This window comes from Pecten maximus, chromosome 2 (assembly GCF_902652985.1).
Source record: "Pecten maximus chromosome 2, xPecMax1.1, whole genome shotgun sequence".
In the NCBI taxonomy this organism is placed as follows: Eukaryota; Metazoa; Mollusca; class Bivalvia; order Pectinida; family Pectinidae; genus Pecten; species Pecten maximus.
In genome coordinates, this window is record NC_047016.1 from 34621171 (window position 1) to 34693259 (window position 72089).

The 72089-nt window shown below is 37.0% G+C and overlaps 1 protein-coding gene across 2 annotated transcripts; it reads left to right on the forward strand.

Moving 5' to 3' along the window:
• Positions 1 to 2497: 2497 nt before the first annotated feature.
• LOC117321879 lies at positions 2498 to 43916 on the forward strand. 2 transcript variants are annotated; one of them, XM_033876490.1, is made up of 28 exons: positions 2498 to 2536; positions 14672 to 16828; positions 17415 to 17448; positions 18205 to 18252; positions 18960 to 19037; positions 19752 to 20302; positions 20683 to 20715; positions 23752 to 23883; positions 24679 to 24822; positions 25189 to 25385; positions 25561 to 25688; positions 26262 to 26328; positions 26534 to 26616; positions 26946 to 27052; positions 28018 to 28140; positions 28664 to 28765; positions 28954 to 29058; positions 30850 to 30965; positions 31476 to 31514; positions 31899 to 31962; positions 32648 to 32754; positions 33191 to 33335; positions 33985 to 34062; positions 35603 to 35718; positions 36189 to 36275; positions 37807 to 37885; positions 38275 to 38450; positions 39356 to 43916. In XM_033876490.1, the coding sequence occupies exons 1-28, from the start codon at positions 2504 to 2506 to the stop codon at positions 39516 to 39518; spliced, it is 5292 nt and encodes a 1763-aa protein (XP_033732381.1). In that variant the 5' UTR covers positions 2498 to 2503; the 3' UTR covers positions 39519 to 43916. The 2 variants fall into 2 exon arrangements, with proteins under 2 accessions (XP_033732381.1, XP_033732382.1); XM_033876491.1 differs by lacking the exon at positions 20683 to 20715.
• The last annotated feature ends 28173 nt before the right edge of the window (positions 43917 to 72089 follow it).

Consider the following 72089-nt stretch of genomic DNA (forward strand, 5'->3'; position numbering starts at 1 on the left):
GTTCAGGTCAAATTGTCAATTTTTCGATGCTATCGATCTCGCCCATTCGTCACATCATGCATCTGAAGTTAAGCATTTCGGCACAACATATATATAGCTACAGGCTTCCTTGGACGAAATGATTTGAAACAGATTGACAGATTATGTAAGCTATGCTCTCTGGTCATGCTTTTTCGCACATACGAAATTCACTTCCAAGATTCTGTAAGTAGTAATTTGATTGGCTAAACCAAAAGGTCACCCTGACGTAACATTGAATCCGTCGTAGCATTATTTTCAATCATATATAGTCATATCAAGCACGCCAGAACTTTAATCGTAAGGGGATTTAGTTTCACACACAAGTTTCACTCCTGAAATCTAACCATTGGTGACTAATTGTCAATGATTTACGAATTGCTTACGGTATTACCTGGAACCCAAGTTGACAACCGACGGTGTTTATTACATTGAATTTTATCTAATTAATGATTCCGGAGAGACGATGGGGAAAATCGAATGAAGTGGGATTTCTGGGTTAAAAAGTATCCATCACTGGTACTGAAATACACACAATTGCCAACATAGATTTATTCAGCGTCACCATCAGGCAATAAAACGTTGGTTTAAACAAGCCTTCGTAAATATATCTCTGGTAATGTCCAGTGATGTTTATAACGGAGAGCAAGATCACCGTTTGTATAGGTCTTGGGCCGTCATTCGGCAACGTACATATAGGTGTAAAAGGTCAGATAAGGCCACTGTCCGTCCAGTGTGGACAAGCTAGGGCATATCGTGGACATATTTCAGTTATATATAGAAAGACAAAGACAAAGGTAATATACTTTGAGGGGAACTTCCATGTCTGTTATACTTGCAGGGTTATCTCCCCTCTGTAGAAATATGGTTGGGGATCGATATTATATTATGATCATTATTTCAGTGATACGATATGTCTCTGATTACTTTAAGCTGAGAGTAAAAAAATGGAAAATAGGACTAAATTCTTAGCAACATAGTCTTTCATGAATAGTGATTAAATAATAAGACAAAATTCAAAAGTTTACCCTAAATGATGTGAATAGGCACATTATAGACTAAGTATATCCTTTGTCGTCTGGAGAGGGTGCATGGCAATAGCTTTTTTTATTGTTTTTTTTTTCGGAGTACATAACCCTACACATACACGACACTGGATAAAACCGATATTACTGCTACCTCTTGATTGACACAAATCACGTGTAGTGTTGAATGCAAATAAAATATTGAAAACAAAAATCAATAATTTTCAAAACATGTAGGCTGGAAAGTTTCGGAATGAAAGCCCTTTGCGGAAGACAGAACAGTCGAGAGAAGGAACACACTGTATAATAAGCCCCGCCTGGATTTTTCTTAATATGGATTCGTACAAAATATATATTCATAAACAGATATCGTTATAATATCTTCACGAACTTAGAAGACACATACAACGTCGATCTTATTTCACAGAAGAAAAAACAAACTTGTGTATTGATAAGCTGTGAACATTCTTTAGGCAGAGACGTAAATAGCACACGTCTCTGGCAGAGACGCAAATATCACACGTCTCTGGCAGAGACGTAAATAGCACACGTCTCTGGCAGAGACGCAAATATCACACGTCTCTGGTAGAGACGCAAACATCACAAGTCTCTTCTTTAGGTAAAGTCAACTAAAAATTCTTTACATATCTCGTATTTTCAAGGAACAATGAGCTGGAATGAACATAGATCAGTCTTGCAGTTTCACATTATCATAGACCTCGACTCTAAGTGAAGATGAGATTAAATTGGTATAACATTCTACAGCCTATGATTGATCAAATCAAATGAACCAGAAAAACCTCGTTGCAGACTGTTAAAGCAAAGATCTATAATAGATCTATATTGTTATCCAGTTGTTACTTAAATGGTTGTTTTGTTTCAACCTAACCGTATATAGTTGACAGTTTCTATTTTACAGTTTTCATGTCATTAGGGACAATATTAAGTAAAGACTACATTAGGAAAAGAACACGGCTGTATACCATGCAGTCCAAAGGAAACTCTATCATTAATAAACATTTATTCATCATAAATAAACCACCCAACATACAGCGACAACTCTAATTTATGGGCTCATACTTAGGGTGAAAAGGCATGGATTATTTTTTCGTCGGTTCATTTCCCGACAGGAAGTTAACTTACCAATGTCCTTGCCAATGTTCTAGGCCTAGATTCATTAAATATGCAATTTTGTAGGGGCGTTATCAACAGGATGGAATAGCCAGGAAACTTTTTCATAGTAAAACTAGTTTTCTAAAGTAATTTCAACAACTTCTCTACCTATAACAAATACATATCTACATACATTTTCTTTGGTAAATAATTTTGCCCTTCGGTACACGTGTTTTTGCGCTGAATCACTTCGAATCTGGTACAAGACGTCTAGCTGCTAAAGCGCGGGAAATTCAGGCAGTCGGAATTATAACACAATACGCATGCGCAGTCCACCAAGATTCTTCATGGCGGACACAGAGAAGAGAAACACACAAGAGGTTAGGATACTACGGGCTGCATTACTCTTTATGGGGTTTGTGGAGTCAATATGACTATACGATGCTTTTGTATGTGGATATCTTGGGGGTGCTGTATATCCCTTTCCTCTCAAAGCTGTCATCTTTTTGTCCCAGTCGACATTGTTTACATCGTGACCCGAACCTTCCTCGGTGTCTCGCCAAAGGAAGTAGAGCAGTGCGAACACACTGTTCATCATTAATGTGTCGCCTGTCTGTCCATTCTGACCACACGTACAGACAGGCGAAACATCCTCCCACTTATGTGTCTGCTCTGATTGTATGTAATTTCTTGTTTATTCGTAAGATCCACATGTTCGCCAATGTTTCTTTGCATTGGTGTTGCCATTGCGAGCTGTTTCAAGCCGAGCAGGAAACGCCAGTAAGGCAGGTAGAGTATTGAGATGTGGTCAGAGTTTATTGTTGATCGACAATGTCCGTCACCATTGCACCTGTTCAATAATCTCGGTCCATGTTGTCAATTTTCATTACTTTCATATTAACAGTTTTCCACTTGCGAACACGTGTTTGTTAAACCGAAGCCATGCACTCGTGTATTGTACACGGGGAGCATACCAGTGTAGATACATATGTGCGGTGTCAAGTGGAGTGTAGGCTTTGAGATATTAAAGCACATATCATATAAAATGTCATCATAGATGATGTATGCATATAAAAATCGTTTAACACACTGTTTAATATGTATTTAGAGTCGTGTATACTTTAATGTTTAACAGTGTATGAACCAATATCATTTCCAACGAGTGCTCCTTTGCATTTCCAGGAATGAAATTATACATTCGTTTGTTCTAACTATCACATCTGATATATCAAAACAATACAAAAAATGTTTTCTCACATGATGATGAAAACTACAAATATCTACAGCTTGGAAACCCCTTTAGAAAGTTTTAACTGTCTTCATTTTGTGAGACTGATTTGGTGTGTATTGTTATTTAGGATTTTGGTACATTTTATTGAAAACAGTAAAACTGCGCAGCTCTTTTGCTTATTTTATTTCAACTATTGTTTGAACAGGTTTCAGCTTTTACTTTTTTTCGCAGAAATTTGTGTGTCTGAAATTGATGCGTTTTTTGTTGGGGTGTTTTTTTTCAGGTGTAAAAATCAAGGAATTAGACAATTGAAAGCAGCGTGATCAAATTTTTTCTGTGATAAACAAAAGGTGTAGTTTTCAGTAAATGTAACAAAATCGGATTTTTTTTAAGTTTTGTAAAGGGAACTTTTTATATATGGAACATTCAACCCTAAAATACAAAAGAAAATCTCTCAAAATTGAGGCTATCTGGCTTTTCCAAGGGAGTCCCATCCTAGTAAAATATAAATAATTGATACGGGAACTAGAAACATAAATGTATGGAAAGAAACTATATTAATAAATTGTTATCATCGTGAGGGGAGCCTGGGAGACCAAAACAAAATTAACCTTTTGTATGTGTTTATTGAAGTTACAACTATAAAGTAACCTGGTTTCAAAGACCCATTTTCTTCATGGGGTGATAAACTCGACTAATATCATTGATACCTTGAATGAAACTAATTTTAACTTTGTAAACCAAAGCAACTTCATGGTTTATTTATTTATTTTGAAGATGTTTGTTTATAATCGTTTTCGTATTGTAATATGACTGCTTGTTAAGATGTTAGATTGAAAACAATACATACGTGTGACTATCAGGTCTGAAAAGAATATTCATAAGCCAAACTGCTTATAAAATTCTGGATATACCAAAATATATATATACTTTAACTACTTAACCTTGATGCTAAGACTGATTTTCTCAATATGCCATTTCACCAGATGAATGTACTATAAATGAAAGAGAAAACACTGAGTTGTACAAAAATTGTGATGTACTACACTTAAGACATAATATAGTGATGGGAATCTGTTGAAATTTCCTGATCGGTCATTAGTTTTTTCTATCCAATCTATGATTAAAATTAATTAATTTTGAATTATCTTTATTTATATTGCACTTTTTTTCATCATTTCTTTGAAGTGCTTACTGCAATGTTCCAAAGTCATCTAAACACTAGTATTTGATTATATAAATGCCAACCACAATCTAATCAAGCGATCGATTGTCACAGTTTTTCGCACGTTTTACCATTCGTTCATCATGATGTCGAGCATTTCTAACAAAACTCAGTTACAGAATTCTTACATGATTAATTTGGTCAAACATCTCAAACAAGTGGTACTCAATGATCTCAATAAGACAATATCTCAATAATCAGAACACCACTAACTACATGTTTGTGTTATCATTATGAATACTTGAAACTTCATGAAGGAAATCTCCAGCTGATGCTGTTACTCGAAACTAATAGAGTCTTATCTGTCAGATGCACTTGCATATATCAAAATTTTGAAATTTTCCATGTTTTTGGTTTGTTCTAGAAGTTTTTTACTGGACACTCAGTCTCCTAATGAATTTTTAGCTAACATAATTGACAAATTATAATAAGATAGGTTGAACTTTACAAATGTCCACCATGATCAGTTTAATTGTTATGCAACTGTCAATATTAAAAAAAACATCATCCAGGCAGGCATTGTTCATAATGAGTACACGATTAAAATGTAAAACTTTATCAAAAATGACATTTACAAAATTATATCGAAATTAAAATTTTTTTTTTACAATGATCTGTATATTGACCCTTAATTGGTTTTTATTTTCAAAAAGTTTCCCATTTGCCACATGTTAGAAGATGAACATCAATGTTTGAAAGTCATAGAACTATTACAATTCAGGCACAAATAGCTCTTTGCATTCAGATGTACAATCCTGCTTCTTCTTATTTTATTTGGTGGTCATACTATTGGGTCAAGCTTCTGACCAGGAAAATAGACTGGTGTACAACCCTTATTTGGCACAGTGATGATGACTCCTTAGCAAGACAGCTTCTTCAAAATTGTAAAAGTAGCATACTGCACCAAAATGAAAGAGAATTTTTTTTTTTTTTTTTTTTATTTTTTTTTTCAAAGTTCGCATTTATATATATTACAGAGTTTAAATAAGATACAAAGTACAATGAATGAGGAGTTCCTCTTGTCACTTCCCTAATGTCATTCCAAACTAACCATTGAACTCTGATTTTTGCTGTTTGTTCCATAAATTGTTTTCTCATTTTTTTGGCGACAGAATCTTTTGTTTGTTTACATCAGAACATTTAAATTTCTGATCTTTCACTGCATTTGTGGGACTTTGGAGCTAAATATGAAAGCCTCATAGTCATTTACATGTTAAGAGGGCCACATATTTGACTCTCGGACAGATCAGAGAAGGATTTCTGTATGACCTCATGATCATGTAATCACATTTTTTTTGGGCCACAACATTTTCCCCACCCTATATATTCAGGCCTTTGTTGGTAGCTATCAGTTTGTACTTATATTGTATTTTCTCTTTTGCTTGTTCTTCGGTTAAAACAATACAAGATCCCAGTGGTAGAATTTTTATGAAACATTTTTAAAGATTTTTTAAGAGAATATATTTCTGTAATATGCATGACCCCTTATAAATACCGAACCAACTCCAATGCTTAACACAGTATCAAAACAGTCTTTTTGTTAGAATATATAGTTTACAATACTGAGGAATCTATCTGTAATCTTTTGGGGCCAAAAGCAAACCATTTTGTAAGTGATGTGTGAACATGAAGCATCCTGACAATATGACATCTAATCATGACATATGTATGTTTATGTATATTTGAAAATGAGACAGCTGTCGCCTGAATGTATAGTTGTATACACATTTTGTGTTGTGTCATTTGAAAGGTATTTTTGTCTCGTCTGCAACAGATTTATGGCGGCATTAACATTGTCGTCACAACATTTTGTTTTAAAGTTAGTGTACTCTGTTTAAATCTGTTGCTCAATTGAGATCAAATCATGGTCGTGGACATCTCGACATACTGTTCTTTTAATGAATACTGGGAATCTGGACTTTAGTTTAGCTCATTTTTTCAAATGGTATCAGTGTTATTCCAACAAATCCTCGTATATACACAGTAGGTGATAATATGTAATCTGGACATCTCACCATAACCGATAGGTTATGGGAGTATTAAAGTTTTTGGTGTATTTTTGGGACAGAAAACATTTGAGAAATTAGTATATGCTTTTTATTGTTTCACCAATTCATTAAAGTAAAATTGGAGCAAGTTCTCTTATATACCAGATGTATCGGGAAGAGTGATGTGGGTTTTTTTTTTTTTTTTTTTGAGAAAAAATACCATATTTAGGTGATTATTTTCATTTCTTTTACAATGTTATGAATCATAAGGGCACTTTCTATTCACCACATTGAAATCTGTTGATTTTGGTTCAGATGCATTGATAGGTATGTTGAATAAATGGTTATCTGCTACAGTTGTGCAAGTAAAATTCACCATGTGAGGTAAGGATAGAAAATGATGGAATTGCATTGAACAGCCTATTCAAAATGTAATTTTAAGTGTTATGTCTTAAAGATACAGCGTCACAGATTATGGTACTCATTCTCATGCTTTTTTTAACGATACATTTTTTTTTTTCATCTTTAAAAAAAATAAAATCAAATAAATTGAATATTTTCCCATTGAATGACAGAATATACAGTTTAAAGAGGCATTCCTTCTTTTCAGTAAAGTTTAGGTTAAAATTTTTTATTGGAAAATGTGTTTTCCAAGTGGTAAAAGTTATAAATCTTTACATAAAGGCAGTTTAACTCTTATGATAAACCAAAGTTCTTTGAGTATTAAGTCTTTAAGATTCTTAATTCAACCCAAAGTATCACTAATTACTGCAAAGACATACAATATTTGAATATGATAAGCCTTTTTCTTGTACATTTCATTCACTCACCACACGCATGCATTTTGCATGCTCGAGAGGCCATTCTTGAATAACCTTAGCTGTTGATAAGGCGTTAAACAAATAAAACCAAAACCAATCATTACTTGTAGGCACAAACACTCGTATAATCATTGTTCGGAAATTGATTTAGAAAATATGCATGTTTCTGATGTGCAACAAAGGTCAGTGCCCAATAATATCTGCTATGTAATGATGCATACTTTTTGTTCAATATCAAGTAACTACATTTATTAGGTAGTTAACTGTATCAAAAGTTGATTTAATGGTGTAAATTAGAAATTAGCAGAAGAGGCTTAATGATTTGGTTGAGTTTCTCAAACTTTGGGAGTACATGTTCTTTACAATGTTTCATTTTTGTGAATAAAAAAAAAAGAAAAGATTGATAACAGTTTTGATTATAACTTCAAACAACATCTTGCTGATACAGTTAAATGGTGTGAGTGTGTGACATCAGAAAAACAAATTTGGGAAATTATAATATTTCGCTGTAGGCCTTGAAATCTTTTGTCCTTTTAAATTTCATTCATTTTCAATTGTTGTTTATAGCTAGGAAGAAAGTTAGTTTTGAAAAAAATGAAATTATAAACCCCATACTTGCCAACCCTTTGTAGACTGGAGGGATACTTCTAATTAAATTGTAATTTTAGATACGCAAAACTTTATACCAGGTGGAGTACATATATATATTATTAACTTCAGAAATACAATTAGTACACCACATAGCATTTTCATATAATTTTCATGTCCAATTTGTCTTTACTCCATATATAATTTTTTATTTGTGTATTAATCCCTGTGCCATCCTGGGACTTTGTGTTGGCAATGTTTTTGTATGCAAATTGCACTGTAAAATGTGAATACATTTCCTTTCATCAGATGTGTTTTACCGACCTTTGGAGAATTTTTTTAGGAATTAATAAAAGGTATACAGACATTGCCTCATGTATCAAACTACCCTGAATATAATTAACACAGTTTTACAAGTCTCTGTAACTGTTATACATATTTCAAACATCTCTGAAACTTGTACTCATAAGTATTCCCCACATGAAAATACCTTACTTCTGCAGATGCAAAATCATGTTTTTCTCATGTGACTATACTTAATATCAGACAAGGTGTATTTGCATACAAGAGTAAATGAGATATCATTAATTGTAAGATCACCGTAATAAATTGAGAAATGCCGATGAATGGTCAGAGAAACTCTTTAGTGAATTTTTTCTTCCAGTGATCAAAACTGATGTACAGTAGTTTGAATTTCTTTCCAATTTGTGTGATCAAGAAGTTGTAAATGCCTCATGCCAGTCCTATATGAAAATTCTTATCTAGATAAGTCTTCCTTAAACTTGTGTGAAGTTGACAGCTCTTTGTAATGAACAGCAGTTGAAGCAAGATGAACAATTGAATTTCCAAGTAAAATTGTATTTTGATTAAGTCACACTTCTGCTATGAGGAGACTTGTTTTGAATCCATATTGCTGGATTCCAGTAGTTTTATACAGCCTTATTGTGCAGTGCTATGTACAATTGTAATCAGTAAGTGTTGCCTATATTTATTTAGCAGATTGGGGGTAAGCTAGAACTAGGGTACTCTGACAATATTAGCTGTACAGTACTGCCTCTAGAGCTTGCGTGGCTGTCAGAGGAGAGGCCTGGCAATATGTCTATAGTAGTGCTTAGAATGAAGGTCACATCAGACTGGCTGTTCCAGTGAGTGAACACCCACCTGCCGGTAGGGCATGTGTCTTGCTGGAGCCTCCTACAATACACCTTCTTAGAGAGCAGGACTGTGAGTGTATTAGTCATATCAGGGCTGTCCATAACTTCTGAGAACCTGTTATCAACAACAGTCCACAGTCATTTCTATACTTAATATGGTGCAGTACAAACCAATACAGTATATTTTGTGAAATGATAGTCCATATTTACTTCATTCTTGTCATGAATGCAAACACCTTAGTACCTAGATATATTGTAATTCCAGATTGTTTCCGTGTATTGATTTTCACTTCTGGCCCGCTGATGTAGATTCAATATCTGAATAATGAAAGGTAAAATGTATACTACTATTGCATTGCATGTATTTCCTCAAACGGGTGTAAAACCAATAAAGTCAGAAGCAATTTATCCATAAATCAGATCTTAAAGAAGTTATTTTCTTCAAGGCCAATGGAACTTGTATTAGTTGTAATAATGTTATTTTACAGGAAGCTACTGCTGTATTGCATTGGTAAATGAAATGAAAAACAAGGGAAAATGATAATCTGTTGAGTTGTATATTATCTGGCAGTTCGATGGGTACATTTGTTCAAACAGGATGTGTAGCCTGTACCGGACTGCAGCACACTTCATGGTGTAAACCAGTACATGATTTGTTTATGTGAATTGTACTTGGGAGGTTTGGTCTACTAGAACAATACATGTAACATTGATGTCCGAAAAGTATGACTAGCTACAAGTACACAAACAATCCATAGAGGGAGTTTGGTATAATAGAACTCGGATCTGAGGCTGCTGACTTTACTGTAACAATGATGTCTTAGAGATGACAGCCATGTTGAGGTTATTACAGTTTATGTGAATCTATTTTAAGTTAAGATTTACATCAATTGATCATTCAAGTTTTCAGCTTGTATGATATAAATCTTGAATATACAGTGTTGATAAAGATCTTTAATATAGTTCTATGATTTCTTTTGGGTGTGCTAGGGAACAAACAAACTTGCAAGGGAACTTCAAAAAACCCAAAATAAAATCTAAACAGATGTTTTTTTTTTCGTGGATATTTATTTCTCCTTTGTTAAATTGAATTCACTCTTGTTAAATATAGTGAATGGCACCATTTATTAATGTCATCATTATACAAAAAGATAGTGATGTAATACGGTTGTTGCTGTCAGTGTCACTAGCCATAAACTGATGGACACATAATTCAGTCTTTTCAGGATGAAGATAAAATTTGCGAAAGAATATTTCAAAGATCAGGTTTACGTTTCGTTGGTTTGTTTGGTTTTTGCCTCTCATAGAACCTAACAACTAAAAAAAACTATAGAATTAGTGCAAATGCTGACAATATGCTCTGAAATAGGAAATTTCCTGTCAGCAACATTATTTTTATCGATAAAAGAAAGACATTAAATTTGGATTAAAAAGAAAAGTAAATATGTAATTTTGATAGCTACAGCTATGTTTTGTTTTAGTTTGTTTTTGGCTGTGTACTTTAAAAAAGCAAAAAATACATTCCATTGTAGCTCAAAGTGATATTATTAATCAGTGTTGCTGGAGGTATTTTTCAAAATATTTTACATTCCATGGCCAGTAAGGTTTTTAGTAGCTAAGTTAAGCTGTGCTATTTAATGTCTATAAGCTTTTAAATCTACCCACTTTTGAAGTCAAAATCTGCCCCATACATTTACAAGCATGAAGACGACAAACGTTAAACAATTTTATGTTTTTTCACAACTATGCATAAAAAATACACTGTTTTGTCAGAGGTTATAAAAATATATATTAAATAATTAAATGCTCATTGATCTCATGTAGCTTTGGTACTGCTGCTTCTTTGTATAGAGGATTGTAGAAAAACTTTGCTATAGAAATGATAATCGTTGATCATGGATGAATTAAATGGAAAAAAAAAATATTATTCTTGAGTTGCCATTATGATAACTTTTTAATGTACCACAAAAACAGAATACTTGAACAGGGTGACACAAATCAGACCTTACCAGCAGTCATCAACATTGTAATATGGGAGCCTTTGGCAATATGTATGAAGTCCCTGTGGTAGTTAAAGTCACAAAATTTTAATTATACATAAGTTCGTGAAAGCCTTTTATGTAAAATTTTTACAAAATTGAAACTACTTTTTGTCATTTTTTATGTCTATTTCATAAGTTATTCTAGGTAAGCTAATTTGCGCTAATGTAGTTAGAATGTTGATTGTCTTTTGTACTGTTGGCCATCAGGAGAATTAATAGATTCACTGACCACAGAAGATTTTACTGAGCCATCCAGACCCAGAGAGTGAATCTGAGATAAGATGTTACAATCTACAATGCTAAAGAATAAATATTGAGTGAACTGCTGTTGTTGGCCCTAATTTAATTCTGAATGTTATGTGATCAGTGTAAGACTAGCAGGTTTCTATAAGGAGTGAACAGGTCTGTTGTGGGTAATAATTCACAGCACACAATAACCTCTTACATTCATGTGTAATATTATTGACATGCACATTCTGAACTGACGTCCAAGACTAACAGCTACTGGCTAGGAAAATATGAAATTTGCTGTGTAATAAAACATCTCCATACCATAAAGTTGTGAAGTAAATTAACAATATCTACAGTTTCAGACAGTGTTACTGTTATTATAGAAACCACATTCACAAAGAAGACATACAATACTCCTCTTTTAAGAAGTAAAAAAAACCTACAGACACCATTTTGTCTTTGTTAATGCATGGTGCATGGAATTGAGTGATTAAAATCCATGACCATGTACATAGCTGTAAAGGATTGCCAACATGTTGGTATTGCTGGTGTATATACCTGTATTATACCTGGTACTGATATGTAAATGTGGCTACTCGAGGCTATATATAGCTGTACCGAGGTTATCAGAAGGCACTTCCCGATGGAGGACAGAACTGGGTTACCTCAATTACACTACATAGAACTACTGGGCGTATGGCACAACTATGTCTTCAGTATATGTAGCTCCAACCTTGACTGAGGTTTTGAGCCATAGCAGTGGAAATATGACGGCAAATACCCATTCATAATAATCTATTATTTAAAAGCAGGACACACTCCTACATGATAAAACTCTAAGTAACAAATTTCAAGCTACTTCTGACCAAATTCTTCATGACTACAATTATTGAATAATCCGTTTTCAATTTAAAACTAACTTTTTTGGTGGGTATTTGATTCCTATTGCCTTTCAAAGAATTACATTTCACCTTCTAAAACTTTAATGCTCCTCTATTTTGTACATCATGCAGTTTGTTAAGAAAAGCAGTTTTATATCTATTTTATGTTCATTTCGCTTTGTGTGTTTGATATATATCGTGTACCGATATACCAGCTGTAATGAAGATAAGTGATTGATTGAAACAGTGTCTGGATCTAGCTGTTTCATCATCTGCTATTGTAATATGATGACATTGATTATGAGGTAATAATGTGAGAATTATATCAAAATGTATGATCTTGTCGAGAAGGCATCTACATTACTACAGCAACAACTTTTGTCACATTGTCGGCCCCTGATAAAATATTAGTAAACCCACCAAAAAGATGTATGAGCTTTAATTAACGAGGCATATACAATATTATGCTACATTGGCAAACATTAATAAAGCACTAGTAAACCCACAAAAAGGGGCTTAACTAATTCAGCATGTGTTGCAATTTAGAGAGAAAAAAATGGTAGAATAATTATACAGCCAGTCAGTCACAGGTAAAAGTTATTAGTTCAAAATAAAAATTTGTAAGTCATTTGTATAACCAAAATATTTTTTATTTATGAAGCATTTTGCCAGCAACAGAAAATCATATCCAACAATGAACTGTATTCTCTGCTTATATTTACTATGTATACCTCTAAATCTGGGAGAAGAACGGCTCACTTAAAGTGCATAAACAGTTCTGTATGTAACTGATCTGTCAAAACCATCTTTCTTTTAACCAAAAGCTCTATCCCAGAGAAATTAACCCTGAGTGACTGCACAAATAAGATATCCCCTATAAATGGTTATGTATGGGGCCGTATCTTTTTATGTTTTCATTAACTTGTGCACAATGGGCTAACTTCGTCAAATATGGTATATTGAATGGATATTTTGACATCTCAATCAGAATCTTAATGGTGATTCTATCAGTCATCTGATCATGAGTCATCAGATGATCGTTCTTATCAATCCTTGCTGAGCTGAGTTGTGAAGTCACCAAGTAGGGTGGCTGTGTGTACCTTTGTGATCTCTAGCTGAAAGATGAAGTGATTACCAGAGTGTCTTTGTGGGCCCACACTACTTAGAAGTTGGAGCAATTGACTCGTTTTCTGCATTAAGTGCGGGGGAGATAATGTACAGTATATAATACACGTGTACAATGTTGAATGCTGTATCATTTAAAGAAAAGAGCATTCTTTATCCCAAATATCCAGAATGATCGCATATCATGTCATCTCTTGTAAATTGAACATAAATTCACTTGTCTGAATGTATGTAGTAATTACTAGTATGTTTATTTAGTCCCTGGTTTACTTCAAGACAAAATAATTTGTAGTTCCTGTTTGTTTGGTGAAATTAGCCACAACAGTATCTTGACTAACAAGCCATTCTCAAAATAAGATAGGTAATTCTGTTTATCTGCATCAACATTACACGTCATACATGTACGCTGGTCACAGCAATGTGAGGTACAAAACGGCTACTTCATTAAAATTTGTTTACTCTGTATTTCCAGTGAAACAATTTTTATTTTTATTTCTCATTAAGATAAAATTTGATGGGGTTACGAACATGATAGAAAAAGTTATCATGAAAAATACCCGAGTGCAATATAAGTGACATTTAACTGTCAAGGCGGGTAATTAGGTTCCCTTCTCCTGTGACCTTTCCAATTCAGCATCAATGTTTGTCAGTTTGATTATTGATGAAAACCTGTTAGAATTTTCTGTCAGCCTGACAGTTTCATTGATAATGAAGTAAATCTACTCTGCTTATAAATTACCCATAACTGTTCAGCTACCGTGAACGAAGGTTTTATTTTCAACCAATAACTGTTAATTATGTCAATTCTTTTGTTGACTGGTTTTATGTTTTAACTTTTTTGTGACCTTGATATTAAGACAAAAAAATATTTCTTCTTTCGGTCAGGAATAACCATATACGATTACTTATGAAGTCCAGTTGAATGTAAATCTGTCCATAATAATAATAGAAAGGTTTATTTCAAACACTGCGCTATCTTATATCAATATTTTTTGGCTTCTGAGTTGTTTAACCTTGAGTCTCAAATGCCAGAGGTAAAAATAAGAGATTTTGGAATTGAATATTTAAGAATTTTCTAGGTGCCATTTTGCTTCATTTGCCACAGTATTGGTTTAAATGTGAGCAATATATATATGTTATATACTCAAAACATTATAGTGCTACTTTCGCCATGTTTTCTGTGAAAAATACATTACAATGTAACTAATGCCATGTTTTGTATTTTACAGAATGCAGCCAGTATTGGAGAATCTTTGAAAGTGGATTTTGCGGGGGTGATGGTGGGTGGAGCTCTTGCTAAAATGAAAACTCAGGATGTGGTCCATAATGGCAACAAGCTTCTGGATGATTCAGATCCTGAAAAGGTAGCAGAAGTATCCAAAGTCCTTAACACAAATGGCTACCAATCTGATGACGTAGGAATAGAAAAGAAGGAAGATGGACATACTGTCATGGCAACACGTAAAAGTGATATACAGGAAGTTGATGTAGATAAACTTAAGAAAAAGACCATCGTTAATGGGAATATAGGTCCGGTAACATCATTAGATACTTCACAAGCAGACAACAAAAACTCATCTGAACAAGTCAAAACAGATTCTAAAAACATTCAAAGTAAAAGTTCTGATAATGCAGAAATAATTTCTTCCCCAAACATGCCAGCACTTGGTGAGAAAATAGACAAAATGGCATCGCCAGCAGTAGATTGTGATAAGAATGGTCATTCTCAATCAGAGGTACAGGAGGGACCAACGTGTTTACGGTTATCAGGTGCGGAATCGCCTGGTGCTGATCTACCCAGCAGTCGGCCTGCTGAAAATCAAGAAACAATTTCTGGTTCTGTAAACACAAGGACGAGTAGAAGTCGTAGCAAAACTCCAGTCACCACACGGAGTAGGAGTGGAACGCCTGTCAGTGTGGCAGGCACTGCCTCTTCTATAGAAGACAGCAGGTGTAGTACTCCATTGAGCACTGCATATAGCAGTTGTACTACAGTGGTATCCGATGGTAGCAGGAGTTCAACTCCAGATCCGACCTCAAAGGTGAAAACTGATCCAGATAAAGTACAATGTAACTCCAGCATCCATGGAATACCTGCTGCAGGTGGAGATGACAAGACAGGAAAAGATTCCATTACATCTGTGGAGAAACAGAAAGACAAATGTATTGGAGATTCTAACGTTATAGGAAATTCATTGAAAGCCAGTTCCACAGAAAGTCAGACCATTGAGCTTAGTTCTGAATCCAAAAGTTCTTTTAAGTCTGAAGTTGACATGGCAGTTGACTCACCGTTAGAAACAAACCCTCCATGTAATTCTGACAAAAAGGATTCTTCAGATACAAATTCAAGAAGCCAAAGTGCCCGTAGCTCTGTGGAGCGTTCGTTCATTGATAATGCTCGAAGCTCTGAAGAGCGAAATTTAGGTCCATTAAGTCCATTAGGTAATCACTCAGGTTGTCGAAGTTCAGAGGAACGTTCTCTGGACTCGACAGACAGTACAATGTCAAATAAATCCAGAACATTTGTGCCTAAAGCCCGTAAGTCGGGATTCCCATCATCATCTGCAAAGAAACGTGATATGGTGCTCTCAAACAATGTAATTGTAAAATTACCTGACTTTGATAATCCTATACAAATTGATAGTCGAACTCTGGAGAAAATAAGTCGATTAGGAAAAATGGAAAACAAGCATAAGGGGGCAGGTCCCTCAAAATTTCATGATAAACATTTACAAAAGAAATCTTCCCCAAAACTCTCATCTAAACGTACATCACCTATTCTATCTAGTCCAAGTAAAAAATTTCCTTACAAGCGTAGAAAACGGAAATTAGGAGGTTATAAGCTTCCTAATGAGATTCGAAAAGGTAAATCTGGGAAAAAGAAAAATGACTCTGAGAGTGGAAAGGACACTAAAGGCTCAGATTGTGATGATAGTGTTGATAGTCAAATGATGGTAGACCTCAACGAAAGTCAGGAAACTGCAAGTGATGTGTCAGCAATGGACATAGACAATATGTCATGTACAGAGGACAGGTCACCGGTGCCATCACCTACTCCTGACAAGTCAGCGACTGTAGAAACAGAAGCTGGTCCCCATAATGAAAATTCAAGTGTAGCTAATAAAAGTGATAACATAACTAAATCAACTGACATTGCAGCAAGTCCAGATACGAATAAGGACGGCAACGGTAAAAGTGTTTGGGACATTTTCAAGAATTCTAATGTCACACCAAAAAGTAAAAATACTTTGGGTAGTACGCGGAGCACAAAGGGGCCATGTGTTCGGAAGTTAGAGAAGATGGGAAAGGAGTTCCATAAAGGTAAAACTATGGATGATTATTTGTTGGGGAATCATATGAAGACGGAACAGGAAGTGGATACTAAGGTATGTATGTGTCTAGGTGTATCATATACCACACAATGTGTGATTACAGATTAAATGTAAATCTCAGCCATCCAACTGACCCTTCATTTTTAGCAATTGCAAAAGTCAAATATCTTTTTCTCAGAAATCTGAAGGGTCAGAAAATAGTCAAGTGGACATGTCCTTTTAATCTCAATAGTCAGATCTCATTTTGTTGGAGTTCAAACACATTCAAGGGTCTACTGGATGCCCCGAGACTATTTATGATAATATTATGGGCTGCCGCCTTATAATATTGATAGTGTTAATTGTAAATTGGGTCCCAAGCACAAGAGGTATAAGGTAGATTTCAAAAAATGAATATGATAATTCCTTTGGATCCATTTTGTTTCATTTGCTACAAATATGGTTTGAATATATGCTTACTTGATTAATATGTGTACATGTCTTGCACAGATTTTCATTTTCACGACAGTTTTTAATGTTTTCTTTGATCAACAAATTTTTTTATCATATCCACATTTGCTTCTAATGTTTCAACCAGGTTTCGATGGTTGGTTAAGGTCAGTAACAATTTACATTGATTCATTAACTTCTGTCATTGCAGGGATCCGAGTCAAATGTAATGAATACTCCATCTTGTAAGTACAATGTTATATCATTATACTGTCAATCAGAATGATTAGAAATGGACTTCAAAAGCCGTTTTTTGTAGTAATATATATTATAGGTAGAAGTCTAGATACCCGAGATGGATGTATATGAATAAATTACCTTCACCTTCTTTCAAGGACCTGTGACATGTTATTCCTGTAATTGCTGATGCTTAATTCGGGATCATATATATTGTATAAGTATTATTGGTGTAGAGATGTTCTTGTCTCTTTGGACTTGGTTTCTGAGTCATTATCTTGGAAGTGACTGGCATGGTGTCCCACTCCATATAGTCATCATATACTGGGCCGTTTTGGTTCACCATGGTCCAAATGGTTGGACTGTTGGATCAGAATTGTTCATTTATGAAATAAGGATTGACCTGGTGATTTTTAGTCGTTTTCAGACAAAACTTGGCAGACTTTCAAGGCCTGCATTAACATCTGGAGGTCTGTCAAGATATATGCCTGAAAAATAACTTTCAAAAATAGACAAACTTGTTTGTCCACAAAAATGAACAGGTACCAGCTCAGTATAGCCATATACCTGGCTACAATTACAATATACTATTGACATCAAGTTTAACAGGAAATCCAGGTACCCATTGACAGGGCCTTGGACTTCGTCTGAGAAAATGGAGGAGTATCAATTACAATGTACTTTATAGAGAGACAGAGATGACTTTGTATTTGATAAAAACAGGGATTATATAGTTCTGTAAAGCATTGTCTTTTGAATTGCAGCACGCAAGACTGATTTAGAGGAATCAAGAAAGAGGAAAAAAGTTGAAGGTATGTATGCTTTGATCAATACTCAGACTCTTTATACTGACACTGAATTCAAAGTGTATATATTCATCATTCCCAAATAAATCAAATACAAGTATCAATGGCAATAGGCATTTAGGTCACAATTAAATGCATTCAGTTTTAAACAAGGGGAGATAAACTAGTCTAAGAAAGCAGATTACCAATTTACCATCATGTACAATTTGAACAAAAATTTGTTGCTGGAAGCCAATTCATATGTTTCCAAACTGTAATGACAGTTATGACAGAAATGACAAATACACTTTTTTTAGATTTTTCTTGATGAAATTAACACACAATAAAGATTGTATCTGTTTAAAATATAATTACTGTATGAAGATGTCATGAGATATTGAACTCTCCATATGTAAAACATCTGCTCAGAGGGACTCCACATGTGAAACATCTGCTCAGATAAAATTGGCATTCCATAGTTGAACATAAGAGAGAGAGAGAGATTTGAGCACTCCATATAGAACATTAGATTGGTCCCCTGTCTCTTGAATATTAAGATTGTAACTTCTTATTTTATAGTTCTTAGTTCAAACTAGTGGAGATAACTAGTATTTGCATTTAACTGAGCAACATTGCACCAAAATTTAGTATCAAATGAAGTGGGGGCATACCATGTGTTTGGACATTTCCTAGCAATAAACCTCATATCAGATTAAAACTGATTTCTTTTTCAGATGATGATTCCGATGAGGAAGTTACAGTCCGTGCCAATCCAATGTCCACACCTCAGTCCGCTATCCAACATCAGTCAGGTCGGTACTGATCGGACGTATCTTAAAATACAGGGAAATGACAATCTGGAAATATAGAGGAGAATTGTTATAGAAATTGTTAGTCATAGTGAAGAATTATTATAGAAATTGTTAGTCATAGTGAAGAATTATTATAGAAATTGTTAGTCATAGTGGAGAATTATTATAGAAATTGTTAGTCATAGTGGAGAATTATTATACAAATTGTTAGTCATAGTGGAGAATTATTATACAAATTGTTAGTCATAGTGGAGAATTATTATACAAATTGTTAGTCATAGTGGAGAATTATTATACAAATTGTTAGTCATAGTGGAGAATTATTATACAAATTGTTAGTCATAGTGGAGAATTATTATACAAATTGTTAGTCATAGCGGAGAATTATTATACAAATTGTTAGTCATAGTGGAGAATTATTATACAAATTATTAGTCATAGTGGATTATTATTTTTACAAATTGCGTGTCATAGTGGAGAGTTATTATGCAAATTGTTAGTCATAGTGGAGAATTATTATACAAATTATTAGTCATAGTGGAGAATTATTATACATTGTTATACAAATTGTTTGTAATAAAAGTAATATTTTAATACTGTAAGGATTACTTATGAAAGCTGTGTAGCTGAGTATTCACAGACATATTTGATTTTTGCCTAACCGACTGCAGTCAAATTTCTCATAAATTAAACCATTCTTTTGACATCCTGTAGGTAAAAAGCTGAAATTGGAGGACACCCGCAAGACCCTGATTACTGTGCTCAATACCCCACCTGGGTCTATGCCTACACCCACGGGTCTACGATCTCTACTGCCTCGTTCACTGATGGGGAGCCCTACCAACACAATGCCCAGACTTGAGACTCACACCACAATGCAAAATGTTATTACTTCACACAATCCGCCAAAGCTGATTGTCCTGTCATCGGCACCACAATCTAACAGCATACAACAACCTCCGTTTAGTTCAGGTATTACCATGGTTACCAAACCCTTGACCACAGGGTCAACTTCCGTGATTTCTACCCCACTGTGTATCAAGAGTAATAATTCTCAGCAGCAGGTACTGGAGCTGACTCCACAGGGTCGTGCCCCAGTCCTCAAGAATCTGCTGACAGAAAATATAGACAGGGTGGTGTGCCTTGGAGAGGGCGAGCCAGACTCTGAAAAAGAAAACAGCTCAGACTCTCTCCCATCAAGTATGAGTTACCCAGTGACTCCGCCTAAGACACCTGATGACCAACACAGCGAGGACTTGTGTTCCGTAAGTAATCTGGGTTGTCCTTTTTAATGAAACATCATTCCAGACAATTTTAGGACTCTAGTAAGACGTCTAGTACATCAAATGAGGAATGCTTCACATCTGTAAAATATTTGAAAAACATATCTCTATTCTGTCTGAAAATAGCAGCTTCACTAACCATACATTACTGAACTAATTCTGGCAAACTAACTCCATTTCTTCTGCTACGATCATTATCCTTTTCTTAATACTATAGATATCTGAGGTAAAATTGTATTGACTGTAGCTTTCAAAGACAGTGTAATTTCTATTATGATAGTCTTTTCATTTACTCTCTTACGATGCATGTTATTGCAAAAAGTCCACATCAGTCTGAATTTTTTAACCCTCCTTGCTTCAAGGTTCCTATAAAATCTGGCATAGATTATATTCAAGTAAGTGTACAAATACTTTGATCTGCATACTTGTCAAGCAACATTTCTCTTTGTGAAGTCCCTCACAATTTCTTTTTAACATCATTAGCTGGTAATAATTGTATACATCATTTTGAGCTCAATTATAATCAGTCATTTGAACAAGCAGATTACTTGCTTAGATGTACATAATTTGGTTTTTCATTTGAAAATATCTGATTAAATCAACTGATTTAAAGGCAATCGGGCAAGAGGCTGTGCCTATGCAAGCCAGAGAGGTTTGCTTTTGATACATATTTGATAAAAGATAAGTTTATTTATTCTAAAAGAAAATGAACGACAGTGAAAATTGTGCTTGGCAAGTTGAGTCTATTTCATATTTGTTGTTGTGTCTCATGTACAGTGTTAATTCCTTTACTGGTGTCGATTATTTTAGTTCCCAGAATGTTTTGCTGTAACGGTAAACATTGGATGTGTCATTGATTTCAGAACCACTACTATATAGGTCCTACCTCCAATAATATCATTCCCCTTCTTTAGCCGCATATACAAAATTGGGGTTATGATTATATATGTTAACTTGTAAGATCACTTTATTGTCAAGGTTATAAAAGAATGGTCTTGTGACTATATGGGTTAAAATACATATTCTCATTTGCATGTCATAGTTAGGTTCTGTACTAAAAATTGAAAAATCCACAAGATACTGTTTCAATTTTGTTCTCTCCAATGTTTGGTTTTCTTGTTCAATGCTAAGATCTATGATTAATGGAAGATTCATGTGTATAATTACCCATACAGTCTGGTTACGATGTGGACAAATTATAGGGAAAATTTAAAATATAGTTCGGGGAGGTATGAGGGTAAAAGATTTATGCAGGATACTAAATTGCCAAGTTTCAGTACTGTTGAAGTTGTTATGCATTTTGAGGAATGGATGGTGTTGCCTTTTGTCTATTGTTGAATGATTTGAACTTCTCATATATATCAACTATGTTGCTTTGCTGTGCTGGAAACTTGTCCTATGAAACTTCAACCCTTGAATTTTTGGCTAGCTACTTGCCAGTCCTGCGATGTCCTGTTTTACTTGGCCTTTAACTCTTCAATACCAAGTCTTTCTTGGCCATCATCGGTGTGATACCTGGTGTTTAAGCCTCCACCCTATAACACCTTGTTTTCCTGGGCCTTAAACCCTATGAAATATTTTCTTTCTGGGCATTCCACCCTGTTATACCTTGTCTCCCTTGGCATTCCACCCTGTTATACCTTGTCTCCCTTGGCCTTGAACCTTGTGATACCTTGTCTTCATGGCCTTGAACCCTGTGATACCTTGTCTTCATGGCCTTGAACCCTGTGATACCTTGTCTTCCTTGGCCTTGAACCCTGTGATACCTTGTCTTCCTGGCCTTGAACCCTGTTATAGGTCTTGAACCCTGTGATACCTTGTCTTCCTTGGCCTTGAACCTTGTGATACCTTGTCTTCCTTGGCCTTGAACCCTGTAATACCTTGTCTTCCTTGGCCTTGAACCCTGTGATACCTTGTATTCCTTGGCCTTGAACCCTATAATACCTTGTCTCCCTTGTTCCTCAAACCTTTGATACCTTGTCTTCCTTGGCCTTGAACCCTGTGATACCTCGTCTTCCTTGGCCTTAAACCCTATAATACCTTGTCTCCCTTGTCCCTCAAACCTTTGATACCTTGTCTTCCTTGGCCTTCAACCCTTTGAAACCTTGTATTCCTGGAATTTTTGGTTGTGAAAGACAGTGAACTTAACCTTTCATCCATCAGACTTCTTTCATAGAGTTCTGCCATACAGAAATTTTTAGGTTTGGGGTTTTCTCAAGTCATCAGGTTAAAGGTCACTTATGATGAGTACAGAATTGCATCCTCCTCAATAGTCTGTCTCTTGTTGGCCACACAGATGACACCTTAATTTCTTCTGTTGATTTGTTTTTATTATTAATTTCTTAAACCACTACTTTCCTTTATCCTGGGGTTATAATTAACTACATAGTAAAGTTGACTTGGTGTTGGACACAAATGTTTTCTCTTTTTTTTCTTTGAATTGTGAATTTCATACTGATTTCAATACCAGATGTAACAAATTTAAGTTCAATAATTAATTCACTCTATTTTCATGCATTATTAAAAGTGAAAATTTGAGAAAAAAACTTTTGGCTGGAAGACATTGTTCCAGGTAATATTAAGAATATTAAAAAATATTTTGGTGTTTGATTTGGTAAAAGCTCATTATTAATATACTACTTTGTATGTTTTTGTGACTTTGAGTTCAAGTATCTTGATTTTAATTTTACATGTTCATTGGTTAGGAAGGACAGGGCCATTGGTAACGGTCAATATACATGTACAATTTCTCAATTGCACATAGAAATTTGAAAGTCTGATAGACAAAGAACAAAAGATTCAAAAGTATACTGTGGGTCTGATAGACAAAGAACAAAAGACCCAAAAGTATACTGTGGTAAATGGCCTTTACATTCACTTGTCCTTACCAACCCCTGAGCATTTGTTAGGTTACTATAATGTTTTCAGGTTAATTTTGCATGTGCATGATATGTTAGGATCTTTATATGCTTTAGACTATATTCAGAGTTAAAACATCCTGTGAATTATTAAATGTTACATTACACCTAACATAACGTCAATTCGTCATTCTGAGTTTAATTAATTTAATTTAATTAAGAACATAGAAATACATGTTTGATTTTTCAAAAAAAAAATGTGACATTTCCATCTTTGACTTAAATTTTGTCCATTTAGGATTTTCACATTAAGTCTATCTTTATGACCATCTTTAATTCACCAATAATTATGGATAGTACACATTGGAAATCAATTAAACTGAATAAATATTTAGTTAAGAAATAATTGTATGTCGAAATGCTTCATTATGTCATTTTGAAAATGTTATAACTACTTCTGCATATATACAAATATTTTCTAGGTTTTAGTTATGCCGAGTATTCCATATTTTATGGATTAAGATGATTGATGTTGAATTCTATAGATGAAATAATGTTGGTTTGTTTCTGCAGGCCCCACCCGGTCCTACTCCTCCAGAAAAAGACATCATCCCTTTGTGTTGCTGCAAAATCAATGGTGCTAGTTTCAAAAAGCTTGGCTGTAGTACAACATATTGCCAGGCTCTTGATTCCATCGACGGGAAGGTAAAGACTGTTCAGTCTATATAACCAACTTTGATTTGACCTCTTCTACTTCAAACATTTTAGGGAGTAAGAGGGGAGTAAAAAACATACTAGTAACTATGAAAAGTATGTCATGGAAGGGACTATATCTCATAAAAAATTGGAATACTATGGCCTTTATCTGACCTTTTCTTATGATTTATATACCAAAATTTAGTTTCAAACTCTTGACCTCTTTGACTTTCACACTTATATGTAGGTAAATTATGAGTACTACCATAGGTGCTTTGGACAAACCTAAATGAGGAGTCTGTGACCTCTGTTTGGCCTTTTATTTTGACTTTGTCTCTAGCTTTTGCTTGTCCAAAGCTCTGTTTACTGCATGTAGGTAATCAGACTTGTATGTGCATACTCCTTGATCAAACGGTGAGGTGCAGATAAAGACTCTCTACAAATTCTATTCTTTGTTTCATTTAAAATTGAGAAATGTAGAGTTATCTATAAATCTATAAATTCTAGTTCCCATAGTAGTAGAAAGCTTCTTCAGATAACTTCTTTGTAAGAATTTAAACATGCAAAAAGAAAAAACTAATCATGCGTCGCTACCTATTAAGATAGTGTATATTGGAAAGGTAAAATGATATTATATTTGTTAGTGCCTGTTTCTTTGTGTTTAAGTTGATATTCACATGTTTGAATTAGGGATAAATTTATACAAGATATGTGATACATGCGAAGGAATAAGTTGCCTGCTAACTAACCAATGACATCTGAAATTAAAGCAGTTGTTGATGTTGAAATGGTCGAAAATTCCAGGTGATGGGGTGCTGCAATAAAGTTACAGGTTCCCAGCTGGTACGTCCGGGAGTCAAGATACCATTCATGGCCCTGTGTGAGGCACACCGTAAACGATTACGACTACACCAGTGTTGTCCTGGCTGTGGACATTTCTGTGCACAGGTATGAACTGCATTGAAGACAACCAGTTCACTAACTGGTCAAGTTCCAGTTTTCATATGACCATGTTCCTTTATATATCAGTGTAAAGAAAAAATAAATATGGTAGGAACCACCAAATCTGAAAGCCATAACTTTATATTCTTGCATTATACCAAAAATAATTTCTTAATTTTGACTGAAGTTTAAGCAGATATATTTGCTGTTAAGACAAAAATTAAAAGAAATCTAAATTTTTGTTTTCAACAAACCATTGATGATAAATTTTAGTATTTCCACTACCGTCAATTACTGCTCTCTCTGAACTATATCAAGGGACATCTTGTCTTAAAAGGTCAGGTCTTTTATGCAGTGTCTTGTTTGTTTCAGGGCAAGTTTTACCATTGTAAGAAGGAGGGGTCGGTTTCTGTTCACCACTTTCACAAACTGTGCCAGGTCCTGAAGGGAGGTAAATACTACTGCCCTCACTGTGGGGAGGAGTCACAACAGTTTGAAATATCTTTGTCATTAGAGGAGCCAGGTGTGGAGAGTCAGACGGAGGAGAAAACAAACGCCAGGACAGCACAGTGAGTAGTCCATGATGTCGAAGGTCCACTGAAATATCCTTGTATTCATATAAAATTGATGTGAGCAAAGGTTTGTAGAACTGAGACAAGTTTTAGACTGTCGGATATAGACATGTTCATTACACGCTTAATGGTACAACACAAATACTGTAACTTGTCTCTCTCTCAATTCCAGCTTAAATAGAGCCAAGATTACCATTCACGCTAACACATACAGGTCATTCCTGAAGCCAGAAAAAGATCCTAGTGAAGATCAGATCACTGCCTCTCATAAACTGTCCGGCGACAAGACACTGTCTTCAGGTAATAACATGAGTTCTTACGAATACATATTTGAAATATAAATAGGGAAAATAACCAGAGCTAGATTGTGAACTTTGCTATCTGAATGCTTTCTGTGCAATCAAAAGTAATTATACTGAAAGGAAAAATAAACTTAATTTAAAAATTGACCGGTTTACTACCCTCCTAAAATTTTGTGTTGATTCAAGGGTATTGTTGTCAAAAGTAATGGCATTCTGGTCTCATCAGAAGAATGTAGGCATGAATGTGACCCTCCTCATTGGTATATTGTTCCAACTGAATGACGTTGACCGATATAATTAATTTAGCATTTAAAGAAAGTGAAACTAAGAACATGTATTGATTCAATGTGTTTTTGAAGCAGAAGGCATCAGGCATAAATAGTAAGTACAAAACTGAACTTGACAGGGTATTTATAAAAAATTAAGCTGTTTTCACATTCATCTATCTTTATCTTCGGTTTATCAGGTGTAAAGTTTATTATTTTAGCGAGGAATATTTATTGTATGTTTATTTAAAACTATTGTTACCTCTATAATGTTGACATTAAATAAAACATGTACCTTTGTGTAGGTGGAGTTCCCATTGGACCAGACAAGAATGCCCTTGAAAAGGTCATAAACAGCTTGGCTGTTGAAAGGTATGTTTCAAATTTAGCCTTTCACTGTAGCATGTTTCACACTAAATCTGACAAAAAAAACTGTTTTAATTTGCCTGATTAATATCAAAGTTTCCGACTTTGGATTTACCCGACATTTATGCTGATTCACATACATTGTAGTTAGTAGTTGATAATTTAACAGGTAACATCTCTAAACACATCAGGATTTTTGTTTTATTTCCAGGCCATTGAAGTACCGTAAATTGCCTAAATCTATGTACAACCCAGCCTATGAGGGAGACTTGGAAAAGATCATCTTTATGATTGGTTAGTTTGAGATTTAAACTTAATAGGTACTCTGATAATATGCAATATTCAAGGTATAAATATTTCATTTTGTTTCACATATAATGATATGTAACAGGCATTTCTTAGAAGTATTCTATATTGATACCTGGTAAAGCCACTCCTCACAGTTGAGAAAGAGGTATACTGTTTTGACACCTTTTATATGCCTTGATTTGCTGTATATTTGGTACCTTGGTTGTTAATTGTGATATTAATATGTCATTATTATTGATATCTAAGCATCAATGTTTCCATCCAGAGATATTTGATAAATTTTCCATGATCTATCGGTCAATTTTGTATTGCAGTTGATGGATTTGATCCAAATGAAAAGTATGAGGATTTTGACAACCAGACCGCATTGCACGCTGCAGCTATCGGCGGTAGTCTACCTATTGTTCACCTGCTTATACAGGTAAGTCATTGTATACAGGTAAATGGTGGTCCTTCCACAGCCTCATCAACTGTGAACATAGTTATATATATTTAAAAAGGTCAGGAATGGTTAACACCAGTACCCGAGATTGCTGGCAGTTATCAGGACGAAAATGCATCTTGACATTAGACAGCTGACACTTTGATCCCATCTTTGAATAGTGAATGGACTTCAATGGTCTGTCATTTGGTACTCATTGGTCTGCCAAGGAAACAGATTATAAGTTCGCAAACACAATTTTCAATCGCTCTTTTGTTTAAGATAAACATCTTTCCAAATTATGATATATGTTACTGATAATTTTACCTTAAACATTAGTACATTTTCTTTTTGCTGCTGTGAAGACATAAATCTACTTATTCGAAACTTCACAACATTTGGAACAAAGAAAATATATCATATTTTATATGGATGATTTAGTATGCAAATTATTTTGATGTAAATGATCTGTTTTGACTACTGAAATAAGAGTTTTATGAATTGTTAAATACGCCTATGAAAAGTCCCGGAGATATTTCTCAAACTTTAAATAAAAATTCCTTTTTGTCCCCTGTTGTGCCTGTTTAATATTTTTTCGAAAAACAAAACGGCCAACAGATTTTGACAGTTGAAGGTTGTTATTACTATTTCTCAGAAAGTTCTTAGAGTTTATATGCAGGTTTTCCTTTAGCTTGTTATCAAATTATCAAATGAAAAAAAAGAAAACACTAAGGAAAAGATTTGTCTTCCATAGAACCAATAAAGACCATTCAATCCAGGGACCACTGTTTTAGGAAAATCTAGAGAAGATACTTGTATTTTTGATAGGACAACTGTTTATGGACGAAATTTATTGTTCAGTATTTTGAGAATGGAGATATATCCTGCAAGCTAATATTTTCGCTACTTTAATAACTTTACCATGTAAATAGATTCCTGATTTTACTTGTTCTTCTTTGGTGTAGGCTGGAGCATCAATCCACAGAATTGACAAGGAGATGAAGACCCCATTGATGTATGCAGCAGAAAATAACCATATCAATATTGTTCAATACTTCCTCAAGATGGATGCTGATGTTACATTAAGGGTATGAAATCTATTGTTTTACATGAGGGAAAAACGTCAAGATTTGATCATGTGTCAGAATAACAATACTTTAGGGATCTTCTCTCTACACAAAACGTTGAATACATATTGGCATGTCAGTCTGTCAGTATCTAGAGAGAATAATCTGATGGCATGGTATCTCTTCAGCTGTTTCACACGGGCAATAACCTCAAGATTTGTTCATCTGTCAGAATACCGAAATTTTAAGGATAATTTTATACTAACAAAAATCTTCTATTGTTCAAATCAGGCTTTTATCGTTTCTGCTAAAATTGACATTAAATTTATGTAATCCATATTGATATCAGCACTACGTAAACAAATTTTATTGACACCAATGTCTACATGAAGCAGTCACCAAGTCTTGATTAAAAAAAAATTGCATACAGCAGATTCTGACAGAATGTCTGATCTGGTTTATACAAATATCTGTATTATGTCAGGATTTGACTTAGAATGGTCACCTGTACAATGAACCTAGTATAATGATGATGACTGTTTAGGCTGAGGATGGCATGACAGTGTTACATTACGCAGCCAAAGCTGGACACGTGGGAGTGCTCAAGTTGCTACTGGAGGCCGACAAGATCAACATTAATGTACAGGTATATTAACTTGTCTTATACTTTACACAAGGACACACCATTCAGATAAAATTGTTGATTAAATACATAGGGCATGTATGATGACTCTATTTAGGTATAAAAGTCGCAGCCTTGTATTCAGCAATTGATATGAAGTGATTGGTCTCTATAAAAATTAGTAACACAAAATTGCTTTGCACTTGTCCCAGGATGATGGCGGCTGGACACCGATTATTTGGGCATCAGAACATAAATATGTGAATGCTGTAAAATACTTGGTGAAGAATGGTGCTGATCCAAACCTCAAAGATAAGGTAAGAAAAACCATGAATAGGAGATACCCTGAAACTTATTTCTGCCTTCCAAAGTATTACTGAATGACTGACCCACTTCCGTTTGCGGTGCATGCACATAATTGAATTTCTGCATACTTTTAGTCTCGATCAATCAAACGCTGGATCATTTTGCATTCTCTGTGTGGCATAATATGCACAGTCAACAAGTCAACAAGAGTTCAGTTGAACAAGACTCATATTTTCACTGTTAATTTAGTAGAAGCTCTGATGCACATCTGTGGTCATATGCATTATAATACTGTACATTATTTGATTTTCCCTCTGATTGGATGATTTTACTTTAATAATTTGCTTCTTTCCAAAATTTACATATATATTAGTGAATTGTGAGTTCAAAAATAGAATGTAGTGAATTTAATAACAGGGCTCGAACTTAAAGGTAGCCCGATAGTCTGAGACTAGTAGATTTTCTACCCGGGCTAGTGGTTTGAAATTCCGGTAGCCCGACTGACTAGTGTAAATCTTGTATAACTTTATTTGATAAAAATGTCGGGCTAGTAAAAATCACAGTGTCACATGCCCGACAATATTTCAATGAACAACTCGCATACCTTTGTGTATTATTTATTCGTATGTTCGCTGAAAAAACGATCCTCAACTTTCCGTTTTCACTCGACATGTTTGCCGTGTGTATACATTATTAAACGTCCGAGAGTTCCGAAAGCATTACGATCATAATAAAGTCCCAGGATTCCGATGTTGAGCACATGGTAAGTCTTGGTCATGTTCGCGTTTGTATCGAAAGAATTATTAACGGCTCATTAAGGTTCGTTTTTGACAACTCGATTTTTGACACATGGTAAAAGCGTTCGTAGTAACTGAATATGGACCGCTACATTCAACGTCTTAGGAAACGGAAAGTGGGTGATCGTAATTCTGATGATAATGAGGATGTGAAAGCAATGAAAAAGATCACAAACGTGAACGGAAGTTCCAAGAACAGCGGCAACAAGAATTTCCGTGGGTCGAAATAGACACCACAGGACAGTCCATGGTATGCAAGGCTTATCCAGAGATAAGTGATCGTAAGGGTGCCTTTGTTAAGGGTTGTTTTAATATGAGAATAGACACACTAATTGTTCATGCATTGACAGTTCAATGTCTGACAAACGTGGTCAAAAGTTAAATCCAACTGTACAAAAGAGAGTCAATGCATTATTTGAGTGTGTTCTGTTGCAAAGCATGGTCGACCATATTCTGCCGTTTCTCCAAATTCCAAAACTTATTTATTTATTTTATTAATTTAAGTTATGTTATCAATATTACAGTTTATATCCTGATTATTATCACAACAGATTAGTTTAGTATTTACTGCTGATTTGTTACACATGAGGACACATACATGTACAATATCATGAGAAACATGATAATAAATATGTCACAATTTAACATAGATATTCATTGTTATATTTCCAATATTTTTCGGGCTAGCAACTTTCAATTTTACTAGCCCGACTGGGCTAGTGAAATTTACATTTGGACTAGTAAAATTTTGAATGGCTAGCCCGACTGACTAGTGGTTTTGAAAATAAAGTTCTAGCCCTGTTAATACTTTGACTGACTTGTCACATATTAAACATGTACCTGTGGTAGAATAGTAATGGTGCCCTATTTTAAAAAGAATCTTTACTAGAAAGAACAGTAATAATTTGGTACCAATCGCTTTACCAGAGTTCAAATGCTAACAAGCACTCTAGAGCTTGGTATAGGAGACCAAGTGATGATTTGTGTTTATTATTCTGTTAACAGGAGGAGAATACAAGTCTACACTGGGCGGCTTTCTCGGGTAGTGTGGACATTGCCGAAATATTTCTGAATGCAGGCTGTGATTTAGAGACTCCAAATGAACACGGAGACCGTCCATTGTAAGTGTGTCTTTGACCTGGTTACTTCTAAAAAGATCTAAAAGCTATTTAAAGAGGACATAATGTTGTAATCATGAAAGTTTTGTTACCAATATTTTTCTACTTCTACGGATATACAAATAAATATGTGATTGGAAAATATATCAAATTATTGTGAACGTTGAGATTTAAGCAAGGTAGAAATGTACGCTAAGTAAGTGAACGCCGTAAGTCTGAGAAAATTTCCCAATACATATTATTTATTAAACAGGTTAAAATTTACGCTAAGTAAGTGAACGCCGTAAGTCTGAGAACATTTCCCAATACATATTATTTATTGAACAGGTTAAAGAGAAAAAATTGCATAATTAATCTCCACACATATTAAGTGAACCCCGTAAGTCTGAGAAAATTTCCCAATACATATTATTTATTAAACAGGTTAAAGAGAAAAAATTGCATAATTAATCTCCACACATATTTACCTCTCAAATAATGACATTGACCGTAGGTAATTGTTTGATTTTTCAGACACATTGCAGCCCGACAGGATCACTATGAATGTGTGGTGTAAGTATCCTTTGATTTCCAACTTAAAATGTTGAGTGTCTGAAGATTGTTGAACTGAAAATGTGGAAAGTCTTTTAATGATCTGAAAAAATAATTATCAAGGTTTCGATGAGTGGAACTATCATATCATAGTTCACACCAGAGCTTCTATGTGATGATAATAAAGGTGATTCCCAGGGGAATAAAAGCCATGAAAGCTGTACAGTATTTTGTTCACAAAAGAATTACATAAGTTGCTTTTGAAGTCAGATTGGGTCATGAATGCTTCAATATTTTGCACATTTTAACCGAATAAAAAAAACTAATTTCCCAAAGGAAATTGTACAAGAAAACTTGATACGTATTAGAAATAAGATTGAATATTTATCTTATGGATTTTTGCAGATTATTCCTAGCTCGTGGTGCTGATGTGGAAGCAAAAAATAACGAAAATGAAGTGCCTATCCAGGTATGACTGTGATTTTTAGTGTACAGTGTATCTGAAGTAATCATATTCCATATGTATCTAGATTTGTATCAAGAAATTCTGTCTTACTGTAAACTACTTATACTTCAAGTGGGATTTATTTCCACATTAACATGCGAATTCAAATCCTTTGTGATTATTTGTACGAAAATAACAATTTTAGATGGGGGCCAAGCTATCCATTACTGATATAGGAGTCTTGCAGAGTCCTTGAGTCTAATATCTCATCACTCGCGAATTTAAAGTCATTTCTAGATCAACATTTGTGAAATCATGTTTCTTAGCGACTATGTCTGCAGAGGTAATTATAAGTTGGCGAAATAAAGTATTTGGAAATGCAAGTGATTGACAGTTTTCAGTGATCTGCTCTTTACACTCACCTCATTATTACAAGTTAGGGTGATGTTCTATGTGATATGGTGTGGATTAATTTGTAGAGATAACATCAGGTGATTTGGAAATAATGAAATGGGTTCAAAAATATTCTGCCATTACATCTATGAAAAAGAGAGCATGCAGATGAAAATGGGATTGAAATATGGTTACAGGGAGATAATCCATTAACTAATTCTGTGGTTTAAGATTTCGACCGACCCATATCTGGTGGGATGATATCCCACTGCACAGATACAGGAGAAAAATAACTAAATTTCTTGTTTCCTTCCAGTGTTGTCTAAATGAGAACAGTCCTGTCTGGCTGGCTCTAAGGGTTAACAAACAGCTCAAAGGTTTTGCTGCAGCCAGAATGGGCAGACCAGAGAGGTTGATCCATAGGTATACATCTCAAAATAAGATTTGTTGGATTTCATTGAAAAATGAAATTGTTCTTGAATATTGACTTCATGTTAGGATGATTTTCGGTCACATGAGGAGTTTTTTGATGTAATGCTGATTTAATAGAAAATTGGACAAAATTTGTAGAATAATAATATTACTGTACTTTTCCTGGTTTAAAATTATTTGAGACTTTGCCCTTCTCTCAAAAAGCTATCGTTAGTAGGCATTACCCTATTTTAATTCAGTAATATTAATGTAGACTCAAATTGTTTTCACAACAATTTTGACACTAAGGTCTAAGTTGCAACTGCTGATTATAAATTGAAAATTATATGCATACATAGTTATATGGTTAAGAACCCATTGATAAGTGTCTTACATTGCAACATATAGCTTCTGTCAGTACTCTAATGATGTAATGTTGTTGCGACAGGGATGTGTCGATGGGCAGAGAAAACATTCCAATCGCTGTGGTGAATGGTACAGATGATGACCCCATTCCCACAGACTTTCAGTACATCACGGAAAACGTGGAAACAGTGGACCTTAACATTAACAGGACCATCCACAGTCTACAGGTAGGTTAGAAGTCCTTGTTATACAAAAGGGCACACATCCATGTTATACAGAAGGGTACAAGTCCTCATTATACAGCTGTTATTTCAAGTAAAGTAAATCACCATTTTCTTTGTCCTTAATAGCAATGAAACTTTATATTCCTGTGAAGTGTATCATAGTAGACTCACTCAATGATTGGATATGTAGGTACAACAATAGATTCTTTCCATCAGGGGAAAAAATCGTTGGGACTGTTCAAATACTATTTGTCTGTGGTCCCTCTGTCCATCCAAAAACAATCCTTGGTATCTTTATTTCATGAAAAATACTGGAAGGATATTCTCAAACTTGATATGTATGTTCTCCTTAGTCTGTTGTGCCTTTTAAATTCTGAGGCTGATCTAGAAAACAAAATAGCAGACAGCTGGCCATCTTGGATTTGATGGTTGAAGTTTGTTACCTTATTTCTTGAAAAGTTCAGGCTGGATATTCTTGAACTTATTGTCTAGGTTCCTCTCATTGTCAATACCATATGTCAAAGAGATAAATATGAAGAAAAAAAGGAAAGAATATGAAAAAAGAGAAAAAGAATGATGTTACAGGGAACCGTTACAGAACTTTCAATGGTGGGTGTCCTCCGTAAATCAGTATAATTGTTTATCTTTACAGAGTTGTCGCTGTTCTGACAATTGTTCCTCCATGTTCTGTGTTTGTGGCCGTAATAGTGTCAAATGCTGGTACGACCGGGTAAGTAGTCCACCCACTCAATAAAATACCGTATTTGACCTAATAAGGGCGCCCCTACCTTTTTTCAAGGAAATAAATCTTTGACTGAGTGTCAAAATGGTGTCAAAAGTAATAATTCATGTGAAATATTTTGCTACTTTATGTGTTCAATTTTCTTCAGCAAATCAAGTAACTGGAACACATGTTTTCGCCACATTTTGTGTATTCCTACAGGCTACAGATGACATGTCAGTGCAAAGAGCACCCAAAACTGAACACACATACAAATAATAACTTACCATCTTTATTTGAAGATAAAGTAAAGACTTCATTCTTGTTGATAAATAACTTTTGTTCAGAACAGAAAGCTAGTAAAAGACATTGTAAATCAATTATTAGGTCAAAGAAAACGATGTCCGATATGATCTGGGAAATCACCTGTTTCTATAAATAGAACACAAAAGAGTTCCATTTGAACATAAATGGTGGAACACATGTTCTCTGGTCTAAAGATCAGCTGGCATGGTTTACAAGTTTACAGGAGTATTCAAGTGATATTTAAGCTTAATATATGATAATGAATAGATATCTTCATCTGGAATATTTTTATGACTGAATATTTTACCGTTTCCACAACCTTGAGTAGTCTGTTTCATAAAACTTCAGAATAACTAATCTTAATAAGGGCGCCCCCACTGTCAATTACCCGCGCCCTGCGCCCTTATTAGGTCAAATACGGTAGGTTAGATCAAGTTCATGGAATATTATCTACATGAATATTTTATCGTGATATTTGCATTTGTGAAATTCTCCAGTATAGATATATAACTTTGGAAGAATTTCCCCATATATGTCTTTGTTATTTTCGGTAATTTTCGGTAACTATTTGAGAACTTGAGACTTTCACAAATGCATTTGTAGATATTTACACTTAATACCAGTATGTACTTAATAGTAACAGTAATAGGAACATTTTGTATAATGGTGTGTTATACTTCTGCTAAATTGTTAAAATATCTATTTATTCAACAGTAAGATCATGACTGTTAATAACCCATCCACATCTACTGCTTATCTGTAAAATTACCAACAAAAGTTGTTTTATTGTTCCACATTAAATCTCTACTTTGAAAGGTTATAAATATGTTGGCCCTTGCAGGCATACAAGATAAATGTGGTATGCATGTTCAGACATAATACTCATAGAAGCAACACTGTTCATACAACATGTTTAACTTGACAGCTATTGACATCCAAGATTAACAGCATTGCATTGTTAATATTCACAAATAAACATTTACCAATATCTAATTTTCATGATTCTCTAGCTATTAAGAAAAGTACAAATGTATAATCTTGATTAAGCTATTTCTCAAGCTTGACATCTACATTTTGTATGTGACAACTTTGACTAATTTATAGTCTATAATAAAATCATGTATGGCTTTCCCTAAAACTGTCAAAAAACACTACATTTTATGATATCTTCATATTATTGAACTTCAAAAACTGAAGTACTTTATCTGAGACAATTAAGGTTCAGTTCATTCTGTCTTTGTAGGGATGTAGACTGTTGCCAGATTTCAACATGTTGGAGCCGCCATTGATATTTGAGTGTAACAAGGGCTGTCGGTGTTGGAGCACATGTAATAATCGTGTTGTCCAGATGGGAATAGCGTGAGTTGTCAATATTGTTCTTCATTCACACTTATTTTTTGCCTGTTCACTAAAGACACTAGCCTCTCGATTCATTTGACTATTGTGTTAAAAACTGCTGATTGGTGTGCATAACTCATTTGTGAAATAAAATGGTAAAGGTCTGAGAACATCAGAATTAGGCAGAACATTATAAGGGAGATAAAAATATTTTTGACATACTTGACAAGATATTGAAGATGAATTATCTCCCTTGTTATGTGCCAAATGCCTTTTCACAAGGACTTGAATCATACTGTCAGTAAAAGAAGAATGGTAGTTAGGTTTTATTTAGTTTCTTGATGCAGGATGATTTTCTTAGAATTAGGGAAGGTAAACTGATGTTGGAGGATTGATATATCATTACGCCAACCTAAGTAAAATTTAAATATAATTGACTATGATCTATACTGTTATATATTCATACATTTGATATATGTTGTGTATAACAGGAGTCGACTACAGATGGTAAAAACTAACGGCCGTGGCTGGGGTGTCAAATCACTTCTAGATATACCGAAGGGCATGTTTATTTGCGAGTAAGTACAACTACATTCTACATAACTTATGATATATCTTTGATTCTAATACAGTGATTTTTTCATCCTTTTTTACAGGGGCCTGTACCTTTTCAATTGGGAAAATACAGCGGCATTTTTCCCCAATTGGGAAAATTTGGTGTTGGTTTTAAATGAAAAAAAAAGTCAATAACACGTCCATATATTTATTTATCTGTTAAATTTTCAACATTCATCTGGCCTAATGATTCTTAATAGCTATCTAAAGGGCCATTTTCCTTGTTTTTTGCCCCTTGAACATGTCCACCAAAGAGTCCAGGCCAGTTGTCATGTTTTTTCAATTTTCTTGAAGGATGTGTCCCAAGTTTTATACCCTTTTGTAACAAATGGCTTACAACTCAAATGTGCACCAAAAAATAAACAATTCTCAAACAATTCTCAGTACTTGCACATGTAGCCACATGACACACTACTGTGATAAAGACAAGAGAAGGAAGATCCATATTTGGCAGCATTAAATGTTCATCTATCGACACTGCTCCTCTTTTTTCCCGATAAAGTTAATACCAGATTTTCGTCGCAGGTTACATGTACATTGACGTTTGCTACGGGTAAACATTCCGTCTGGACGGTTGATAAAACAGATTCAATGTTAGATGATGATTCATTGGTTGACGGGTTGTTTGGTATATCGCCGCCGGAAGACTTTTTGAAGAAGTCACTCACTTTCGTAATGCCTTTCCTATCTTTTTTGTCAGTCTTTTGACATAATACTTCGTGTTGTGCGACTCTTGTTTACATGATCTTAAACTTTCAAGCGTTTGTCATAGCATATGTGAGACACATGTGCGATTAAAACACTCGATCGACACAGACTTTCGCGGTGCGCTCGATTTGAAACATTGAGGAAAACGACATCGTTTCAGACACGGAAACAGAAAGCACGGGAATTTGCGTTATCGAACGCGACCAACATAGAACGAGAACACAGGCGTTGAAAATTTCTTGTGAAATACATTTTGGTCGGCATTTCTTTATACCAATTACTATGAAGGGATATTTTCTGAATGGGAAAATATGAGCAAGAAATTGGGAAAATACAACAAAATTTCTCTAGGGGAAGGGGCCGAAATTCGGCCCCAAATCGACCCTAAAAAAATCACTGTAATAACACATATTGAACATGTTTTGATATGATATATGTTTGATTCTAAGAAGAAATATTGAACATATTTGAACTGAAATCAATGTTGTATCATTGTTTCATTATTTTATTTTTTGGGCCCTTGCCATGAAGGGGGGGGGGGGGGGGGGGGGGATATAATGTTACCTGTCCTGTCCTGATGCAATGTAACTAGCTAATCTCAGGAACTGCTGATGCGATCCTCACCAAACTGTTTCGGGGTGTTAATGTCTTACAGACATTTTCTAGTTTAGTAGTACTTTTTTTTTTTTTAGCTTTTCATCAACTAAAACCAATATCCTCAATTCTTAGGGAAAATTCTTTTCATATTATCAATTTGCCATTTAAACATGTTTCTATTATCTGTAGGTATATTGGTGAACTCATCTCTGACTCTGAAGCTGACAGTAGAGAGGATGATTCCTATCTGTTTGACCTTGATAACAGGGTATGTAGCAGGACAAGAAATAAAAATAGAATTTCAGTACAACTGGTCCATAGGGCAAGTCTGCTCTAAAGAACTGGCTTGAAATTAAAACATAGTGGCCTAATTTATTTTTAATTGGAATTTGTAGCATTATTCATGCTTTATTCAAAGGAAAAAGTAAAGATAACACGAAAATGACATCTTGCCTATCAGGCAGGTAGTCACCATTATTTACTTGTTCACTGTAAATGGAATTTGTAGTGTTGTGACATATGGCAAAGAAAAGCTGTTTATTTTGATTAATTTGTTTTGTTTCAAAAAGGTTCACATTACCTAAATTGTAAAGTTGGGGAAAGGCTTTGAAAATGCTGAATTGAAAACAGACTTGAATGATTTATGTTATTTTCTAGGATGGAGATACCTACTGCATTGATGCTCGTCGTTATGGCAACATCAGTCGCTTTATTAATCACCTTTGTGAGCCGAACTTGATTCCTGTCAAGGTGTTTGTGGAGCACCAGGACCTCCGTTTTCCTCGTATATGTTTCTTTTCCTCTCGTGACATCAAGGCTGATGAGGAGCTTGGGTCAGTAACAAATTTTAAACAAGACTTTCATAAGAGGTTGATGTTTCTCTGATATTGTTTAACTTCCACTGATAACCAGTAGTGTTATCAAGAAGAAAGCACTCACACCAACTTTTACATTTTGCTGAAAAAGTATTATCATAAAAACTTTACGTGCTTAAAACAGATAGGGTGAATCATAATGATTTTATCTTATTGCAATATGATAAATATAATATCTTAACCTCGGGTGAATCATAATGATTTTATCTTATTGCAATATGATAGATATAATATCTTAACCTCACTATCTGCATTAAAACAATATCTTAATTTCAATATGTGCATTAAAACAAGATCTTAACTTTACCAACATTTAAATTTGGTTTGGCATTAGTTCCAAATGTATGTAGTGAAATTTAGGAATGGTTTTAATCAGATGGATCTGCCTGTTAATAGTCAGGCTGATATATTTATCATTATCATTTTTAAATAGTCAGGCTGCTATATTTATCATTATCATTAATACTCTGGCAGTAGAAACCTGAATTTAATATATGGAATTGTCTACTGCCAGTAACACACTGTATACTTTAACCAGCTAGGCATTGTATTACATGAAGACATTTTACCTAAATTTTAATGTAGTCTACACGTGTTTGATCTCCCACCTCCCATATATTCTAGATTATAGTGGTATTTCATTAGCGTGTATATCAAACTGGAGCAATCCAGAAATCTAGAAACTCTATGCATGGCACTTGGATGATGGAGATACAATGTTTATTAAATGCTCTAGATATCACTTCTTCTGGTGGTTCCTGTTTGAAATGCCTAGAGTCCTTCATGAAGTTGGGTCGATATTTTACTCAAATAGCTTAAAGTTTTTAATACACGTGTTGATTGATGATTGTATCCCTCATCAGGTTTGACTACGGTGAGAAGTTCTGGATGATTAAATGGAAGCAGTTTACATGTGCCTGTGGATCCCCCAAATGTAAATATTCAAGTGAAACAATCCAGAAAACGTTGGAAGACTATCGCCTTCGTCATGAGGATGAAGGAACTGGGGAAGGCGGGACCACGTAGTTGTGGCTAACGGGACCATTCAGCAATTGTATACTAGGACATATACTAAGGAAGACTTTATGTGCTATCAAATATGGAGGATTATTTTAATATAAACACGTCACTGATTTAAACTTGTGTCACAAATGTACTCGCAAAAATTGATGGGCTGTGTATGTGTAATATGTGTTGATGAAAAATAGTCCTGTATGAAACGAACACTTGTAAATTAGATTGTTTGTTAACAGGGCAGTTGTATAGAGAGGAAGCACTGTATAGATGAATGAATCAATATTTATGTGGAGCTGGCTGGCTGTCTCAGTGTCTTGATTTACCACAACACTGGTCAATGTTGGTAAAATTATATATTAACCTTAATGGATTGAACTAGAGAAGACTATTTTAGATATTAAGTTTGGTTTGATGACTTGTGAGAAAACAGTAGCTCTACTGTAGGGATCATACATATAAGGTGATAGAGGAGTTTGGACGAACGGTTTAGAAGGACTTTGCATGGTTTAATATGATCAAACTTTCTAGGATACCGTGTTTAATATCAGTCTATGAGAATTAATCTGGTATCCATGGTCAAAGAACTTCACCTTCTAGTATCCTCTGGTATCCATGGTCAAAGAACTTCACCTTCTAGTATCCTCTGGTATCCATGGTCACAGACATTCGGCTTCTGGCATCCATTGTCACATCCTTGACCTTCTCGTATCTGTAGTAACCTACATTCATGTTCTAGTATCCAAGGTCACAGACCTTGACCAAGTATCCATGGTTACTTCCTTTACCTTCTAGTATCCAAGGTCACAGACCTTGACATAGTATCCATAGTCACTTCCTTGACCTTCTAGTATCAGAGGTCATTGACATCCACCCTTTACTAGCATCATCGGTAGCCAGTTAATGATAGTGCACCTGTTGTTAGATACTTGATGTCTTGTGGGTTAAAAGCTGAAGAGGATGGAGAAACAAATGTTAGGAAAATTGTGTTCACTTACTGTGGTGCGATATTTACTGTACAATAGTAGGAATTGTCAGCATATTGAGTGTGTGTCATCGGCATACTTGGTGTGAGGATTTGTCTTGTATATTTTCAACACAGTATCTATATAAAGTTTCACTTATTTAATAATGATCTGATACAGTCTAGTGTTATTTATGTTGTTATAGTTACATATGAATATAATGGGGTTAAATTCAAAATGAAATCGGAATTTGATGTGTAAATGGTTATATTAATATAATGATATATAATTATATTTTAACATATTCATTATGCTCTTCTGATATTTTTAAGACGTGCCGTTTTATTTGGTAAATTCAGAGTTAATGTAAGGATAATGTCCATTTGACATACAATCTCTGGTAATGTGAAGTTGTGTTCGTATGTGTGTTTTTGATATCACAGAGGGGAAAATCACGTCAAATAAAACAATTCAGTTTTTGGTTCAAAGAAAGATAACACCATGGATTTAAATATTCAGCAAATTTGCCTGCAAAAAAACATCGGTATAGCCTAAAACTCCTTTACAAAGAAATGCAAGCCATTTCAAAGAGGTCTTAATGTCATTGTTTTTATAGACTGATGTTTTTTGAAAGGTCATTATTTTGTGACCCAAGATAATCATGTATAAAATACAAGTTTGTATATAATTTATTTGTGCATACTTTTATATTGTACATTTTTTTTCTCTCATTTTATTTGTTGTAGACATTGTTATATTAACAAGAGAAAATATGTGCCGATTATCAACTTAGATTGCTCTAGATTATACACAATACCTATATATATATTTTTTCTCTCTGCTTTTTGCATTTTTTTCTGCCTTATACATATGTTTGCTTTTGAAAAAATCTATGAATAGTAATTTGCATTTTTTTTTTTTTTTTAATGTTTTGTTTCCTGAGATTGCAAATGCAGGCCACCATATTTGTCACATAAATTTTTTAGTTTGAAATTCAACATATTCACTACCTGGCATCAAAAATGATTGACAAGACTCTAAACTGTCAAAAATTCTGTCTCAAACTGAAAGTTTCAATATATACTTACATATACAGAGTTGGATTGATCAAGACTTTTTGTAACAGGGCGGTAGTTAAATTTGACATTGGAAATTGTCTTCCTACATGTAGGTAGACAATAAATTATGAATGAATATTTCAGATTGTTTTATTGCATATTAAAATGATAGGTGATTGGCAAATATTATATTAACATTCTTGAGTGGATATTCAGCTAGTAAATATTCTTTAGATTTTAAAGTCTTAAGTGTCGGTGTGTATTCCCGTGTAACAGAAATTGGATTAAGTTATGACTCATATAACTCAAACTTATTCTCATCCACTTCACTCTATTCCAGGTTATTAGGAAAATTTCTGGGGACTTCAAAAAATGAGTAATTACCATCATTTTGAAAATGTTTTATGTAAAATCAGGAACAAAATGAAAGATAAAGAGGGCCCAGTTTCAGTTTTGAGGAACCCATGGTTCGATCCCCTTCAGGATTATATTTGACCCTGTATATGTAGGTTCTGATATCGCACCAGGGGTCAAGATTAACTGATTTGACATCTTTTAAACAACAAGAACATGTTTCTACGCTAATTATTATTAGCAGAGTGAATCATGTTGATTGGCCATAGTAAAGGTCATCAGAACATGACCTCTGTGATATCAGATTCTTCTCTTAGCTTATCTGTAGAGAATTTAGAGTTATTGAGTAACACGTACCATCTGATATTGATCAAATTGAAATGTTTCGTACATGTAGATAAGATTTGAATCTGGTAGCTTGTAAAATATTGAAATTTAGAAGTAATGTTATTGAAGCATGTTATGTATTCACAGATACAGAGTTCATGTATGAAAATACACCATGTTAATATCAAGATAATAAACAGCTATGTGGCATGCAGCTGAAATTCCAAGGTTAGTCATGTCTTCAAAATCATGAGGTAAGCAGAAGTACTATTATTGAATGAGGAAGTGTATTCAAACAAGGCTGGTGTTATTTTAGTATACAATATCAGGTGTTTGTATTTTACTAGCTATCAAGTGTATCTACTCGAGCATATAGTTATATAGTGATTTTAGCAAACTATGTATCTGCTTAATTTTATTCTGTTTTGTATCTATGTGTATGACTTTGTTTTAATTGCTCAGAACCTGTACAAGGGTTAATTTCAGTTGTTGAATCCGAGAGCAGAGTACAAGTCCAGATATTTGGGACTATGAGAGGTACAATGTTAAACACTGTATTTATTGGTCACTTAACTTTATACATGTCTTTATTCACAAATTTTTACTCTTTTTCTTTTTTCTTTCTTTTTGGCCTGATACATGTTCAAAATAATTCTTACCCAAATCCCAATAGATATGCATCTGTAACCAAGCCTGATTAACACTAGCTAGAAGTTTTGCATTTCAGGAAATTGGGATAATTCTGTGGTATTTTGGGATCAGGTATATAGGTCATGCTCTTTTGACATGTTTATGGTAAAGTGTCTTTCCATTAGGTACTGAACTAAATTTTGCTCAAAACAAAGTTAAAAGCATTATTTCTAATGTTACAGCAGCATTTGATATGTATCGGAGACTCCTTTTGTACTAGAGAGTTAGCAGACTGGCTGACCGACCAAAAACAACTTTTGTTGTATAGGTTTTCATTCATGGGCATTACCTTGAATGATCATATAGAAGTCAGTTAAGGGGAAAAATAGGTCCTTATTCTATAGTCTGTTGAATGTAGTGATTGAATACTTAACTGTCTCTTGATCTCTTTCTATTTGGTAGGATTATGAATTTAGCTTGGACAATGATCCTGGGAAGACAAGGGTTGAACCTATTTATATTATTAAAAAACAAAATTATTGATCATAATAAGGGAAAAAAATCATTAATGAAGAAAGTTGTTTAAATTTATTATTTTGGTAATTTTAGGTATATCTTTCACCTATCTGACATATTTTGATATTTTGATAAAGGTAATGTTTTAATTCAAGTGAATGGGTTATAAGGCCCAAAAAATGAATTTCATTCTTAAGAAATGTTGTAGGAAAGTTTTGCGATGTATGAATGCAGTATAGTGAGTTTTAAATACATTAAACTCCTCATTGTTAGAGGGCGATATATTACAAAAGTTTTCCAATAAGTAAATGCAATGTTGAAAAATCATTGTTGTCTTAAAACTTATTCATTGTCAAAAGAACTTAAAGCTTCTAGTGACAGACTATAAATTTCTAGATGCTGTTCCTCAAAACAATGGACAAGAATTAAGGGCTGGATTAGACTGAACTCTGTAACCTGTGGAGTGGTGCATGCTGTGGGTGAACACGTGTTTTGTATCAGTTTATAACATCGACATGGATATATATGTGTCATTGTAAATAAAGTAGAATGAAAGAAAATTTGACTCCTTTTTTTTTTATATCTTACTTCTGTCATTGCTTGTCACATTTGATTACAAGATACAATATTTTTATTTAAGGTCGTGTTTGAAACAATGTAACTTTAGGTCAGTAGAGCTACTCTGAGACCTTTATAGCAATAAAATTAATAGAAACAATAAAGTACCACAAAAGGTAGCATGCGTCATAGATAGTTCGATAAATGGTAAAATACCAAAAGCCCATGCAGCATATAAAAATCTATTTAAGAGGCGTAGCAGTCTAATGTACATATATGTCATTATAGCAAAAACTTAAAACTGACAGAATACATGCTAATATAACATAATCTAAAGCAAAACTACAATATTTATGAACAGTAATTAGAAATTAGCAGGATAAGTTTTAGATCACAAAGTAAACAGCAATAAACTAAACTATAGTAAGCTATAAAAACACTTGAAGCAACATCTTTCACTTAAGCTTATTAGCTCACCTGGTCAGAAGGACCAAGGTGAGCTTATGCCATACCGTGGCGTCTGTTGTCTGTCCGTCGTCCGTCCGTGGACAATCGACTTCTTCTGAACGGGTGATTGGAATTGAACATAATTTGACTGGTAGCATCATTATGGGGTGGGGATTAGAAATTATAAAAATGGCGGGGCCAAAAAGGGCCAATTGGCTTAATTTATATAAACAATTTCTTCTCTGGAACTAAGCAATGGATATTGCTCAAATTTGTCTGGTAGCATCATTATAGTTTAGGGATTCACAAATGTACAAATGATGGGGCTGACCCTCTGAGGCCTTGAGGGGCAGAAAGGGCCAAAATGGGTCTATTTGGCTGAATTCATATACAGTAGATGGCCTCTCCTCTGAAACTAAGCAATGGATATTGCTGATATTTGACTGGTAGCATCCGTATGGGGGTAGGGATTCAGAGAAATGGTGAGGTTGACTCCCTGGGGGCCTGAGGGGCAGGGCCAAAAGTAGTAAATTTTGCTAAATTGATATAAACAACTTCTCTGGAACTAAGCAATGGATATCATTCATATTTGTCTGGTAGCATCATTATTGGGTGGATTCAAGTTGTACAAATGGTGGGACTGACCCCTTTGGGGGCCTATGGGGTGGGACCAAAAGGGGTCCATTTGGCAATATTGATATTAATGACTTCTCTAGGACTAAACAATGTGTGACATTGATATTTCAGTGGTAACAACCGGGGAGGGTTGGGATTCAAATTTATACAAATAATGAGGCTGACACTCCCACCCCCAACCCCTGGGGTTTAGGACATTTCTCCTCCCTTGAAGACTTATTTCTTTTGTTTTATCTTTGAAATCATTCAGATCCCCACCCCATAATCATATATAGCCTTGCTGGGCATCAAGAGATGACCACAATCCTGATGTAAAAATAGGCACTGGGTTCTTTCCCCACCCCAAGGGACTTATAATTTCTTTAAATACAATCATGTTGAATCTTGACTTTGTTTCTGGGTTATATCTTTGAAGCGGTTGAGATCCCCACAATATAATCATACATCAACATAAATATTATTTTGACGTTTGCTCAAATAAACCAGGTGAGCGATAATGCCATCTGGGCCTCTTGTTATTGTTTAACGTCCTATCAACAGCTTAGGTCATTTAAGGACGACCTCCTCTGTGTGCGAGATGTATGCGTGTGTATTTTGGGAGGCTGCGATATGTTATGTTCGTTTCTTATAGCGCGGAACTAATGTTGAATTAAAATTCTACCTCACTGAAGCATACTTCCGAAGATACCAAGCAGGACACCTCATCCAGTCAAATTATACGGACAACTGAACCATTCGTCCCACTCCTGTAAGACTGAGTGCTAAGTAGGAGTAACAAGTCTTGGCCAGGTGACAGAACACAAAGCCTTCGTCACAGGGGCGAACGCTCAACTAAAGACCAAACGTGATATGCCAAGGGCTATTAAAATAATTTTCTATAAATCTAACAGCCGTTTCCTGGATTGCTACAGAAATGTCATGCAGAATTGTTTGGAAGCTTTTTGTGCAGATGTTTGAAATATTTAAGTCAACATTCAACACAGGCTGACATAAATAGTAAACTGTAAAAAAAAAAAAAAAAACTCATGAAGCAACATCTTCTCTTATATAAGTTTAGTATTGTTTAATTTCCTATCAACAACTAAGGTCATTTAAGGAGGGCCTCCCATGTATGCGAGATGCATGCGTGAGGTGTATGCGTATTTATTTGGGAGGTTGTGGTATGTTTATGATCGTCTCCTTTTGATAGCACAAACTGATACCGACTTTATAGTGCTACCCCACTGAAGCATACTGCCGAAGACACCCAGCAGGACACCTCATCTGGTCATATTTTTATGACAACTGAACTGTGCGCTAAGAATGAGTAACAAGTCTTGGCCAGATGACAGAACCGAAAGCCTTAATTACAGGGGCGAACACTCGAACTAAAGACCAAAAGTGAGGCTTAATGAAGAAGAGAGTCGTTAAGAAAGAGAAAAAGTTAGACCCCAAACTTAGTCGCCTCTTGCGATCATGCAACGGGGCAGCAGCTAGTCAGGTACACTTCTTACGTCCTACACGTAGTACTTATTTTCTCAGCCAACAACATCATTAACGAACACATATGTTGCACTGCATATCGGGCCATCCCAGGTGTTTAGCAGTCTCCCGAAGACCGGAAAGGATTCGGCTTTTCTCATGTCGTTAGGTAGACTGTTTCACACCCGGACCGCCTCGAATTGAAAATATGTCTTGCCATATCTAGTTGCCCTGACCTGTGGCTTAGTAGCAGTTAGCCCGAATTTCCTCTGGCCCTGACACCATGTCTTGTGTAGACAGACATGATGTCAGGCCCAGAGGAATCTCTGGCTAAGCAGCAGTGTGGTTTCGCCTGAAATTATAAGGTAACATTTTTGAATTCACAAGAGCTTCTATATAATGTGGGCTGATCCCATTTAAAATCTAATATACTTCCACTGCCATGCTTCTAACATGAAGTTAAGAGCAGTTATTTTTTTACAGTATACGCCCAGGGCTATAAAATCATTTTCTATAAATCTGACAGCCGTTTTCTTGATCTTCTCTAGTTTTCTTGTGTTGATCATGCTACAGAAATGTCACAAATAGTTGTTTTGAAGATTTTCTGCAGATATTTGAAATATTTAAGTCAAAATTAAAATAAGAATCAATGTCAGCACCCAGTAGCTTTACAGAACTTTGACATTTAATTTTGTTGCTGCCAAAGTTGAGTAATGGAATAGTTTAATCAGTTTCTTGTCTAAACAGAAAGCTTGAAAATGTTCAGGGCTAGCCTGCATCGCGTTACAATTCAACCAATCTACAAGATCTGGCTCTTTGACACTGATTTTGCATGGGATGGCTGCGTAAAGTGCCAAGTTTTAAGAATGCTTAATTAATGAGGATGTACAGAGTGTATTTTACTTCCAGTTAGAGCAAAATTATGTTTGCTGCTCCCATTTCATGACCGTAAGAGGTAACTAAATTTGGGACCTGATTTCTTTCGAAACAACTTTCTTATTGCGAATGTATTCCTTTACACTACATCTTTTATGACTTTAATTGAGTCCCTCTCCCCTCCCCTCCCCTCCCCTCCCTTCTGGAAAGGCCTTGTCCCCTAACAAGTTCTCTAAAATGGTAGTTTCCATTCTGGCTTAGTGCTCAGCGTCAACCTATTGTCCGTATAATAACCGGGCGTAGTGTCTTGTGTCTTCGGCAGTATGCTTCAGTGAGGTGGGGCTACAACTTCGGCATCAGTTCCGCGCTATTACAAGGAGACAAACATAACTATACCGCAGCCCCCGAAAATACTTGCACGCAATGAAGGCCTTCCCAAACTGACCTTAGCTGTAGATATACTAGCGGAAGAAAGAAACGCAAGTTTATTTTTGAAAGTTATTATTTTACATGATTCTTTGAAGATGTGTTCATGGTGTGACAATCGACGATAATACCTTATGACATTTGACGATAACACTATATGACCATCGACGATAACACTATATGACAATCGACGATAACACTATATGACATTCGACGATAACACGATATGATAATCGACGATAGCACTATATGATAATCGACGATAGCACTATATGACATTCGGCGATATCACTATATGTCATTCTACGACAACACTATATGACATTCGACGATAACACTGTATGACATTCGACGATTTCACCTAATGACATCAGACGATAACACTATTTGTCATTGTACGACAACACTATATGACATTTGACGATAACACTTGATGACATTCGACGATAACACTATATGACAATCGACGATAATACCTTATGACATTCGACGATAACACTTTATGACAATCGACGAAAACACTATATGGCATTCGACGATAACGCTGTATGACATTTGACGATAACACTATATGACAATCGTCGAAAACACTATATGACATTCGACGATAACACTTTATGACATTCGACGATAACACTATATGACATTCGGCGATAACACTATATGACATTCGACGATAACACTTTATGACATTTGACGATAGCACTATATGACATTCCAATGGCGTATATGAAATCGTGACGGTATATTTAAAAACAAAATATGGTACAGTATTACCAAAATACTTGCACGCAATGAAGGCCTTCCCAAACTGACCTTAGCTGTAGATATACTAGCGGAAGAAAGAAACGGAAGTTTATTTTTGAAAGTTACTATTTTACATGATTCTTTGATGATGTGTTCACATGGTGTGGGTTTCTCGATTATTTCATCATTACTGAATACATTTTGATGATTTATCTAATATCACAGACGGTGTTTGCGCGAATACCGTTAAAACAAGAGTACCCTACGCCGTTTTCTGATCCAAATCAGCAGTATGTATGCCCAGCAATGGCATCAGTCGCCGCTCTTACTCTCCTTAACATTGACATTATCAAGGTGTTTATTACCCGTTCAGGCGGCGTGAGTTGAGTGGCGTTATATGGGACGTCGACGCGCTTCCTAACTCCGTGTTTTGAGTCAGAAAGTCAGAACTAGACAGGTACTATAAGTCCATGTTACCCTTCTAGACGTCAGATGTTTGTAACAAACATTAACAATGTTGGGCCTCGCTTTGTCCTGCTGTAACGTAACGTTACGTTGATGGATAAGAGGAAGACGTGTTGTCTCAAGACCTGATCCCGATGTCTTGCTGCTGTAGGATTACCATGGATAAACACGAGAGGTGTATTCAAGCCTTAGATATCACTGCCCATACTTTGCCGGACCCTCCACCAAATCTGTCACTTTTTGTTACGCAAGCGTCAGAATAACGTTCACCACGATGTCGATAGATACATTGGCGTCCATCTGACCTGTAAAGCGTAAGGCGAGACTCGTCAGTGAGCAACACTCATCTCCATTGGGCCAAACGAAGTCGAATAGACGCATGTACAAGCAGCCACTGCATTCGACATTGGCGTCGCCTCTGTGTAAGTGGCAGACCGAAATAGGGACGTCGTGGCCTTAATGACTCCCCCGCAGCCGATTCCTAACCGTTCTCGGACACATTGGCCAACCATGAGTACCGACAATTTGACGTGCTGTTTCCATCTGAAATCAGATACGGAGGTGCGAGAGACGCAAGTTTCCATCTTGACGTCGCGACGTAATGCGCGGGCGTCTGCTCCTGGTGCAGTCACCCAATCTACCTGTGGCTCTGAGACGCCCAAGTAAACGGGATATAGCATGCCAGCTAATCAATCTTAAGGCAATTCAAGTCTCTTTTTAATGCAAGACATTATATGACATTCGACGATACAACTATATGATATTCGACGATATCACTTTATGACATTCGGCGATAGCACTATATGGCATTCAGCGATAGCATTATATGACATTCGGCGATATCACTATATGTCATTCTACGACAACACTATGACATTCGACGATAACACTATGGCATTCGGCGATATCACTTTATGACATTCGACGATAACACTATATGACATTCGGCGATATCACTATGTCATTCGGCGATATCACTATGGCATTCGGCGATATCACTATGTCATTCTACGACAACACTATATGACATTCGGCGATATCATTATATGACATTCGGTGATAGAACTATATGACATTCGGCGATAGCATTATATGACACTCGAATATAGCACTATACGACATTCTACGACAACACTATATGACATTCGACGGTACCATTATATGACATTCGGCGATAGCATTATATGGCACTCGAATATAGCACTATATGACATTCGACGATATCACTATATGACATTCGACGATACCATTATATGGCATTTGACGATAACACTATATGACATTCGACGATACCATTATATGGCATTTGACGATAACACTGTATGACATTCGACGATATCACTTAATGACATCAGACGATAACACTGTCATTGTACGACAACACTTTATGACATTTGACGATAACACTTTATGACATTCGACGATAACACTATATGACAATCGACGATAATACCTTATGACATTCGACGATAACACTATATGACCATCGACGAAAACACTTTATGGCATTCGACGATAACACTTTAGAGATTTGACGATAACACTGTATGATAATCGACGATAGCACTATATGGCATTCGGCGATATCACTATATGTCATTCTACGGTCAACACTATATGACATTCGACGATAACACTGTATGACATTCGACGATATCACTTAATGACATCAGACTATATAGAGGATCTGTCATGAGTTTCCCTTCATAGTAGATTAATGATACGAGTTTTGAATTTTTTTATTTTTGCGAGCCTCTGGCGAGCAAAAATAAAAAATTCTAAACGAGTATCATCAATCAAATATGAAGGGAAACGAATGACAGATTCTTTTTATCATATGACGTTTTCTTTCATCGTTCTCCATCAAAAACTGATTCTCTCTTTTGCCTTGAATCGTCACATCTCAACCAAAGCACCCGAACCTTTGAAGTAGGTCAATTATACCGACGAGAGAAGAAATAGTTCTAACACAACTGACTCTTGAAAAGGATTCATTTTATTAAATACACGTCTCAAAACAAAATTTCAGCATTTTTTCATTTAATCTATAATAGATAAATTGTCCTTGGTGTTTGAAACAATGACGAAAATATTTTAGTTTGAAAGTACATGAGCGACTGTTTTTGATGTGACGAAGCTGTGACGTCACTTGGCGCGATAATGGAGGCTTCGTACAAATGTCTATTCGCTGTCGCTGTCGTACAGAACCATTGTACGGCGCCTTTTCACTGCTTTGTGTTTATCCTCGTCCTCGCGCGATAACACTGTATGACATTCGACGATAACGCTTTATGACATTTGACGATAACACTATGACAATCGATGAAAACACTATATGACATTCGACGATAACACTTTATGACATTCGACGATAACACTATATGACAATCGACGATAATACCTTATGACATTCGACGATAACACTGACATTCGACGAAAACACTATATGGCATTCGACGATAACACTTTATGACATTTGACGATAACACTATATGACATTCGGCGATAACACTATATGACATTAGACGATAACATTTTATGACATTTGACGATAACACTATATGACATTCCAAGGGCGTATATGAAATCGTGACGGTATATTTAAAAACAAAATATGGTACAGTATTATGCTGGGGGAGAAATAATTTGTAGTGTCAATCAACTAATTAATGAAACGGTTCAGTAATCGTCTTTAATGATATACATATCGGTGTATGCTAGCTAGTGAGCGCGTGATTGTCATGACGAGGCGATGTAGGATATATGCTTTGACTATAATCAGGTTTAGTACAAACTTGTAAGATCCTCGTGCACATCTTCAATCAGACATTGGCAGGTTGGATATATACAAGGTATTAGCATGGAAATGCAAGAAAGGCATTAGTGGTCACGAAATGGCCTGATGCATTATCGGAGTAGGTTTCGTTTGGCGTCTCTAAACGAAAGATGTCAGCTGGAGCTTGGGGATACAAAACCTAGAAATACGAAACCATGGCCAAGTAAAACAACCTACAAAACTGTTAGACCATCATTTGTAAAGTTAACGCGGAAGTATGCTTCTCTGAAGGTGAACACATTATCAGAATATCACCAACATTGAATAGTCATGTGACTTAAGGTGGTGATTTAGTATCCCTCATGCCGCACCAGACGGGTAGAATTAGTCCATTTTACCTGTCTAGATGTCATAGTTACCGTACAGAACCAGACAGGTAGTATAGTCCATGTTACCTGTCTGTCATAGTTACTGTACAGAACCAGACAGGTAGTATAGTCCATGTTACCTGTCTGTCATAGTTACCGTACAGAACCAGACAGGTAGTATTAGTCCATGTTACCTGTCTGTCATAGTTACCGTACAGAACCAGACAGGTAGTATTAGTCCATGTTACCTGTCTGTCATAGTTACCGTACAGAACCAGACAGGTAGTATTAGTCCATGTTACCTGTCTGTCATAGTTACCGTACAGAACCAGACAGGTAGTATTAGTCCATGTTACCTGTCTGTCATAGTTACCGTACAGAACCAGACAGGTAGTATTAGTCCATGTTACCTGTCTGTCATAGTTACCGTACAGAACCAGACAGGTAGTATTAGTCCATGTTACCTGTCTGTCATAGTTACCGTACAGAACCAGACAGGTAGTATAGTCCATGTTACCTGTCTAGTTGTCATAGTTACCGTACAGAACCAGACAGGTAGTATAGTCCATGTTACCTGTCTGTCATAGTTACCGTACAGAACCAGACAGGTAGTATTAGTCCATGTTACCTGTCTGTCATAGTTACCGTACAGAACCAGACAGGTAGTATTAGTCCATGTTACCTGTCTAGTTGTCATAGTTACTGTACAGAACCAGACAGGTAGTATTAGTCCATGTTACCTGTCTAGTTGTCATAGTTACTGTACAGAACCAGACAGGTAGTATAGTCCATGTTACCTGTCTGTCATAGTTACCGTACAGAACCAGACAGGTAGTATAGTCCATGTTACCTGTCTGTCATAGTTACTGTACAGAACCAGACAGGTAGTATAGTCCATGTTACCTGTCTGTCATAGTTACCGTACAGAACCAGACAGGTAGTATAGTCCATGTTACCTGTCTGTCATAGTTACCGTACAGAACCAGACAGGTAGTATAGTCCATGTTACCTGTCTGTCATAGTTACCGTACAGAACCAGACAGGTAGTATAGTCCATGTTACCTGTCTGTCATAGTTACCGTACAGAACCAGACAGGTAGTATAGTCCATGTTACCTGTCTGTCATAGTTACCGTACAGAACCAGACAGGTAGTATAGTCCATGTTACCTGTCTGTCATAGTTACCGTACAGAACCAGACAGGTAGTATAGTCCATGTTACCTGTCTGTCATAGTTACCGTACAGAACCAGACAGGTAGTATAGTCCATGTTACCTGTCTGTCATAGTTACCGTACAGAACCAGACAGGTAGTATTAGTCCATGTTACCTGTCTAGTTGTCATAGTTACCGTACAGAACCAGACAGGTAGTATAGTCCATGTTACCTGTCTGTCATAGTTACCGTACAGAACCAGACAGGTAGTATTAGTCCATGTTACCTGTCTAGTTGTCATAGTTACCGTACAGAACCAGACAGGTAGTATATGTCCATGTTACCTGTCTGTCATAGTTACCGTACAGAACCAGACAGGTAGTATTAGTCCATGTTACCTGTCTGTCATAGTTACCGTACAGAACCAGACAGGTAGTATAGTCCATGTTACCTGTCTGTCATAGTTACCGTACAGAACCAGACAGGTAGTATTAGTCCATGTTACCTGTCTGTCATAGTTACCGTACAGAACCAGACAGGTAGTATAGTCCATGTTACCTGTCTGTCATAGTTACCGTACAGAACCAGACAGGTAGTATTAGTCCATGTTACCTGTCTGTCATAGTTACCTGTACAGAACCAGACAGGTAGTATAGTCCATGTTACCTGTCTGTCATAGTTACCGTACAGAACCAGACAGGTAGTATTAGTCCATGTTACCTGTCTGTCATAGTTACTGTACAGAACCAGACAGGTAGTATAGTCCATGTTACCTGTCTGTCATAGTTACCGTACAGAACCAGACAGGTAGTATTAGTCCATGTTACCTGTCTGTCATAGTTACTGTACAGAACCAGACAGGTAGTATAGTCCATGTTACCTGTCTGTCATAGTTACCGTACAGAACCAGACAGGTAGTATTAGTCCATGTTACCTGTCTGTCATAGTTACCGTACAGAACCAGACAGGTAGTATAGTCCATGTTACCTGTCTGTCATAGTTACCGTACAGAACCAGACAGGTAGTATAGTCCATGTTACCTGTCTGTCATAGTTACCATACAGAACCAGACAGGTAGTATAGTCCATGTTACCTGTCTGTCATAGTTACCATACAGAACCAGACAGGTAGTATAGTCCATGTTACCTGTCTGTCATAGTTACCGTACAGAACCAGACAGGTAGTATAGTCCATGTTACCTGTCTGTCATAGTTACCGTACAGAACCAGACAGGTAGTATAGTCCATGTTACCTGTCTGTCATAGTTACCGTACAGAACCAGACAGGTAGTATAGTCCATGTTACCTGTCTGTCATAGTTACCGTACAGAACCAGACAGGTAGTATAGTCCATGTTACCTGTCTGTCATAGTTACCGTACAGAACCAGACAGGTAGTATAGTCCATGTTACCTGTCTGTCATAGTTACCGTACAGAACCAGACAGGTAGTATAGTCCATGTTACCTGTCTGTCATAGTTACCGTACAGAACCAGACAGGTAGTATAGTCCATGTTACCTGTCTGTCATAGTTACCGTACAGAACCAGACAGGTAGTATAGTCCATGTTACCTGTCTGTCATAGTTACCGTACAGAACCAGACAGGTAGTATAGTCCATGTTACCTGTCTGTCATAGTTACCGTACAGAACCAGACAGGTAGTATAGTCCATGTTACCTGTCTGTCATAGTTACCGTACAGAACCAGACAGGTAGTATAGTCCATGTTACCTGTCTGTCATAGTTACCGTACAGAACCAGACAGGTAGTATAGTCCATGTTACCTGTCTGTCATAGTTACCGTACAGAACCAGACAGGTAGTATAGTCCATGTTACCTGTCTGTCATAGTTACCGTACAGAACCAGACAGGTAGTATAGTCCATGTTACCTGTCTGTCATAGTTACCGTACAGAACCAGACAGGTAGTATAGTCCATGTTACCTGTCTGTCATAGTTACCGTACAGAACCAGACAGGTAGTATAGTCCATGTTACCTGTCTGTCATAGTTACCGTACAGAACCAGACAGGTAGTATAGTCCATGTTACCTGTCTGTCATAGTTACCGTACAGAACCAGACAGGTAGTATAGTCCATGTTACCTGTCTGTCATAGTTACCGTACAGAACCAGACAGGTAGTATAGTCCATGTTACCTGTCTGTCATAGTTACCGTACAGAACCAGACAGGTAGTATTAGTCCATGTTACCTGTCTGTCATAGTTACCGTACAGAACCAGACAGGTAGTATAGTCCATGTTACCTGTCTGTCATAGTTACCGTACAGAACCAGACAGGTAGTATAGTCCATGTTACCTGTCTGTCATAGTTACTGTACAGAACCAGACAGGTAGTATAGTCCATGTTACCTGTCTGTCATAGTTACTGTACAGAACCAGACAGGTAGTATAGTCCATGTTACCTGTCTGTCATAGTTACCGTACAGAACCAGACAGGTAGTATTAGTCCATGTTACCTGTCTGTCATAGTTACCGTACAGAACCAGACAGGTAGTATAGTCCATGTTACCTGTCTGTCATAGTTACCGTACAGAACCAGACAGGTAGTATAGTCCATGTTACCTGTCTGTCATAGTTACCGTACAGAACCAGACAGGTAGTATAGTCCATGTTACCTGTCTGTCATAGTTACCGTACAGAACCAGACAGGTAGTATAGTCCATGTTACCTGTCTGTCATAGTTACCGTACAGAACAGACAGGTAGTATAGTCCATGTTACCTGTCTGTCATAGTTACCGTACAGAACCAGACAGGTAGTATTAGTCCATGTTACCTGTCTGTCATAGTTACCGTACAGAACCAGACAGGTAGTATAGTCCATGTTACCTGTCTGTCATAGTTACCGTACAGAACCAGACAGGTAGTATAGTCCATGTTACCTGTCTGTCATAGTTACCGTACAGAACCAGACAGGTAGTATAGTCCATGTTACCTGTCTGTCATAGTTACCGTACAGAACCAGACAGGTAGTATTAGTCCATGTTACCTGTCTGTCATAGTTACCGTACAGAACCAGACAGGTAGTATTAGTCCATGTTACCTGTCTGTCATAGTTACCGTACAGAACCAGACAGGTAGTATAGTCCATGTTACCTGTCTGTCATAGTTACCGTACAGAACCAGACAGGTAGTATTAGTCCATGTTACCTGTCTGTCATAGTTACTGTACAGAACCAGACAGGTAGTATAGTCCATGTTACCTGTCTGTCATAGTTACCGTACAGAACCAGACAGGTAGTATTAGTCCATGTTACCTGTCTGTCATAGTTACCGTACAGAACCAGACAGGTAGTATTAGTCCATGTTACCTGTCTGTCATAGTTACCGTACAGAACCAGACAGGTAGTATAAGTCCATGTTACCTGTCTGTCATAGTTACCGTACAGAACCAGACAGGTAGTATTAGTCCATGTTACCTGTCTGTCATAGTTACTGTACAGAACCAGACAGGTAGTATAGTCCATGTTACCTGTCTGTCATAGTTACCGTACAGAACCAGACAGGTAGTATAGTCCATGTTACCTGTCTGTCATAGTTACCGTACAGAACCAGACAGGTAGTATTAGTCCATGTTACCTGTCTGTCATAGTTACCGTACAGAACCAGACAGGTAGTATTAGTCCATGTTACCTGTCTGTCATAGTTACCGTACAGAACCAGACAGGTAGTATTAGTCCATGTTACCTGTCTGTCATAGTTACCGTACAGAACCAGACAGGTAGTATTAGTCCATGTTACCTGTCTGTCATAGTTACCGTACAGAACCAGACAGGTAGTATTAGTCCATGTTACCTGTCTGTCATAGTTACCGTACAGAACCAGACAGGTAGTATAGTCCATGTTACCTGTCTGTCATAGTTACCGTACAGAACCAGACAGGTAGTATAGTCCATGTTACCTGTCTGTCATAGTTACTGTACAGAACCAGACAGGTAGTATAAGTCCATGTTACCTGTCTGTCATAGTTACCGTACAGAACCAGACAGGTAGTATTAGTCCATGTTACCTGTCTGTCATAGTTACCGTACAGAACCAGACAGGTAGTATTAGTCCATGTTACCTGTCTGTCATAGTTACCGTACAGAACCAGACAGGTAGTATAGTCCATGTTACCTGTCTGTCATAGTTACCGTACAGAACCAGACAGGTAGTATAGTCCATGTTACCTGTCTGTCATAGTTACCGTACAGAACCAGACAGGTAGTATAGTCCATGTTACCTGTCTGTCATAGTTACCGTACAGAACCAGACAGGTAGTATAGTCCATGTTACCTGTCTGTCATAGTTACCGTACAGAACCAGACAGGTAGTATAGTCCATGTTACCTGTCTGTCATAGTTACCGTACAGAACCAGACAGGTAGTATAGTCCATGTTACCTGTCTGTCATAGTTACCGTACAGAACCAGACAGGTAGTATAGTCCATGTTACCTGTCTGTCATAGTTACCGTACAGAACCAGACAGGTAGTATAGTCCATGTTACCTGTCTGTCATAGTTACCGTACAGAACCAGACAGGTAGTATTAGTCCATGTTACCTGTCTGTCATAGTTACCGTACAGAACCAGACAGGTAGTATAGTCCATGTTACCTGTCTGTCATAGTTACCGTACAGAACCAGACAGGTAGTATAGTCCATGTTACCTGTCTGTCATAGTTACCGTACAGAACCAGACAGGTAGTATTAGTCCATGTTACCTGTCTGTCATAGTTACCGTACAGAACCAGACAGGTAGTATTAGTCCATGTTACCTGTCTGTCATAGTTACCGTACAGAACCAGACAGGTAGTATTAGTCCATGTTACCTGTCTGTCATAGTTACCGTACAGAACCAGACAGGTAGTATAGTCCATGTTACCTGTCTGTCATAGTTACCGTACAGAACCAGACAGGTAGTATAGTCCATGTTACCTGTCTGTCATAGTTACCGTACAGAACCAGACAGGTAGTATAGTCCATGTTACCTGTCTGTCATAGTTACCGTACAGAACCAGACAGGTAGTATAGTCCATGTTACCTGTCTGTCATAGTTACCGTACAGAACCAGACAGGTAGTATAGTCCATGTTACCTGTCTGTCATAGTTACCGTACAGAACCAGACAGGTAGTATTAGTCCATGTTACCTGTCTGTCATAGTTACCGTACAGAACCAGACAGGTAGTATAGTCCATGTTACCTGTCTGTCATAGTTACCGTACAGAACCAGACAGGTAGTATTAGTCCATGTTACCTGTCTGTCATAGTTACCGTACAGAACCAGACAGGTAGTATAGTCCATGTTACCTGTCTAGTTGTCATAGTTACCGTACAGAACCAGACAGGTAGTATTAGTCCATGTTACCTGTCTGTCATAGTTACCGTACAGAACCAGACAGGTAGTATTAGTCCATGTTACCTGTCTGTCATAGTTACCGTACAGAACCAGACAGGTAGTATTAGTCCATGTTACCTGTCTGTCATAGTTACCGTACAGAACCAGACAGGTAGTATAGTCCATGTTACCTGTCTGTCATAGTTACCGTACAGAACCAGACAGGTAGTATAGTCCATGTTACCTGTCTGTCATAGTTACCGTACAGAACCAGACAGGTAGTATAGTCCATGTTACCTGTCTAGTTGTCATAGTTACCGTACAGAACCAGACAGGTAGTATTAGTCCATGTTACCTGTCTGTCATAGTTACCGTACAGAACCAGACAGGTAGTATAGTCCATGTTACCTGTCTGTCATAGTTACTGTACAGAACCAGACAGGTAGTATAGTCCATGTTACCTGTCTGTCATAGTTACCGTACAGAACCAGACAGGTAGTATTAGTCCATGTTACCTGTCTGTCATAGTTACCGTACAGAACCAGACAGGTAGTATAGTCCATGTTACCTGTCTGTCATAGTTACCGTACAGAACCAGACAGGTAGTATTAGTCCATGTTACCTGTCTGTCATAGTTACCGTACAGAACCAGACAGGTAGTATAGTCCATGTTACCTGTCTGTCATAGTTACTGTACAGAACCAGACAGGTAGTATAGTCCATGTTACCTGTCTGTCATAGTTACCGTACAGAACCAGACAGGTAGTATTAGTCCATGTTACCTGTCTGTCATAGTTACCGTACAGAACAGACAGGTAGTATAGTCCATGTTACCTGTCTGTCATAGTTACCGTACAGAACCAGACAGGTAGTATAGTCCATGTTACCTGTCTGTCATAGTTACCGTACAGAACCAGACAGGTAGTATAGTCCATGTTACCTGTCTGTCATAGTTACCGTACAGAACCAGACAGGTAGTATAGTCCATGTTACCTGTCTGTCATAGTTACTGTACAGAACCAGACAGGTAGTATAGTCCATGTTACCTGTCTGTCATAGTTACCGTACAGAACCAGACAGGTAGTATAGTCCATGTTACCTGTCTGTCATAGTTACCGTACAGAACCAGACAGGTAGTATAGTCCATGTTACCTGTCTGTCATAGTTACCGTACAGAACCAGACAGGTAGTATAGTCCATGTTACCTGTCTGTCATAGTTACCGTACAGAACCAGACAGGTAGTATTAGTCCATGTTACCTGTCTGTCATAGTTACCGTACAGAACCAGACAGGTAGTATAGTCCATGTTACCTGTCTGTCATAGTTACCGTACAGAACCAGACAGGTAGTATTAGTCCATGTTACCTGTCTGTCATAGTTACCGTACAGAACCAGACAGGTAGTATTAGTCCATGTTACCTGTCTGTCATAGTTACCGTACAGAACCAGACAGGTAGTATTAGTCCATGTTACCTGTCTGTCATAGTTACCGTACAGAACCAGACAGGTAGTATAGTCCATGTTACCTGTCTGTCATAGTTACCGTACAGAACCAGACAGGTAGTATTAGTCCATGTTACCTGTCTGTCATAGTTACCGTACAGAACCAGACAGGTAGTATAGTCCATGTTACCTGTCTGTCATAGTTACCGTACAGAACAGACAGGTAGTATAGTCCATGTTACCTGTCTGTCATAGTTACTGTACAGAACCAGACAGGTAGTATAGTCCATGTTACCTGTCTGTCATAGTTACCGTACAGAACCAGACAGGTAGTATAGTCCATGTTACCTGTCTGTCATAGTTACCGTACAGAACCAGACAGGTAGTATATGTCCATGTTACCTGTCTGTCATAGTTACCGTACAGAACCAGACAGGTAGTATTAGTCCATGTTACCTGTCTGTCATAGTTACCGTACAGAACCAGACAGGTAGTATAGTCCATGTTACCTGTCTGTCATAGTTACTGTACAGAACCAGACAGGTAGTATAGTCCATGTTACCTGTCTGTCATAGTTACCGTACAGAACCAGACAGGTAGTATAGTCCATGTTACCTGTCTGTCATAGTTACCGTACAGAACCAGACAGGTAGTATAGTCCATGTTACCTGTCTGTCATAGTTACCGTACAGAACCAGACAGGTAGTATAGTCCATGTTACCTGTCTGTCATAGTTACCGTACAGAACCAGACAGGTAGTATTAGTCCATGTTACCTGTCTGTCATAGTTACTGTACAGAACCAGACAGGTAGTATTAGTCCATGTTACCTGTCTGTCATAGTTACCGTACAGAACCAGACAGGTAGTATAGTCCATGTTACCTGTCTGTCATAGTTACCGTACAGAACCAGACAGGTAGTATAGTCCATGTTACCTGTCTGTCATAGTTACCGTACAGAACCAGACAGGTAGTATAGTCCATGTTACCTGTCTGTCATAGTTACCGTACAGAACCAGACAGGTAGTATAGTCCATGTTACCTGTCTGTCATAGTTACCGTACAGAACCAGACAGGTAGTATAGTCCATGTTACCTGTCTGTCATAGTTACCGTACAGAACCAGACAGGTAGTATAGTCCATGTTACCTGTCTGTCATAGTTACCGTACAGAACCAGACAGGTAGTATAGTCCATGTTACCTGTCTGTCATAGTTACCGTACAGAACCAGACAGGTAGTATAGTCCATGTTACCTGTCTGTCATAGTTACCGTACAGAACCAGACAGGTAGTATAGTCCATGTTACCTGTCTGTCATAGTTACCGTACAGAACCAGACAGGTAGTATAGTCCATGTTACCTGTCTGTCATAGTTACCGTACAGAACCAGACAGGTAGTATAGTCCATGTTACCTGTCTGTCATAGTTACCGTACAGAACCAGACAGGTAGTATAGTCCATGTTACCTGTCTGTCATAGTTACCGTACAGAACCAGACAGGTAGTATTAGTCCATGTTACCTGTCTGTCATAGTTACCGTACAGAACCAGACAGGTAGTATAGTCCATGTTACCTGTCTGTCATAGTTACCGTACAGAACCAGACAGGTAGTATAGTCCATGTTACCTGTCTGTCATAGTTACCGTACAGAACCAGACAGGTAGTATAGTCCATGTTACCTGTCTGTCATAGTTACCGTACAGAACCAGACAGGTAGTATAGTCCATGTTACCTGTCTGTCATAGTTACCGTACAGAACCAGACAGGTAGTATAGTCCATGTTACCTGTCTGTCATAGTTACCGTACAGAACCAGACAGGTAGTATAGTCCATGTTACCTGTCTGTCATAGTTACCGTACAGAACCAGACAGGTAGTATTAGTCCATGTTACCTGTCTGTCATAGTTACCGTACAGAACCAGACAGGTAGTATAGTCCATGTTACCTGTCTGTCATAGTTACCGTACAGAACCAGACAGGTAGTATAGTCCATGTTACCTGTCTGTCATAGTTACCGTACAGAACCAGACAGGTAGTATAGTCCATGTTACCTGTCTGTCATAGTTACCGTACAGAACCAGACAGGTAGTATAGTCCATGTTACCTGTCTGTCATAGTTACCGTACAGAACCAGACAGGTAGTATTAGTCCATGTTACCTGTCTGTCATAGTTACCGTACAGAACCAGACAGGTAGTATTAGTCCATGTTACCTGTCTGTCATAGTTACCGTACAGAACCAGACAGGTAGTATAGTCCATGTTACCTGTCTGTCATAGTTACCGTACAGAACCAGACAGGTAGTATAGTCCATGTTACCTGTCTGTCATAGTTACCGTACAGAACCAGACAGGTAGTATAGTCCATGTTACCTGTCTGTCATAGTTACCGTACAGAACCAGACAGGTAGTATAGTCCATGTTACCTGTCTGTCATAGTTACCGTACAGAACAGACAGGTAGTATAGTCCATGTTACCTGTCTGTCATAGTTACCGTACAGAACCAGACAGGTAGTATTAGTCCATGTTACCTGTCTGTCATAGTTACCGTACAGAACCAGACAGGTAGTATTAGTCCATGTTACCTGTCTGTCATAGTTACCGTACAGAACCAGACAGGTAGTATTAGTCCATGTTACCTGTCTGTCATAGTTACCGTACAGAACCAGACAGGTAGTATAGTCCATGTTACCTGTCTGTCATAGTTACCGTACAGAACCAGACAGGTAGTATAGTCCATGTTACCTGTCTGTCATAGTTACCGTACAGAACCAGACAGGTAGTATAGTCCATGTTACCTGTCTGTCATAGTTACCGTACAGAACCAGACAGGTAGTATTAGTCCATGTTACCTGTCTGTCATAGTTACCGTACAGAACCAGACAGGTAGTATTAGTCCATGTTACCTGTCTGTCATAGTTACCGTACAGAACCAGACAGGTAGTATAGTCCATGTTACCTGTCTGTCATAGTTACCGTACAGAACCAGACAGGTAGTATAAGTCCATGTTACCTGTCTGTCATAGTTACCGTACAGAACCAGACAGGTAGTATAGTCCATGTTACCTGTCTGTCATAGTTACCGTACAGAACCAGACAGGTAGTATAGTCCATGTTACCTGTCTGTCATAGTTACCGTACAGAACCAGACAGGTAGTATAGTCCATGTTACCTGTCTGTCATAGTTACCGTACAGAACCAGACAGGTAGTATAAGTCCATGTTACCTGTCTGTCATAGTTACCGTACAGAACCAGACAGGTAGTATAGTCCATGTTACCTGTCTGTCATAGTTACCGTACAGAACCAGACAGGTAGTATAGTCCATGTTACCTGTCTGGTTATAGTTACCGTACAGAACCAGACAGGTAGTATAGTCCATGTTACCTGTCTGTCATAGTTTACCGTACAGAACCAGACAGGTAGTATAGTCCATGTTACCTGTCTGTCATAGTTACCGTACAGAACCAGACAGGTAGTATAGTCCATGTTACCTGTCTGTCATAGTTACCGTACAGAACCAGACAGGTAGTATAGTCCATGTTACCTGTCTGTCATAGTTACCGTACAGAACAGACAGGTAGTATAGTCCATGTTACCTGTCTGTCATAGTTACCGTACAGAACCAGACAGGTAGTATAGTCCATGTTACCTGTCTGTCATAGTTACCGTACAGAACCAGACAGGTAGTATAGTCCATGTTACCTGTCTGTCATAGTTACCGTACAGAACCAGACAGGTAGTATAGTCCATGTTACCTGTCTGTCATAGTTACCGTACAGAACCAGACAGGTAGTATTAGTCCATGTTACCTGTCTGTCATAGTTACCGTACAGAACCAGACAGGTAGTATAGTCCATGTTACCTGTCTGTCATAGTTACCGTACAGAACCAGACAGGTAGTATAGTCCATGTTACCTGTCTGTCATAGTTACCGTACAGAACCAGACAGGTAGTATAGTCCATGTTACCTGTCTGTCATAGTTACCGTACAGAACCAGACAGGTAGTATAGTCCATGTTACCTGTCTGTCATAGTTACCGTACAGAACCAGACAGGTAGTATAGTCCATGTTACCTGTCTGTCATAGTTACCGTACAGAACCAGACAGGTAGTATAGTCCATGTTACCTGTCTGTCATAGTTACCGTACAGAACCAGACAGGTAGTATAGTCCATGTTACCTGTCTGTCATAGTTACCGTACAGAACCAGACAGGTAGTATAGTCCATGTTACCTGTCTGTCATAGTTACCGTACAGAACCAGACAGGTAGTATAGTCCATGTTACCTGTCTGTCATAGTTACCGTACAGAACCAGACAGGTAGTATAGTCCATGTTACCTGTCTGTCATAGTTACCGTACAGAACCAGACAGGTAGTATAGTCCATGTTACCTGTCTGTCATAGTTACCGTACAGAACCAGACAGGTAGTATAGTCCATGTTACCTGTCTGTCATAGTTACCGTACAGAACCAGACAGGTAGTATAGTCCATGTTACCTGTCTGTCATAGTTACCGTACAGAACCAGACAGGTAGTATAGTCCATGTTACCTGTCTGTCATAGTTACCGTACAGAACCAGACAGGTAGTATAGTCCATGTTACCTGTCTGTCATAGTTACCGTACAGAACCAGACAGGTAGTATAGTCCATGTTACCTGTCTGTCATAGTTACCGTACAGAACCAGACAGGTAGTATAGTCCATGTTACCTGTCTGTCATAGTTACCGTACAGAACCAGACAGGTAGTATAGTCCATGTTACCTGTCTGTCATAGTTACCGTACAGAACCAGACAGGTAGTATAGTCCATGTTACCTGTCTGTCATAGTTACCGTACAGAACCAGACAGGTAGTGTTAGTCCATGTTACCTGTCTGTCATAGTTACCGTACAGAACCAGACAGGTAGTATAGTCCATGTTACCTGTCTGTCATAGTTACCGTACAGAACCAGACAGGTAGTATAGTCCATGTTACCTGTCTGTCATAGTTACCGTACAGAACCAGACAGGTAGTATTAGTCCATGTTACCTGTCTGTCATAGTTACCGTACAGAACCAGACAGGTAGTATAAGTCCATGTTACCTGTCTGTCATAGTTACCGTACAGAACCAGACAGGTAGTATTAGTCCATGTTACCTGTCTGTCATAGTTACCGTACAGAACCAGACAGGTAGTATAGTCCATGTTACCTGTCTGTCATAGTTACCGTACAGAACCAGACAGGTAGTATAGTCCATGTTACCTGTCTGTCATAGTTACCGTACAGAACCAGACAGGTAGTATTAGTCCATGTTACCTGTCTGTCATAGTTACCGTACAGAACCAGACAGGTAGTATTAGTCCATGTTACCTGTCTGTCATAGTTACCGTACAGAACCAGACAGGTAGTATAGTCCATGTTACCTGTCTGTCATAGTTACCGTACAGAACCAGACAGGTAGTATTAGTCCATGTTACCTGTCTGTCATAGTTACCGTACAGAACCAGACAGGTAGTATAGTCCATGTTACCTGTCTGTCATAGTTACTGTACAGAACCAGACAGGTAGTATAGTCCATGTTACCTGTCTGTCATAGTTACCGTACAGAACCAGACAGGTAGTATAGTCCATGTTACCTGTCTGTCATAGTTACCGTACAGAACCAGACAGGTAGTATAGTCCATGTTACCTGTCTGTCATAGTTACCGTACAGAACCAGACAGGTAGTATAGTCCATGTTACCTGTCTGTCATAGTTACCGTACAGAACCAGACAGGTAGTATAGTCCATGTTACCTGTCTGTCATAGTTACCGTACAGAACCAGACAGGTAGTATTAGTCCATGTTACCTGTCTGTCATAGTTACCGTACAGAACCAGACAGGTAGTATAGTCCATGTTACCTGTCTGTCATAGTTACCGTACAGAACCAGACAGGTAGTATAGTCCATGTTACCTGTCTGTCATAGTTACCGTACAGAACCAGACAGGTAGTATAGTCCATGTTACCTGTCTGTCATAGTTACCGTACAGAACCAGACAGGTAGTATAGTCCATGTTACCTGTCTGTCATAGTTACCGTACAGAACCAGACAGGTAGTATAGTCCATGTTACCTGTCTGTCATAGTTACCGTACAGAACCAGACAGGTAGTATTAGTCCATGTTACCTGTCTGTCATAGTTACCGTACAGAACCAGACAGGTAGTATAGTCCATGTTACCTGTCTGTCATAGTTACCGTACAGAACCAGACAGGTAGTATAGTCCATGTTACCTGTCTGTCATAGTTACCGTACAGAACCAGACAGGTAGTATAGTCCATGTTACCTGTCTGTCATAGTTACCGTACAGAACCAGACAGGTAGTATAGTCCATGTTACCTGTCTGTCATAGTTACCGTACAGAACCAGACAGGTAGTATAGTCCATGTTACCTGTCTGTCATAGTTACCGTACAGAACCAGACAGGTAGTATAGTCCATGTTACCTGTCTGTCATAGTTACCGTACAGAACCAGACAGGTAGTATAGTCCATGTTACCTGTCTGTCATAGTTACCGTACAGAACCAGACAGGTAGTATAGTCCATGTTACCTGTCTGTCATAGTTACCGTACAGAACCAGACAGGTAGTATAGTCCATGTTACCTGTCTGTCATAGTTACCGTACAGAACCAGACAGGTAGTATAGTCCATGTTACCTGTCTGTCATAGTTACCGTACAGAACCAGACAGGTAGTATAGTCCATGTTACCTGTCTGTCATAGTTACCGTACAGAACCAGACAGGTAGTATAGTCCATGTTACCTGTCTGTCATAGTTACCGTACAGAACCAGACAGGTAGTATAGTCCATGTTACCTGTCTGTCATAGTTACCGTACAGAACCAGACAGGTAGTATAGTCCATGTTACCTGTCTGTCATAGTTACTGTACAGAACCAGACAGGTAGTATAGTCCATGTTACCTGTCTGTCATAGTTACTGTACAGAACCAGACAGGTAGTATAAGTCCATGTTACCTGTCTGTCATAGTTACCGTACAGAACCAGACAGGTAGTATAGTCCATGTTACCTGTCTGTCATAGTTACCGTACAGAACCAGACAGGTAGTATAGTCCATGTTACCTGTCTGTCATAGTTACCGTACAGAACCAGACAGGTAGTATAGTCCATGTTACCTGTCTGTCATAGTTACCGTACAGAACCAGACAGGTAGTATAGTCCATGTTACCTGTCTGTCATAGTTACCGTACAGAACCAGACAGGTAGTATAGTCCATGTTACCTGTCTGTCATAGTTACCGTACAGAACCAGACAGGTAGTATAGTCCATGTTACCTGTCTGTCATAGTTACCGTACAGAACCAGACAGGTAGTATTAGTCCATGTTACCTGTCTGTCATAGTTACCGTACAGAACCAGACAGGTAGTATAGTCCATGTTACCTGTCTGTCATAGTTACCGTACAGAACCAGACAGGTAGTATAGTCCATGTTACCTGTCTGTCATAGTTACCGTACAGAACCAGACAGGTAGTATAGTCCATGTTACCTGTCTGTCATAGTTACCGTACAGAACCAGACAGGTAGTATAGTCCATGTTACCTGTCTGTCATAGTTACCGTACAGAACCAGACAGGTAGTATAGTCCATGTTACCTGTCTGTCATAGTTACCGTACAGAACCAGACAGGTAGTATAGTCCATGTTACCTGTCTGTCATAGTTACCGTACAGAACCAGACAGGTAGTATAGTCCATGTTACCTGTCTGTCATAGTTACCGTACAGAACCAGACAGGTAGTATAGTCCATGTTACCTGTCTGTCATAGTTACCGTACAGAACCAGACAGGTAGTATAGTCCATGTTACCTGTCTGTCATAGTTACCGTACAGAACCAGACAGGTAGTATAGTCCATGTTACCTGTCTGTCATAGTTACCGTACAGAACCAGACAGGTAGTATAGTCCATGTTACCTGTCTGTCATAGTTACCGTACAGAACCAGACAGGTAGTATAGTCCATGTTACCTGTCTGTCATAGTTACCGTACAGAACCAGACAGGTAGTATAGTCCATGTTACCTGTCTGTCATAGTTACCGTACAGAACCAGACAGGTAGTATTAGTCCATGTTACCTGTCTGTCATAGTTACCGTACAGAACCAGACAGGTAGTATAGTCCATGTTACCTGTCTGTCATAGTTACTGTACAGAACCAGACAGGTAGTATAGTCCATGTTACCTGTCTGTCATAGTTACCGTACAGAACCAGACAGGTAGTATAGTCCATGTTACCTGTCTGTCATAGTTACCGTACAGAACCAGACAGGTAGTATAGTCCATGTTACCTGTCTGTCATAGTTACCGTACAGAACCAGACAGGTAGTATAGTCCATGTTACCTGTCTGTCATAGTTACCGTACAGAACCAGACAGGTAGTATAGTCCATGTTACCTGTCTGTCATAGTTACCGTACAGAACCAGACAGGTAGTATTAGTCCATGTTACCTGTCTGTCATAGTTACTGTACAGAACCAGACAGGTAGTATAGTCCATGTTACCTGTCTGTCATAGTTACCGTACAGAACCAGACAGGTAGTATTAGTCCATGTTACCTGTCTGTCATAGTTACCGTACAGAACAGACAGGTAGTATTAGTCCATGTTACCTGTCTAGTTGTCATAGTTACCGTACAGAACCAGACAGGTAGTATAGTCCATGTTACCTGTCTGTCATAGTTACTGTACAGAACCAGACAGGTAGTATAAGTCCATGTTACCTGTCTGTCATAGTTACCGTACAGAACCAGACAGGTAGTATAGTCCATGTTACCTGTCTAGTTGTCATAGTTACCGTACAGAACCAGACAGGTAGTATTAACGAGGGGATTAGTATCGGTTGTGACGCCTTATTTGCTACTGTGGTCACTCAGAAATGCGACATTCATGATAATGTGGAGCTTGTAATCATCCAATCATGCCTCGATTTTCTTTTCTAAACGATGTGTTACAAACATTATTATAGATGATTGCATGGCGTTACTGATTGGTTCAGACACCTCCTTTTTTTTGCTAATGAGTGATGAAAGCGTGAATGTCCATGTTACCTTATTATGTATTTTTATAAGACAGTTACTAGTCACTACCATTCCTTGTCTGGTAGCCAGTCACCTAATGAATCTCCCTGCTATCCTCATGGAAACACCCACTGGTCACCTTTCTCCAAAACAGGACGCCACCATCTCGGAGACAGAACCAAACGTGTGTTTGTCGTGGTGTTGTGATATTAAATTAGACAGAAAAATTAGTCCGGCAGAAAATTGTCCGATTTTGATTGACAGATCTGTAAGTAATAATCAATAAAGTTACTAGTGTAGTGGTCGTGAAAGCATCGTCCTTAATTCTATAGCTTTGATTCTTCTCAGTCTGTCGCAAAGGGCCCCGACACTAACCTCGGTCAGTGTGTTACAAGCATTAAGGCTTTTAACTCATCAGAAAGGAAATAAAAAAAAAACCCCGAATGTTTAAACCACATTTTTGTCTGTGCTGTACATCACCGTAAAGGAAACAGCTTTAAATTTAAATCGATATTTTGCATAATGATCTGTCCATGTATTGGGCAAGTTATGGCATAGGGAAGTTTTACAATGTATATAAGTATGTATTCTGCAAGACTGTCATAGGTCACCGTCCAACCATACGAGCGAAATCCGGGCATTGTCATTTCATTCATGCCTGTATCGCTAAGAGTTTAAACAATATAGGTCCATGTTAAATATCACTGAGACTTGTTAAAAAAACTCTCAAACCAAAGTACATACAGTCCATGTATAGACAGTTAGCGTGGAATTGGTAAAAAAACAAATAATATCATTTCATATCTATTTGATGATATATCTGATTTATAACATAATACATCTAATTTCTTTATAAGATAACTTATCTTTAGAAGACATCTAAATTCTTTACAACGTATCTTATGCAAAGTTTAAGAGATAAATTACATCTTTTATAGATGTATATTATAAAGAATATTTCATTAAAAAGATACAATATATCTAATTAACTTTTCTTTATAAGATATCTAATTTATCATTTGAGATATCATACGATAATAGAATTTTATTATATAAATAATTTATTATACAAGAATGTATAAGATATTTTATAAAATATACAAGATATCTCATTTATTATATAAGATGTTTTATGATATATACAAGATATCTCATTTATTATATAAGATATTGTATAAAATATACAAGATATCTCATTTATTATAAAAGATATTTTAAAAAATATAAGATATTTTGTTTTATCATATTTCTCATAAAGTATCAATAAATGACAAGTTCGCTTGTCACGGTTATAAATAAACAGTTGAACATGCATATTAAGATAAATGTGATTAAGCTGTTAACGATTTATTATTTTCATGTATTCTCTATCTTGTCCTATAGTTTCTGCGGTTCTTATGGTTTGCCTCTTACGACGGTCTCGCGCGTTACGTCACGTGGAACGAGATTCTGAAAAGGAGTCAAAATTACACTGAGCCAGTCGTGTCCCAAGGTTTTTCGTGGATACAGTTTCTTCTGGTAGTGTTCATCAAGGTACGAACTCAAGGAGTAACGATATAAATATATTGGTATATAGACCGACAAATTTGATTTATTTAATTGTACAAATTATTCTAAAATACAATATTGTTTAAATTAAACTAAATATCAAATGTGGATTTTAGACGGACGATTAACATATGTACCTAGCCCCTGAGCGTTCGTCACGTGCAACAGTTACACGCATGCCCTGCTGAAACACACCGCCTAACCTGTTTGTCACGTGAACCAGCCATGCCCACGTTTTTAGTTCCGGGAAATACAATCCTTCTAATTCTTCATAGAAGTCATGGAGAACATCAAGGAACTACCTATGGGAGATGTCACGTGAACTACCTGGGAGAGTAAAGTGACCATTGAGCGATATCGCTTTAGACTGTCTACGAGACTGAGGACTTCTGTATATCGGTGTACGGGTGTTGAGGAAGGAAGTCGATTTAGAGGAAGGGATTATCTGTACTACTTGAAGAAGCAGAAGAAGACAAAAGGAAAGACACGAAACAACGTAAGTGCCCTGCATGTCCCCACCAACCCACAAAATATGTACATGAGTTGAATTCCGGTGAAAAAAAAAATTCCAAGTAGAAACACCATTGTACACGCGGTGGACAAACTTGTAGCACACAATCTCCTGGTAGACAACCCCCCTCCCCCTCCCCCTGTGCGCGAATCCTGAATATTATCGCTTGGTGTCTAAAGAATTTTACATTCCGTGATGTCATTTGTCGTTTGGCAGAAGTAGACGTTTTGGCTACTTTCGTCAGAAATTTATTTTACTTTCATAATCAATTAATTATAGGTATGTAGTCTGTCGCGTGGCGTTTTGATGGTACCTTTATTAGCTCACCTGGCGAACGACGGTCCGTCTGTCCATCAACTATCAAAATTGTGCAAATGGATTAGTTAACCCCGCAGACGGCTGAGGGGTGGGGCCAAAAGTATGCAACTTGGTTATATTGCTATAAAGGACTTCTTCTCTGAAACTATCTACTGGATATTATTCATGATTGACTGGAAGCAAGCCCCGGTGGATGGGATTCAAAAGTCTAAAATTGGTTGGGCTGACCCTCAGGGGACTGAGGGGCGGAGCCCAACAGGAAAAAAATAACAACCCAGCAAATGCTTTGAAATCTTTCTTCTTCTGTAGGAATGAAAGCATTTGGTCATTTTTGGTCTGAAGCATGCTTTGGTGAAGGGACATCCAAGGGTCGGAGAGATGGGCCCAAAAGGGAGAAACATTGCAAAGTCTTTGAAATACTTTTGTTTCATTTCAGGCGCAGGATAGTGTCCAAATTTGGTCTGAACCATCTTGGATTAAGGGAAAATAATTTCATACAAACAGTGAGTCTAGGAAACCTGGGGTCGGAGGGGTTGGGGAAATTTGGCTAATTATTTGAAATCTTCCTTTTGTAGAAATGACCAGATTTTGTCTTATTAGGTCACCATATCTCA

What these genes read in the sequence shown, in the direction of transcription:
- LOC117321879 (XM_033876490.1), top strand. Translation starts at nt 2,504, where the DNA reads ATGGCGGACACAGAGAAGAGAAACACACAAGAG. An exon ending in CGACAAGACACTGTCTTCAG is followed by an intron (nt 25,689 to 26,261) that starts GTAATAACATGA and finishes ACCTTTGTGTAG; the next exon opens with GTGGAGTTCCCATTGGACCA. An exon ending in AAAATGAAGTGCCTATCCAG is followed by an intron (nt 31,963 to 32,647) that starts GTATGACTGTGA and finishes GTTTCCTTCCAG; the next exon opens with TGTTGTCTAAATGAGAACAG.